General features: G+C 46.9%; 1 protein-coding gene across 1 annotated transcript; it reads left to right on the top strand.

Annotated features, from left to right (window-relative positions):
• Positions 1-42,974: 42,974 nt before the first annotated feature.
• LOC141050986 (oocyte zinc finger protein XlCOF7.1-like) lies at positions 42,975-71,850 on the top strand. The gene is made up of 7 exons (XM_073547756.1): positions 42,975-43,102; positions 49,203-49,356; positions 49,486-49,665; positions 49,749-49,872; positions 49,956-50,068; positions 50,252-50,330; positions 69,949-71,850. The coding sequence occupies exons 2-7, from the start codon at positions 49,279-49,281 to the stop codon at positions 70,869-70,871; spliced, it is 1,497 nt and encodes a 498-aa protein (XP_073403857.1). The 5' UTR covers positions 42,975-43,102; positions 49,203-49,278; the 3' UTR covers positions 70,872-71,850.
• Positions 71,851-72,089: the final 239 nt, after the last annotated feature.

Raw genomic sequence — 72,089 nt, 5'->3', positions numbered from 1 at the left:
TACAGAGGTCTAAGCAATACAGTCATTTTGAGGATGTTAACCCGGCCAAACCAGGAGAAATCTCCTCAGTTCCAGGAATTAAGATCCCCTTCCAATCTGGACAAAAATTTACCAAAGTTCAAGTCAAACAATTCTGATAAATCTGCCAAAATAATGGTGCCCAAGTAGTTAATATGAATATTTGAGGGTCATTTAAATGGAAAATTAGATTTCAGAACATTCAACATTTGCAAGGGTAGGGAAATATTCATAATTCCAGATTTTTCGAGATTAATCTTTAAATTGGAGCAACTACTAAAACGTGCCAACTCAGACATCAGGAAAGGAACTAACAGGTCATTAGCAAATGCAGAACACTTATACTCTGAACCCGCTATTTTGATTCCCCGTATTTCAGGAATAGCACGTATGGCCTCCATAAGATGCTCCATTATCAGGAAATACAACATTGGGGAGAGGGGGTAACCTTGTCGGGTACCATTCTTTATAGTAATGGGTGCCGAAAGGGAGCCGTTAATTTTTAGCTGGGCTGAGGGGGAGTGGTAGAGGGCTAAGATTTTTTAAGTAAATAAAGGATCCAAACTGATGTGGGTCAGGGTTTGAGATAGAGAAGACCATGAGATCCTAACAAAAGCCATTTTCTACATCAAGCGATAGGATCATTAAAGGGTTTTTTTTGAGTGTGTGCATGATTAATAATATCTACTGTTTTCAAAGTGTTAACTCGTGCCTCTCTTCCTGGTACAAAACCCACCTGGTCTGGGTGTATTAAGTGAGGGAGGTGGAATTTAAGTCTATTGGCCAACAGCTTGGCATATAATTTTAAATCTACATTTAATAGACATATAGGCTTATAGCTACTACATGAGTTGGGGTCTTTCCCCGGTTTGGGAATGACTGCAACATGTGCCATTGTGGAATGGGGAGGAAAGAAAGTAGACTCTGATATGGAATTAAACGATTGTAATATTAACAGAGACAATTGTTCAAAAAATAGTTAATGAATTCAGCTGTGAAACCATCAGGCCCTGGACCTTTCTTGCTAGGGTGATCTTGAACAGAGGCTTCTAGTTCTTGATGTGAAAAAGGATTTTCCAGGAATCTTACTGTTTCGTCCTCCAATTTTTTGGAGATGGTTGATGTATTAATATAATTTCCCGTGTGTAGGGCAGATGTAGGTAAGTTATATAGCTTTGAATAATATGAATGGAAGACAGCTGCGATTTCAGGTGGGGTATGAACCAATTTATCTTGAGTATTCATAATACAGGGAACATTTGTTTGGGTCTTTTTAGCATTAAGGGCTTTAGGTAAAATTCTTCCCAGTTTGTTACCAAACTCATAGAACCTACTCTGACCTAGCTGAAATAAACATTTACATGAAGAACTGAGTAATTTTTTAGCTTCTAATCTTGCTTTGAGAAGATCTCTGAGGGTTGCAGTAGAGAGAGCCTTTTAATGAATTAACTCCAGCTTAGTGACTCTCTGTAAGGCTAGTTTGATTGCCTGACTTCTGTCTTTTTTGATTCGGGACCCATGTTTGATAAATACCCCTCTAAAGTACACACTTGAGGGCCTCCCATTTAATTGTGTGGGCTGTATCATCATTTCCGTGATCAACAATAAAATGGAGGTTCGTACATCCGAGGCACATAATGTATCTAATAATAACGACTCACTGAGATGCCAAGACCCTGATGTTTTGGTAAGGGATGGCACTTTTAGTGAGCAATATATAGGGGCATGATCTGACCAAAGTATGTTACCAATACTAGAATCTGAAAGCCAAGGTAAGGCATTTTGTTGGAGGAGGTATAGTCTAACCTACTATAAGAATCATGCCGATGGGAGTATAATAACTATAATCCCTATCTGATGGGTGCTGGAGCCTCCAGATGTCATAAAGTTGCATTCCTACAAAGGTTCTCCTTATATGCTTGATAACTGCATAAGAGAGATGAAATCTACTTTTAGAATTTTCTAACACCGGGTCAAGAGTAACATTTAGATTCCCACAAAATATTACGGCACCCTGGATTAAGGGCCCTGTCACACATAGCGACGCACCAGCGATCCCAACAGTGATATCACCTTGTCAGGATCGCTGGTGTGTCGCTACATGATCGCTGGTGAGCTGTCAAACAGGCAGCTTCACCAGTGATCAGGACCAGCGACACGCGACTAACAAGCGTCGCACGTCACTTAGTTACCCGCAGTGTATCTTAGTTACCAGCGCGCTGATGGAGGGAGCTGGTAACCAAGCTACACATCGGGTTTCTAAGGGGCGCGCGGCACTTAGAAACCCGATGTGTACCATGGTCACCAGCTCCCTGCATCAGCGCGCTGGTAACTAAGGTACACATCGGGTTTCTAGGCACCGCGCACCCCTTAGAAACCCGATGTGTACGTACCTTGGTTACCAGCTCCTGCTCGCTGGTCGCTGGTCTCCCGCCTGTCACACGCAGCGATGCGTGCTGGCCAGTGGGAGACCAGCGACCCCAAAAATGTCCAGACGTTTCAACAACGATCAGTGATAACTGGCAGGGGGGCCGGTCGCTGATAGCTGTCACACACACAGCGATCTCGCTGGTGAGATCGCTGTTGCGTCACAAAACTTGTCACTCAGCAGCGATCTCGCTAGCGAGATCGCTGTGTGTGACGGGGACTTAAGGGAAGGGCATTGTCTACTATCTTATCAATGAAATTGGCTTTGTCCTGATTAGGGGTATATACTTATAGCCAGGGCCGGCCCGAGAGATTACGGCGGCGCCCTAGGTGAAACTATTTTGTTGCGCCCCTACTATTCTTGGCAGTAGATGAAAACTTGGGATATAAATTTAGGAGCAAAATAAACCACAACAACAATGATTAATTAACTCTCTCCTAACTCTTTAATCTTCTGAGAAGTTGTATAGGACAAATATATACAAAGTAATCAATAACACAAAACAAAAATGACCAGAGGTAATTAAAATTTTTGTTTCCTTGCCTTTTTTTTTTTAAAAGGATGACACTAAGTCACCGAGATTAATTTGTTAAGCAACTTCAGATTCTATCGAAATTGTTGCCAACCCAACCAACCTCTCTTGCTTCATATTTGCCCTTAAATATGTACACTTTTCTTTCCAGCCCTAAAACTTTTTGCCTTTTGAAAAGATTTTTTATAATTTTTTCTATTTTTTCTCTGGCGCCCCCTTTGGGTCGGCGCCCTAGGCGGCCGCCTAGTTCGCCTATACGTTCAGGCCGGCCCTGCTTATAGCTAACACTAAGATAATATACCTCACTTCCTTATCTACTACATAGTTGATGACTTTATGTGTTAATGATTTGTGAATCGCTATAGCAACTCCTTTTGAGTGAGATTCAGGGTTATGAGCAAAATGCCAAAATGTGTAATATTTGTGTCTAATTGTAGGAGCATGGTTCGTCTTAAAGTGTGTCTCCTGGAAACATATAATATGTACCTTTTCCTTGTGAAAATGGTGACAGATTTGCGCTCGTTTTTCGGGCGTATTAACTCCTTTCGCATTCATAGAAACGATATTTAGGTCTGCCATTGATAACCAATATGAGATTCTTCGTGTATAGATATGGTGTAAGTTGGCCGAGCTGTCTGGTGCTCATGGTCAAAGGGATATAGAGAGGAAAAGGTTAGGGAAGAAAAAAATGTTAACCAAAGAAATAACAAACATGAACAGAGAAAAAGCCCCTGCAAACTATATAGAAAACAGTCCAAACCAGGAGTGTGCGAGCCCGCATTGGGCACATCAGAGGCTCCCACCCTATATGGGGGTTACAAAAACTAATCATATATAGCTACTCCTTAAGTCTTTTGCTACAAAAAAGTGATAATAATAATAATAGCATTTGGTGATTTAAACCTAACGGTTATAAACATGGTATGAGCACCATACATCCAATTAAAACCTCCAGGGTCCAAAGGTTCCTTGGAAATGAAAAGAAAAGGTGGTCTTGTATGTTATTTTACCATGAATGATTCAGAGTCAAGTAACGCTTCATGAATCCTGATACCCGGAATGAAAACGGCCACCAGCTCCCCGTTCCAGGAGGTAGGCCTGGATGAAATGAAGAATCGGATGAATGTGTGGAAAGACCACGAGGAGTTTCTTCTTTTCCTTCAGGGCTAGCTGAGTTAAATCCTAAAGTATGGGCAGTGGGGTATAACAACCTTAGGTAACTCCAAGCTGGATAGAAATGTCGGTAGATCTTCAGGTGAGCACAAAAAAACCCTTTGGACAGACAGAGGGGGAAACCCCAACGAAAGGGAATCTCCTTTATTCCGCAGAACATCCATCAAGGGTTTAAGTGCTGAGCGTTGTGCCAGGGTATGGCATGAGTGATCAGGCATAATTGTGATAGATTGGTTTTGGTATGTAAGATTGGCCTTCGTTCTTGCAGCTTGAAGAATGGATTCTTTAATGGCATAGAAGTGGACACGACACATTGTATCCCTGGGGCGAGATTCATCCGGGTTTGGGGGACGTAGGGCTCTGTGCGCTCTGTTAATTTCTATTAGGGTCTCTGGGGGAGGAGGCTGTTGAAAATAGATAAAAGTAAAAATGGGATATCTTTGGTACTGATTGATTCTGGTAATCTTCTGATGCGGAGATTATTTCTTCTGTTTCTGTTTTCTAAATCTTCGAGGTTTTGTTGAGGTGAGTATAATTGTAGGGACTGCTTGTGCACAGAGTCCTGTAAGACCTGTATAGCTGACACATTGTTCTCATGAGTTTGGGTTATTACATCAACTCTAGAATTAAGACATGAGAGATCTGACCTGAATTGTGCAAACTGCTGTTTACACTCTGCCACCACTTGAGAGGTCAGGGCTGCAATGTCACTTTTAGTTGGGATTGTCTGGAGAAGAGCCTGGAGATCTGCTAAGGACCCAGGCCTGTCATCATCACCATAGGTGTATTTGAGGGGTAGTGGCCTTTCTGTGTGAGATTAATTTTGTGCTGTTGAGTTGCAGAAATCAGGCTTGCACAAGGCTGATGTACCGCCCACTGTAGCCATAGTTACAGAGAGATGAGAGTGTTCTTGAATTGGTAAAATGTCAACAGCATTTAAAGGAACAGTAACCACATCATTTAAAGTATTTAGGACCACCTCAGGTCTTTCTGTTGAACGTGGTGATGTATCCCCTCATGATGAGCCCATGGACCATCTTTGTGGGGAAGCAGGACAAGTCTCATCTGGGATCTGCATCTATTGCTGCACTCCTCTTTCTCCTGAAGTGAGCAAGCTTGATCACTCAGTGGATATATAAGGGGAGGAAGCTGTGGGGATGGGAGCATGAGGAGACTCCTGGTGTAGGGTGTTTTTGGCACAGCTAGATGTTTCACCCAGGATAGAAATGGGCAGGGCCGCCATCAGGGCATTACTGCCCTGACTGGCGTATGGGGCCCGGTGGGCAGACGGGGCCCGCTTCGGGCCCGGTCTCCTCTGCTCACCGGGCCCTACCAGCACGCTAAACCGGGCCCTCGGCGCCGCGGCAGTTGATCACTATTGACATGCGGGTCCGCGCCCGCACGTCAATAGTTAAACAGCCGCCAGCCAATCAGAGGCTGGCAGCTGACATCCACCGCAGTGCGCACCTTGCCGGCGTCTGATGTCATTGTCAGTCGCCGGCGAGCGCGTGCTTTTGCATGGGGGGACGCCTGGAGCTTCGCCGCTGGACCGCGGCCAGGTAAGGCTACTTTCACATTTGCGTTTTTATGTGCTGCGTTTTTTGCACACACAAACGCATTAAAAAAGCATACAAACGCTGCGTTTTTTTGCAGCATTTTCATGTGCATGAAGCAAAAAAACGCAGCGTTTGTATGCGTTTGCATGCGTTTTCAATGCGTTTGCATTTTTTTGCACATTGCTTGTCTTCACCAAGAAAAAAACTAGATAACAACACACACCATCAATGGGACATCAGTGGCGATGTGGTATGGTAATATATAGAGCCTGTCTACAGCCATATTCTTCACATTTGCTTGATTTTTCTCGTGTCAGCATGGATCTGCGCTGGAAGAGTTTTCACTTCAGCTTGGGTTTGGACATCGCGATGGCTAGGGCATATGCAGTTGCTTGCCATGAACAAAGGAAGAGGGAGAGACAGCGAAGACGGCAGCGGCGGCGTATGTGGATACATCTGATTATTGAACTCCGGGAGAGCCGTGGGGCGTACCACACCCTCTAAGCGAGCTACAGGCAAACCTGGATAAATTTACAGATTATATCCGGATGTCCCAAGAAAGCTTCAGGGATTTGCTTGCTCGTGTCCAAGAATCCATCCGGAGACAGGACACACAGCTCCGTCGTGCGAGTCCTCCTGAGGAACGGCTCCTGGTGACATTACGGTACGTAATATTTATAAACCAAGGGGGGGGGTCTGCTTTTTTTTTGTGACATGTACTATTCAAAACCTGGCCTAATTATTTTTCGTGAATGTACTAATTTTTTATTTTATTGTTTTAAAAAACCATATACAGAAATATTAATTGTACATCTTTCTCTGTTTTGCAGATTCCTGGTGACTGGAGAGACCCTATCTTCACTACATTTCCAGTACCGTATTGGAATCTCCACCTTGTCTGGAATTGTTGCCGACACCTGCCGGGCTCTCTGGAACGTTCTTTGTCCAGAATTTATGCCCTTGCCCACCGCTGAAAAGTGGATGGAAATTGCTGACAAATTCTGGACAGTCTGCAATTTCCCCAACTGTTTGGGAGCTGCTGATGGTAAACACATGCGGATCATCAAACCCAAAAGAAGTGGATCGGAGTACTATAATTGCAAAAAGTACTTTTCAACAGTACTCATGGCCATTGCGGATGCCGGATGTATGTTTGTAGCAGTGGACATTGGAGCATTTGGCAGTGGTAATGACTCCCAGGCTTTTAAAAACTCAGACATGGACCGGAGGTTGTATGGCAACCAATTTAATTTCCTTATGCCACGGCTTCTTCCCCACACCGAAGCTCCGCCACTGCCCTTTGTAATGGTTGGGGATGAGGCTTTTCAAATGTGCGCAAACCTACTGAAACCCTACTCCAGCCGTGACTTGGACCACACCAAAAAAATCTTTAATTACAGGCTGACCAAGGTCCAAAGAACTGTAGAGTGTGCTTTTGGGATTCTTGTCTGCAGATGGCGAATTCTCGGCTCAGCCATTAATCTTAAACTTGAAACAGTGGATGAGGTGGTGAAGGCGTGAGTGGTTCTTCATAATTTTGTGATGGCTAAAGAGCACCCGACCTTTGAACTCGATGATGCTGCTCCTAACCCATTGCCTGAATTCACTCAGCACCCTCTCAGGTCATCTGTTGAAGTTGGCCAAATGAGGGACTAATTTGCGGCCTACTTTATCTCTGATGTAGGACGGGTGCACTGGCAAGATGAAATGGTGTAAAAATGTTTTCTTGTGTGTATGTTAATAAAAAGCCTGTTTTGAGACCTGTACCGAGTGCACTATGTCTTTTTACACTCCAATAAAATAAACAATTTCCCATGTATACCTGTGAATTCATGATGTTCTCACACCTGGGCAGGTAAATACACATACGAGTAAAACTGCAGCATTGCTAGTCTGCGTGAAATATATTGGTAAGTAAGCGACGCTGCAGGTTAAACATCATATGTGTATTCACCTGCCCATGATTGATAAATAGTTATGATACTAGGCCTGGGTATTGGCCATAGGCCTAGGTATTGGCCATATGACGTGTATTTTACCCATCAGTTGATTCAACACACACTTAGTAAGAGTATGTTGTTAATTACAAGGTACATCTATAATCCCCCTGGCCTAGTATCACAATAAGTGAAATGAGGATGGTAAAAACAGCCCATCCTCAAAACACTTTTTATGACACCTGGCAAATTTTAAGGCGCATTGTGTGTACGGCGCAGTGTGTGTAGGTGGCGCAAAAATTATTAATCAAACTTTATGTTAAACCAGAAATTTAAATTTATTTTTAACCAAAAAAATTATAAAAAACGTTATTTTTTTCTGCGTTTGGTGGCAGATGGTTGCAAGTTGGGGGTGTGCAGTGAAGATGAACAGCTTATAGTGGATGAAGGTGTTCTAGGGGAAGGGGCGACAAAACTTGCGGGGGAAGGGAGGCCAGTGATGGGAATGGAGCTAGACACACTAGGAGGAGAGGACAGAGGTTCAGCGACAGTGGTCCTAACTGTTTTTTGTCTCCTTAAACTGGCCTGCCTGGACCTCCTTGGGCCTAATGCCCGTCTTGATTGTTGGCCCCGCCTGGAACTTGGGGCAAATAAGGAATGTGGGTCCCCTGTCTGCTGCTGTGGCTGCTGCTGCTGTGCCTGCTGCTGTTGCTGTGGCTGCTGATGCTGTGGCTGCTGATGCTCTGTGGTGGCGGTGGCAGTGCTTGTCCTTGCAGGAGGAATGGTGGCGGCAGTGATGGTCCAGGTTTGTGGAGTGGTGGTGGCAGGGCTAGTACATGTTATAGTGTTGGCGTCAGGGCTGTTCCATGTTTGAGGAGTGGTCACAGTGGCTGTGCTCCAAGCATGCATGGGGGTGGCGGTGGTGCTCCAGACAGGAGCAGCGCTTGCCAAGGTGGTGTCGGTGAAGTGACCAGCAGCACTCAGACTTGTGGTGGTGTAACGGTGGATGTCCTGGCTTTGAATAGAGGTGTCCGTGCAGTGGTATGCAGCACAAGTCGGTAGTGAGGTGAAGCGAGTCAATGGTGCCACAATTGGAAATGACACCACTGACTGCTGCCCGTACCGATTCTGCTGCATAGCCTGCACGAAAGCATTGATGCAGGCCTGCAGCACACTCAGCTGTTGCTCAGGACTAAGGTGTTCCGCCATGCCCTTTCTAATTTTACTAAAAAAATGGTGCGCTGGTCTGTTGAGGTCGGCCTCCAGACGGTCAAGGCGCTGTTCGACAGAGTGGAAGCGTTGTTCCATGTGGTTAAAACCACGTTCCATGAGTGAAAAAACGCTTTCCACTCTGTCTGACAGCAACTTGAGGCTGACATTAAAGGCCTCGCTCAAGTGCATAAACTCAGGCAAGACATTCCTGTCCAAGGCCCTCTGCCGCTGGTGGGTAGTGCCCACATAACCAGTGGCAGAGACCTGGGACAGGGAAACACCTGACTGACCAGCTTCCAGGTCAGCAGCTGTCCGTGTTGCAGAAGTGCAAGGTGCTTCCTGGCTGTTGGATGGCTGAGACGGGTCCGAGGTCGTCTGATGAAGGACCGCTCCAGGGCCAGGTTGCAGGGTGCTGCTCCAGGTGCTGTTGAAGAAAGAAAAAACATTACTATCATGCATTTACAAGAAGCATGAGCTGTGGAATAGAAAAACACAGATTAATAGAAATAAAAACCAAAAAATTATAATACTTACGCTCTGGTGGCAAGGACCGGTCTTAGGAACTGCAAAGCTTGATAGTACCGGTATTTTGTTCTGGTCCTTGCCGCTGAACCACTGCGAACCTGCCCCTCTTGGCTGCTCATGCTGTTCGCCCTCACTAGTCGCGTCCGCTGAAGATGACGATGTCTGAAAAACCCCCCCAAAAATGTTAGATATTTTGAGAAGCAGCAGATATACTTACCAAACGCACAAAAATAATCACCTCCCGGTCTGCTTGCGCCAGTTCCTGCCGGGATGGTGAATATTCAGATTCCGAAGACATACTGCATGAAAAAATAATACAAAGCATTAGTACATATACAATTTAAAAGGACAGGCATACATTAGATGCTATAATACTCACATTCTTGCTGCTGAAGCAGGAATTGAAAATGGTGTCTTCTTTTGCAGTCTGTCTGCTCTCCAACTGTCTCTATAGTTGTGGTACAGTTCTGGCAGACACCTACTTTTATATAGACATGATTTTTTTGGAGGGGGTTATCATGTGTCTAGACAATGTTGACTTAAAAAACGCATGCGCAAAAAAACGCATGCGTGCGCATGCCAATGCGCCCCCATAGACTATAATGTTAATTTTTTGCGCAAAACATGCGCATGCGTTTTTTGAAAGCAGGTGGGCGGACCAAAAAATGCAACATGTAGCGTCTGAAAATTATGGACGCACACCGGAAAAAAACGCATCACACAAAAAACGCATACAAAAGCATACAAACGCATACTAATGCGCACCCATGTTAAATATAGGAGAAAAAACGCAGCGAAAAAAAAACGCAAGTGTGAAACCAGCCTGAGAAGAGCTTGTGTTTTTTTTTTTTTCTTTTTATTTATTGAGAGCGGCGATCCGGGGGGCCCGGGGCAGATGGCAGAATGCTGGACACAATGGGGGTAGAATGCTGGACACTGTGAGGGCAGATTGCTGGACACTATGGGGGCAGAATGCTGGACACTGTGGGGCAGAATGCTGGACACTGTGGGGGCAGATTGCTGGACACTGTGGGGGCAGAATGCTGGACACTGTGGGGGCAGAAAGCTGGACACTGTGGAGGCAGAATGCTGGACACTATGGGGGCAGAATGCTGGTGACGATGGGGCAGAATGCTGGACACTGTGGGGCAGATTGCTGGACACAGTGGGGCAGAATGCTGGACATTGTGGGGGCAGAATGCTGGACACTGTGGGGGCAGAATGCTGGACACTATAGAGCAGAATGCTGGTGACGATGGGGGCAGAATGCTGGACACCATGGGGCAGAATGCTGGTGACGATGGGGCAGAATGCTGGTGACGATGGGGGCAGAATGCTGGACACGATGGGGCAGAATGCTGGACACGATGGGGCAGAATGCTGGACATGATGGGGGAAGAATGCTGGACACGATGGGGGCAGAATGTGACAGTGAGACACAGGAAGGGGCAGAATGAGATACGGGGCATGATTGGAGACACAGGGCAGATTGGAGATACGGGGCATGATTGGAGACACAGGGTAGGATCAAAGACATGGTGGCATGACTGGAGACACTGGGGGCAGGATTGGAGACAGATGTGGCAGGGTTGGAGACAGATCATGCAGGATCATGGGGCAGGATGGATACGATGGAGACAGATGGGGCAGGATGGGGAGATCATATGGGGCAGAATGGATACTCATGAGGGTGGTATGGGAGAACGTATGGCTGAAGCCAGGACTGAGATACACGGGGGCCAAGATGGGGGATATTTTTACCACAGGGTCTAATTAAGGGATATTATTACTGCAGTGATGTATTTATTTTATTTTTTGAGTATACTGTTTTAAATGGGGGGCGGTACTGTTACTGTGTAGAGTGATACTATGTCGCCTTTTTTTCTTCATGTGATGTAATGTAGAAGTTGGGAAAAATAAGTAATGTGTTCTGCAAGCGGAGCTCTAGATAACTGTGTTATTTCCTGCAGAGATGAGCCCTGGCTGGAAGAAGTGATGGCGATCTGTGCTGGATGAATGAAAAGCAAGGATGAAGGACTTCACCTAGAGACGTCACTGGTGAGTTAGTGTGTTACCTATACACTGACACTATACACTGTATAGAGGCCCTATGTATAATGTCATTGATTACTGTGTTACCTGTACACAGACACTGCATACTAGGTACAGATCTCCTGTGTATAATGGCACTTATGGTGATAGTATCGTGGGTTTTTTTATTACTGATCAGTATTGTAGTATTCAGTCACTGTGGTGGTAATATGTGGTCTGGACATGGTGTTGCGGTATTTGTTCCTTCTGTGTGGTATTATAGGTCACTATGTGGTCTGGACATGGTGCGGTGGTATTTTTCCCTTGTATGTGATATATTTGGTCACTTTGTGGTGGTAATATGTGGTCTGATGATGGTGCGATGGTATTTGTTCCTTGTATGTGATATTATTTGGTCACTGTGGTGGTAATATGTGGTCTGGTCATGGTCTGGCGGTATTTGTTCCTTCTGTGTGGTATTATAGGTCACTATGTGGTCTGGACATGGTGCGGTGGTATTTTTCCCTTGTATGTGATATTATTGGTCATTTTAAAAATTGAAAAATAAAAATATACCTAAATTGTATTACATATTTTAACAAATATTTAATAGGTTACAGTAGATTAGGGCACGGCCAAAAGAGTCTACCGTGTTATTGTGGCGGCTTACAAAATCTTTTGGCCAAAGCAAAAGCTGCTGGCTATATGTGTAATCTGGTGATGGGAACTGTTAATGTGTGATTGGTGAGAAGTGGAGTTTTTCCAAGAGAGAGCGGTCGGACTTTGGACAGTTCGAGGAGTGGAGGCGGGGCTGGGGTGGAGTCTCAAGGGGGCCCCGAAAATTTTACCAGTATGGGGCCTCGAAATTCCTAGTGACAGCTGTGACGGGCGTATTCTCCAGAGCAAGGAGGGACAACAGGCCTGGGAACGATCCAACAGATTTATTGACCAGAACACAGGAACAACATGAAGGTAATTTGCAGAGTCCCAAAATAAGTCCACAGGAAACTGATTCGGGGGCACCTCCCGACAATCCTTGTGCCAGATCACAAAACCATAGTCCTTTTAGAGTCCCAGAAATCCGCCACGATCACACTGAGGCTGAGGCTTCCTCAGACAGCCTCGTCCTCCTCTTTCAGCATCCAACTCACATCTGATGGGTCACACATAAGTCCATTGTCTTGGGCTCCTGGGATCAGCCCAAGTGTAGGGGAGTAGAAGTTCCCACCTCCTAGTCAATGGTTTGGTCCATCGCATGGCGCATGGGGAGGATGTGTATTGTGAGTCCTCCCCCTGCTGAGGAGAACAATGGTGATTCCCCTAGCTGTGTTGACCCAAGCCTGAATTCAATTATGGTCTAGATACACAAGTCTTGTGGAAAGGAGACAGGTTACTTACATAATTACATTATAGTCCCAGAGACACAGGCAATGGGGGAAGGAAACATATTGTTACAGGTACACACAAGACATTGCAAAGTATTGGGGAAAAATACATATCATGACAATCCCTTCCCCTCCTAATTTGTGTACGTACTAGGGACCTCTACAGGTCACTGGTTAAGTACACAAAGGCATGGCGTAACTTACATGTGGCTTCATGCAGCCAAGAATTGGCATCGTAGCTTTCCCACATCATTGCCCAGGAGAACAGCTGCAGGCAGACCACCCATCACCCCAACCACACATCGCCTGACCCCAAAACCAAAGTTCAGATCCACAGTGGCTGTGGGAATAGTCCTCCATTGTCCACCAGCCAGTTCAATGACAATCCCAGGTCCTCTATGGATTGCCTCAGGCCGAACCACTCGGGGATCAGCCAGCGTGAGGAAAGCCCCTGAGTCACAAAATCCAACAAGTCTTTGTCCATCCAGCACGACCTCCTGCAAGTGCTTACCTCGATGAGCTGAAGTCGTCATAGCTGCGGGTCGCACACCATAAACTCCTAGTGGTGCAACATGGGTGGGTGAAGCACTAGGCCAGTCCTCACGTAGTGGTGACACATCTTCCTCCATGGCACTTGGCTGTACATAATTAATAATATGATTGGGTACAGGATCAATCCTCATTTGAACAGCTGGGCAGGAGGCTTGCAGATGCCCCGGCTGCCCACATCGATAGCATCTGCGCTGTGTCTCACTCCATCCAATGCGTCCTCTTGGGCGAGGAGTAAGGGAACCTGCCGGTCGGCTCCCACCTGAAGGTGCTGTAGGGGTTTGAGGACGATTCCTCCATGAGCTGGCTGGACATGAGGCCTGCAGATGCCCCGGATGCCCACAACCATAACACCTGCGCTCTGCTACTTCCTCTCCTCGTCGTATTCCAGAAAACGCAGTGGAAGCAACAGGAGGCACATTAACACAGGTATCAACACGAGGTGGTGGCTCAGAGGAACGGGGAACAATGGGGACAGAAGAACTGGGGGCCACCGGTGTTGTGGAGCTGGTAGGCCTCTCTCCATCCTCCAACAGAACTCTCCACCGAGGCTTGATGGTGAGAGCCTCATCAGCGAGATGCAGCTTTTTCCACTGTAGCAGGTTTCCTCTCACGCACCCATTCCCTGACCTCAGCGGGGCACTGGGCAAAAAATTGTTCTTTTAGGATAACCTGGAGACAGGTGTTCCAGGTTAAGGCCTCCTCTGCCTCCAGCCAGCGATTACATATTTGTTTGAGTCTGTGGGCATACATCTTGAAAGACACTTCCTCATTACAGGCTAAAGTACGAAACTGGGTCCTGTAAGTGTCTGGGGTCACAGCATAATGTTCTAGAACAGTCCGTTTAATCTCTGCATACTCACAGTTCCACCGAGGGTCCATAGCTCTATAGGCTGCGGCAGCTCCACCCTCTAAGAGCCCCACAAGATGTCGGACGTGCTCCCTTTCCGGGACTTCCATTAATCGACACTGATGCTCAAAGTCCAGGAAGAAGCCCTCAATGTCACCGGAAGTCTCATTAAACGGCTTGAAGTCTTTGCGGGACACTCTGGGGAGTTCCCTCATGGGGGATGCTGTGGGTACAGTCTGTCTGGAGCTTCTCGCTGCCTCCAAAGCGATCTCCCTCTCCAGCATTGCCCTCTCCTCCATCCTGCGCTGCCTCTCCTTGGCTGTGCGCATGACCTCCCTCTTATCTTCTATGGTAGCCTCTTCTCCCAGCAAGGCCATCTCCTCCTCGTACCACACAACCCACTGACTTTTTTGGGTATTCACCTCCGGCTGCCGTCTTTCCTCTCTTTGCTGTGAGGATCCTTCCTCAGCATCATCTTGCAGGCGAACTGCTTCCAAAGCCTCAATCAGCTGCTCCTTGGAGAGTCCCTTGTAGCTGACTCCCAGTTCACGGGCCTTTGTTTGTAGGTTCACCGCAGTCCAGTTCTTGTACTCTGCGGTGCTGGTTCCCGATGTTGATGGGCCGTTCTCCTCCATTCCTTCTGCTCCGATCCCACCGCTGCCAACCAGTTTGTGACGGGCGTATTCTCCAGAGCAAGGAGGGACAACAGGCCTGGGAACGATCCAACAGATTTATTGACCAGAACACAGGAACAACACGAAGGTAATTTGCAGAGTCCCAAAATAAGTCCACAGGAAACTGATTCGGGGGCAACTCCCGACAATCCTTGTGCCAGATCACAAAACCATAGTCCTTTTAGAGTCCCAGAAATCCGCCACGATCACACTGAGGCTGAGGCTTCCTCAGACAGCCTCGTCCTCCTCTTTCAGCATCCAACTCACATCTGATGGGTCACACATAAGTCCATTGTCTTGGGCTCCTGGGATCAGCCCAAGTGTAGGGGAGTAGAAGTTCCCACCTCCTAGTCAATGGTTTGGTCCATCGCATGGCTCCGAGGTGTCTACGAGGATGTGTATTGTGAGTCCTCCCCCTGCTGAGGAGAACAATGGTGATTCCCCTAGCTTTGTTGACCCAAGCCTGAATTCAATTATGGTCTAGATACACAAGTCTTGTGGAAAGGAGACAGGTTACTTACATAATTACATTATAGTCCCAGAGACACAGGCAATGGGGGAAGGAAACATATTGTTACAGGTACACACAAGACATTGCAAAGTATTGGGGAAAAATACATATCATGACAGCAGCCCTGGAAGTGGGGGTCCCCAACGAGTGTGTGTTCCCCTGATATTGCTGGCCCAGAGTTATATGATTAACCCCTTAACATCCATTGATGGGCATAGCCCGTCATGGCAGGATGTAACTTCCCGCACCGTGACGGGCTATGCAGTCGTAGTTCAGTGCCGACAGCTGTCATAGACAGCTGAGAGGCGCGACAAGGGGTGCAGGTCCCTGCACCAGAACAATACGATCGATCATTCAATCTGACTGACCGATCACAGCGCGATCGGGCAGGAGATGCAGAAATTTCAGCATCTCCTGTCCTGTAAGTGCAGGAGCTCAGCGCTGCTGGTGGCTGAGCTTCCTGCACTTACAGCCAGGAGCAGTGTCCGCGCCGCCCGTGGCTGTTAACCCACTGAGTGCTGCGATCGAGCGTGATCGCAGCTTTAAGGGGGGAGGCAGATGGTGGGGGCTCCCTCTGCCTTCAGATCTGCGTCCCCTTGAAGTAATCATGGGGCCCGATCTCAGCCATGACGACCCGGGGTTGTCATGACAACCCCAGGTCGCCATGACAACCCCCGGTGTTGTGAATTCTCTCTCTGGCTTCCCTCTGGTGATTACTGAAGATAGTGGAGCTGGTCAGATTGAGAGTTCTCTTTCTGGGCTCCCTCTGGTGGTTACTGGAGGTATTGGAGCTGATCTGGTTGACAGAGGCTTGCCACCTGATAATGAGGAAGATGATTGGAGATCTGGGGTTTCTGATTGGGATTTAAGACAGCTGACTCCCTCTATCCCTGCTGGTGATTTTTTTCCTGTGCCTCCTGAGGTCTGATGTCTCCTGCTCTTTCCCGGCATGTTCAGCTAAGTGGTTCATTTGCTATTCTGTGTGCATTTGATCTGGTTTTGTTTATCTCTGCTTTGTGCGGGTCAGCTAGCTCCGGCTGGGGCTGTGCTGAATCACCGCCCATATGTTACTGCATGTGCCAGTTTGTTTTGTCCCCTTTTATATTGGTCTCTTTTTGCTTTGCTTTCAGAATATACCAGAGTGCTGATATAGTGGGGGGCGATGTCGTGCGACTTCAGTGTTTTTGTGCATCAGACGTGTTGGACTTTTTGCAGGGTTTTTTGCGTGATTGCAGACAGTGTCTTTCCTTTCCTGTCCTATCTAGTCAGTGTGGGCCCCATCATTTTCTCAGTCTATTTTTCTGCCTGCGTTTGTGTTTTCATCTTGTCTCACTGACAATATATGTTTGGGGGCTATCTATTCCGTTGGGGTCTGCTCTGGGGCAGTTTAGATTTCCCCTTTCTTGCTTTAGGCTTAGTTAGCTCTCCAGCTGTGCCGAGGCGTCTAGGATCATCGTAGGTACGCTCCACGGCTACTGCTAGTTGTGTGGACAGGATCAGGGGTCTGCATCCGCTTAGTTACCAACCTCTCTGGTTTTCTGTGTCTTAGCCTGGCCTGCTATCCTCCTCGGTGACCCATTCATAACAGAATCACCAGCCTAACTGTAGACTCTAGGGTACTCTAAAGTAGGAAAGAATATTAAAAAAAAAAAAAAAAGTGTCAGAATTTTTTTTTTCATATATTTCTTCCTTTTTTTTCTGGGGCTGTAGGAGGATATTTTTTGTCTAAATGGAGACTAAGCAATTGTCTGATCGTGTTGAGCTGCTCGCTGCTGAAGTGTGGGGAATTTCTGCCTATCTCGCTCAATCATCTGCTGTTGAACCAAAAATCCCTACTCCTGATGTGTTTTCTGGGGATCGGTCTAAATTTTTGAATTCTAAGAATAATTGTAAATTATTTTTTGCTTTGAAACCTAACTCATCGGGGAGCTCTGTGCAGCAGGTTAAAATTGTCATCTCTCTGCTACGCGGCGATCCCCAGGATTGGGCCTTTTCTTTGACACCCGGAGATCCTATTCTGGCTAATGTGGACGCGTTTTTTCAGGCCGTGGGGTTGTTGTATGATGAACCTAATGCTATTGATCAAGCTGAGAAAACTTTATTGGCATTGAACCAGGGTCAGGATTCTGCAGAGTTATATTGTCAAAAATTCCGAAAGTGAGTGGTCCTTACTAAATGGAATGACGATGCCCTAGCAACTCCCTTTCGGAAGGGTTTGTCAGAAACCGTAAAAGATGTTATGGTGGGATTTCCTGTTCCCTCTGGTCTTGACGACTCTATGTCATTGGCCATTCAAATTGATCGGCATTTACGTGATCGTAAAACTATACAAAAGGTGTTGCCGCCTTTCGAACGCACTTCTGAACCCATGCAATGAGTTAGGGTTTTGTCTAGGGCACAACGTCAGAAGTTTAGAAGGCGTAATAAGTTGTGTTTTTTCTGCGGGGACGCCTCTCATACTATTGCTGTATGCCCTAAACGAGAAAAGCATTTTGCTCACACATTTGCGGTGGGCAGTGTACATAGAATCATAGAATCGTAGAGTTGGAAGGGACCTCCTGGGCCATCTGGTCCAACCCCCTGCTCAAAGCAGGATTCGCTAAATCATCCCAGTCAGATGTCTGTCCAGCCTCTGCTTGAAGACTTCCATTGAAGGAGAACTCACCACTTCTCGTGGCAGCTTGTTCCACTCATTGATCACTCTAACTGTCAAAAAGTTTTTTCTAATATCTAATCTGTATCTCCTCCCATTCAGTTTCATCCCATTGCTTCTAGTCTTTCCTTGTGCAAATGAGAATAAAGTTAATCCTTCTACAATGTAACAGCCCTTTAGATATTTGTAGACAGCTATTAAGTCTCCTCTCAGTCTTCTCTTTTGCAAACTAAACATTCCCAAATCCTGCAACCTTTCCTCATAAGACAGGGTTTGCAGACCGGTCACCATTCTGGTCGCTCTTTTCTGAACTTGATCCAGTTTGTTGATGTCTTTTTTAAAATGTGGTGCCCAAAACTGGACACAATATTCCAGATGAGGTCTGACCAAAGAGGAGTAGAGGGAAATAATGACTAAGTTCCCTTTGGCGATTACCCTGATCTGCTCCTTCTCTACTTTTTCCGCTAAGGCTTTTGTTGATTCAGGAGCAGCTTTGAATTTGATGGATTTGGACTTTGCTAAACGTTGTGGTTTTCCCATGATACCCTTGCGGACTCCTATCCCTTTGAGGGGTATTGATGCTACTCCCTTGGCGGAGAATAAACCCCAGTTTTGGACCCAGGTGATAATGCGGGTCGCCCCGGACCACCAAGAAAATTGTAAATTTTTTGTGTTGCACAATTTGCATGATACTATTGTTCTGGGTTTCCCTTGGTTGCAAACTTATAATCCTGTTTTAGATTGGAAATCTGTGTCTGTGGTGAGTTGGGGTTGTCAATGTGTTCTTAGTGACACTCCTGTTTTCTCCACCTCTCCCCAGTCTCATGATATTCCTGACTGATTTTTCTGATGTATTCAGTGAGAGTAAGTCTGTGTCTTTGCCCCCTCATAGGAGTTATGACTGTGCAATTGAGTTAATACCCGGGTGTATATTTCCCAAGGGTCGGCTTTTCAACTTATCGGTACCCGAACATGATGCTATGCGATCTTATATCAAGGAGTCTTTGGAGAAGGGTCATATTAGACCATCCTCTTCACCCTTTAGGTGCTGGGTTTTTTGTGGCCAAGAAAGATGGTTCATTAATGCCATGTATTGACTATTGTTCCCTTAATAAAATCACTGTTAAATATCAGTACCCGTTACCCCTGATTTCTGATTTATTTTCCAGAGTTAAAAGTACTTGTTGGTTTACCAAGCTTGACCTCAGGGGGCATATAATCTTATTCGCATCAAGCACGGGGATGAATGGAAGACGGCGTTTAATACTCCGGAGGGACATTTTGAGTACCTGGTGATGCCTTTTGAGCTCACCAATGCCCCTTCTGTCTTCCAGTCTTTTATGAACGATATTTTTGGGGACTTTGTGGATAAGTTTTTGATCATTTATCTGGATGATGTTTTGTTCTTTTCCAGTGATTGGGATTCTCATGTGGAACATGTCTGGATTGTGTTCCGGATTTTGAGGGAAAATTCTCTGTATGTTAAGGGATCGAAGTGCCTATTTGGTGTTCAGAGGATTTCATTTTTAGGATTCATTTTGTCCCCGTCGGCTATTGAAATGGACCCGGCCAAGATACAGGCCATTTATGATTGCGTTCAGCCCACTTCTTTGAAGGCTCTCCAGAAGTTTTTGGGTTTTGCTAATTTCTACCGTAAATTTATAAGTAATTTTTCTGGTATTGTTAAACCACTGACTGATTTGACCAAAAAGGGCGCTGATGTGGTGAATTGGTCTCCAGAGGCAGTTTCGGCATTTCAGGAGCTTAAGCGGAGATACACTTCTGCTCCGGTTCTACGGCAACCTGATGCCTCACTCCCATTTCAGGTGGAGGTAGATGCTTCTGAGATTGATGCAGGAGCCGTTTTGTCCCAAAGAGATCCGGTAACTTCTAAGATGAATCCCTGTGCCTTCTTTTCTTGAAAATTCTCCCCATCTGAACGTAACTATGACGTGGGGAATCGGGAATTGTTGGCCATGAAATGGGCATTTGAAGAGTGGAGACATTGGTTGGAGGGAGCTAGACATCAAGTTGTGGTCCTCACCGACCACAAGAATTTGATTTATCTTGAATCAGCCAAACGCTTGAATCCTAGACAGGCTAGGTGGGCCTTGTTTTTCACGCATTTTAATTTTGTGGTCTCTTTTCTTCCGGGCACTAAGAATGTTAAGGCGGATGCCCTTTCTAGGGGTTTCTTTGCGGATTCTCTTGATGTGACCGAGCCTACTACCATTCTAAATGAGGGTGTAGTTCTTTCCGCCATCTCACCCGATTTGAGATGTGCCCTGGAGGAATTTCAGGAGGATAAACCTGAATGTTGCCCTATGGGAAAATTGTATGTCCCTGATCAGTGGAGGAAAAGAGTAATGTCTGAAATTCATTGCTCCGCTGGTCATCCAGGTATTTTTGGTACCAGAGATTTGGTGAGTCGGTCTTTTTGGTGGCCTGCCTTATCTCGTGATCTCAGAAATTTTGTGCAGTCCTGTGGGACTTGTTCTTGGACTGGGAATTCAGTTATCTTTCTCCTCTGCATTTCATCCTCAGACCAATGGGCAGATTGAAAGAACAAACCAGACTTTGGAATCCTATTTGAGATGTTTCATATCTGCTACTCAGGATGACTGGGTCTCATTTTTGCCTTTGGCCGAATTTGCGCTAAACAATATGGCTAGTTCTGCCTCTTTGATGTCGCCCTTTTTCTGTAACTTTGGGTTTCATCCTCGATTTTCTTCAGGGCAGATGGAATCTTCGGCCTGCCCAAGTGTGGATTCTGTGGTAGAGAGAATGCATCAGATTTGGGACCAAGTGGTGGATAAGTTGTCCCACTCTCAGGAAAAAGCCCAACGGTTTTCCAACCGGCATAGGACCATTGGTCCCCGGTTTAAAGTGGGTGATATGGTTTGGTTGTCTTCAAAGAATATTCCTATGAAGGTTGCATCTCCAAAATTCAAGCCAAGATTCATTGGACCTTATAAGATTTTGGAAATCCTTAATCCCGTTTCTTTCCGTTTGGCTCTTCCAGTTACGTTTAAGATTCATAATGTGTTCCATAAATCCTTGTTGAAGAGGTTTGACGAGCCAGTAGTTCCCATGGCGGTGCCTCCTGACTATGTATTGGTTAAAGGTAATTTGGAGTATGAGGTAGAGAAAATATTGGATTCTCGTTTGGCTAGACGGAGACTCCAGTACCTGGTCAAATGGAAGGGTTATGGCCAGGAGGATAATTCTTGGGTCTCTGCTTCTGACATTCATGCCAAAAGATTGGTTTGTGCTTTTCACCGGACCCATCCTGACCAGCCTGGTGGCGTGGATGAGGGTTCGGTGACCCCTCCTGAAGGGGAGGGTACTGTTGTGAATACTCTCTCTGGCTTCCCTCTGGTGATTACTGAAGATAGTGGAGCTGGCCAGATTGAGAGTTCTCTTTCTGGGCTCCCTCTGGTGGTTACTGGAGGTAGTGGAGCTGATCTGATTGACAGAGGCTTGCCACCTGATAATGAGTAAGACGATTGGAGATCTGGGGTTTCTGATTGGGATTTAAGACAGCTGACTCCCTCTATCCCTGCTGGTGATTTTTTTCCTGTGCCTCCTGAGGTCTGATGTCTCCTGCTCTTTCCCTGCATGTTCAGCTAAGTGGTTCATTTGCTATTCTGTTTGCATTTGATCTGGTTTTGTTTATCTCTGCTTTGTGCGGGTCAGCTAGCTTCGGCTGGGGCTGTGCTGAATCACCGCCCATATGTTACTGCATGTGCCAGTTTGCTTTGTCCCCTTTTATATTGGTCTCTTTTTACTTTGCTTTCAGAATATACCAGAGTGCTGATATAGTGGTTGGCGAAGTCGTGCGACTTCAGTGTTTTTGTGCATCAGACGTGTTGGACTTTTTGCAGGATTTTTTGCGTGATTGCAGACAGTGTCTTTCCTTTCCTGTCCTGTCTAGTCAGTGTGGGCCCCATCGTTTGCTCAGTCTATTTTTCTGCCTGTGTTTGTGTTTTCATCTTGTCTCACCGACAATATATGTTTGGGGGCTATCTATTCCTTTGGGGTCTGCTCCGGGGCAGTTTAGATTTCCCCTTTCTTGCTTTAGGCTTAGTTAGCTCTCCGGCAGTGCCGAGGCATCTAGGATCATCGTAGGTACGCTCCACGGGTACTGCTAGTTGTGTGGACAGGATCAGAGGTCTGCATCCACTTAGTTACCAACCTCTCTGGTTTTCTGTGTCTTAGCCTGGCCTGCTATCCTCCTCGGTGACCCATTCATAACACCCCGGGTCATCCAGCTACAGAAAGCCGCTGAGACCATGCTCACATCATGGTTTCAGCAGCTTTCTCCATAGGTACTGTATAATACATTGCAATCCTGGAGCATTGCAATGTATTATACCTGCAACAAAAGTGAAAGTCCCATAAAGGGACAAGGTAAAAAAATAAAAAAATATTAAAAATAATAAAAAAACTCCCCTAAAAAAATACACATTTTTATGAAAAAAAATAAATAAAAGAAATGCATGTTTGGTATCACCGCATCCGTAAAAATCCCATATATAAAAGTGTCACCCTAGTTAACCCCATCAGTGAACGCCGTAAAAAAAAGGTACAAATTATATTTTTTTAAAGCGGTATCATCATACCGCTTGGAAAAAGTGCACTAAAACGCGATAAATAAAGTGAATTGTAGTAAATATAGTATAACTGAAAGCACCATCTTGTCCCAAAAAAAACCGAGCCATCATACAGCTCCATCAGCGGAAAAATAAAAAAGGTAGCTCTCAGAATAAAGTGATGCAAAAATAATTATTTTTTCTACAAAAGTTTTTATTGTGTAAAAAACGCCAAAACATAAAAAAATATATAAATGAGGTATCTTTGTAATCGTAGTGACCCGAAGTATAAAGCAGCCTTACCAATTTTACCACACACGCAACGGAGGAAATAAAAAAAAACAATTGCTGGTTTTTGTTCATTCTGCCTCCCCAAAAATTGGAATAGAAAGCAATCAAAAAAACGTTATGTGCCCAAAAATGATACCAATAAAAACATCAGCTCGTCCTGCAAAAAACAAGCCCGCACATGACTCTGTTGGCCGAAACAAGGAAAAGTTATAGCTCATTAAAGATCATTTTTGTGGAAAAAAATATGATTTTTTAATTTTCACAGCTCTACTTCTGTGAAGCACTTGAGGGTTCAAAGCTCCTTGGGGGGTCTAGTTTCTAAAATGGGGTCACTTGTGGGGGGTTTCTACTGTTTGGGCACATCAGGGGCTCTGCAAACACAACATGATGCCCGCCGACCATTCCTGTTACCCTTATGAAAATAAAAATTTGGGGTCAAAAAGCTCATTTTTATGGAAAAAAATATGATTTTTCTTTTATTTTCACGGCTCTAAATGATAAACTTCTGTGTATTACTTGGGGGTTCAAAGTGCTCACCACACATCTAGATAAGCTCCTTGGGGGGGTCTAATTTCCAAAATCGGGTCACTGGTCGGGGTTTTCTACTGTTTAGGCACATCAGGAGCTCTGCAAACGCAACATGACGCCTGCAGACCAATCCATCAAAGTCTGCATTCCAAAATGGCGCTCCTTCCCTTCCGAGCTCTGTCATGCGCCCAAACAATGGATCCACCCCACATATGGGGTATCATCGTACTCAGGACAAATTGCACAACAACTGTTGGGGTCCTATTTCTCCTGTTACCCTTGCGAAAATAAAAATTTGGAGGCAAAAATATTTTCGTGGAAAAAATTTTTTTTTATTTTCAAGGCTGTACGTTATAAACTTCTGTGAAGCCCTTGGGGGTTCAAAGTGCTTACTACAAATTTAGTTAAGTTCCTTGGGGGGTCTAGTTTCCAAAATGGTGTCAATTGTGGGGGTTTCAACTGTTTAGGCACATCAGCGTGTCTCCAAATGCGACATGGCACCTGATCTCAATTCCAGCGAAATATGTCAAATGGCGCTCGTTCCCTTCTGAGCTCTGCCATGCGTCCAAATAGTGGTTTACCCCCACATATGGGGTATCAGCGCACTGAGGACAAATTGCACAATAACTTTTGGGCTCCTGTTACCCTTGGGAAAATAAAGATTGGGGGTGAAAAAAATCATTTTTGTGGAAAAAATATGATTTTTTAATTTTACAGCTCTACGTTATAACCTTCTGTGAAGCTCTTGGGGGTTCAAAGTGCTCCTTGGGGGGTCTAGTTCCCAAAATGGGGTCACTTATGGGGGGTTTCCACTGTTTAGGTACATCAGAAGCTCTCCAAACACGACATGGCGTCCGCTCTCGATTCCAGTCAATTTGACATTCAAAATCTCAAATGAAGCTCCTTCCCTTCTGAGCACTGCCTTGCGCCTAAAGATTGGTCTTCTTCGACACATGGGGTATCGGTGTACTCAGGAGAAATTGCACAACAAATATTGTGGTTCATTTTCTCCTGATACCCTTGACAAAATAAAAAAAAATTGTGTCTGAAGAAAAATTTTAGGGAAAAAAAGTTAAATGTTCATTTTTACCTTCCACATTGCTTCAATTCTTGTGACGTATCTAAAGGGTTAATAAACTTCTTGAATGTCGTTTTGAACACCTTGAGGGGTGCAGTTTTTAGAATGGTGTCACTTTTGGGTATTTTATGTCATATTGACCCCTCAAATTGACTTCAAATGTGAAGTGCTCCCTAAAAAAAAATGATTTTGTAAATTTTGTCGGAAAAATTAGAAATCGCTGGTCCACTTTAACCCTTATAACTTCCTAACAAAAAAAAATTTTGGCTCCAAAATTGTGCTGATGTAAAGTAGACATGTAGGAAATGTTTATTTATTAACTATTTTTTGTGACATATCTCTCTGATTTAACATTTTCGCCATATTTCCATTTTTTTCATAAATAAATGCAAGTCATATCGAAGAAATTTTACCACTAATATGAAGTACAATATGTCACGAAAAAACATTCTCAGAATCAGCGGGATCCGTTGAAGTGTTCCAGAGTTATAACCATATAAAGTGACAGTGGTCTAATTTCAAAATTAAGGCCTGGTCATTAACCTACAAAGTGGCTTGGTCCTTAAGGGGTTAAGAGAATTTAATCCTCTGCTTACCGGTGTGAGGATATGGCCGCTTAATAAAGACTATAGGACAAATGGATGTAGAGCAGAGTCCACAGCTTTAAGAGATACAGACTTTTTCCAGAACGGAGTACCGATATTGTTGTGTTTTATTAGATACTATATGGAGGCCCGCTGTGACAGAATCACAGAACAAAGCATATTCCATCACTTAAGGCTGATGTGAGACCCCTATGGTGATGGCTCCCCTGGGTCTATTATTCCCATCCACACATTGGGCCTAGGAGTGTGAGTACAATGGTGTGAAACCTTGAGATTCAGAGGGGATTGATAGGATGATTGCTTTACATTTAACTTTAGTAATCTACTGTCTGGCCTTATGTATACACTAGATGGAGGCCCGATGCGATAGGGGCAGGCTTTCAGCGATGAGAATCCCCCCCATGTGCTCACCCACCTATTTCTCTATCTTTCCCCATGTGCTGACTTCGCCTGTCTGTGCGCTCTTCTTTGACCTGTCTACCCCATGTGCTATCCCCCTTATCTGCTGTCTCTAACCTTCCTGTGCTGTGTTCTCCCCTCTTGTGCTGTTCCATTTGAACTGGCTCCACCTGTAGTCTGTCTCTCACCCCTGTGTGCTTTCTCTCTCCCTCATCTGCTGTCTTCTCTCATGTCATCTCTTTTTTGACCTGTATACCCCATGTGCTCTCCCCCTTGTCTGCTCTCTCTCCATCACTGTGCAGTCTTCTTCCCTCATGTGTTGTCTCATCTGCCCCCGGGATCATTCGAATGATTCACTGCGCCTGCGCAGTAAATCAGACCGCCGCCATCTTTGTGCAGACAGATAGCGGTGGTCACATTAAAACTGCGCATGCACTCCTCCTGTACAAAGGTGGCGGTGGTCAGTGAATCATTAGGCTGATCCCGACGGCGGCGTGTTCGCGACAGTGTTCCGTTGTTGGTACTGCGCAAGAGGCTGTGTACGGCGTATACAGTGTATGTGTGTATGTGGTGCGTACGGCATATACAGAGTGTGTGTGAGACACCCATGTCACTGTATCCCAGAATTCCAAGTGGAGGAAGTTCACCAACCACCATATTGGGACACCCAAGTGATGGGTGTCTCAATATGGAAACTGCTGCTGGTACCAACTTATTGCACAGTACCACCAGCGGAACACCGTCGCGCCACACACACACTGAATATGCCATACGCACCACACACACTCACATTCCCACGGTACCACCAGCGGAACACCGTCACACTGCACCTGCACGAATTCTGCGCAGGTGCAGTGAATCATTCGGCTGATCCCGACAGCAGATATGCGATGTGTCTACAGGCAGAGGAAGCCGGTCACATTAAAGGGGTTTGCCTACGAACGAAAGTTCATTATAAAAATTGTCTGCGTCTGACCGTGTACGGAGCATACCACATCTCCTGGGCAGGGGAGGAAGCAAAAGACAATAATGACATTACAGCAGGGGTTCACAGTGGATTCATTTTGTGAGGTAAAATATTTCACAATATTGTTTTTAAACAATATTTTACCTCACAAAATGTATCCTCTGCGATCTCCTGCTGTAATGTCAGTATTGTCTTTTGCTTCCTCCCCTGCCCAGGAGCTGTGGTATGTTCTGTACACGGTCAGACACAGGGGTGAGAGAGACAGAGCACAGGGGGGGAGACAGCTCAAATGGGCCAGCACATGAGGGGAGAACACGGCTCAGGAAGGAGAGAGACAGCAGACAAGGGGGATAGCACATGGGGTAGACAGGTCAAAGAAGACAGCACAGATGGGAGAAGTCAGCACATGTGGAAAGAGAGAGTGGATAGGTGGGTGAGCACATGGGGGCGAGAGATCCTCAATGCTGCAAAGCCTGCCCCATCGTGACATTACGGCCCTCCCGATGCAATAGCATCGGGCCTCCATCTAGTGTATACATAAGGCCAGACAGTAGATTACTAAAGTTAAATGTAAAGCAATCATCCTATCAATCCCCTCTGAATCTGAAGGTTTCACACCATTGTACTCCCACTCCTAGGCCCAATGTGTGGATGGGAATAATAGACCCAGGGGAGCCATCACCACAGGGGTCTCACATCAGCCTCAAGTGATGGAATATGCTTTGTTCTGTGATCTGAAGAATAATATTTAAGAGGGAGGGAGAAATTGACACAGGCGGTTGAATCAGGCAGTGGTTGGAGTGACTTCGATGTGAGAAGATCTGAGCTGGGATGGATGGACTATGGAGTTTTGGAGATCTCAGGTCTCCGACGGGGAACTTGTGGATTGAGGACATTGTATGTTGGCCATCTACATGAATTTGTTACGCCGGCTTCACATTTGCGGATGTCAGAGCTGCGGAGGACTGCGTAGTTCCTCCGTGAAGTTCCACCTATTGTCGCACTACCTCCATTCAGCACTGCCTACATCTGCAAGCGGCCTGCGTACCTATCTTTAACATGGGTACACAGGCCATATGTATGTATGCGGATGCGTCCGCATGCGTCGTTTTGACCACCTGCGTCGAACGCAACATGTTGCGTTTTGCTGCAGTCGCCGCATCATAAAAACGACGTATGCGGCCGCATCCGCATACATACTGTCACGCCATTCCGACATACTCAGCCAGCCTCCGCTCCCACGCCGTCTCTGCATACACACCCGACCATCGCTCCCACGCCGTCTCTGCATACTCACCCGGCCATCGCTCCCACGCCGCAGCCCCTTGCCGCCTGACAGCCACGGCGGTCACCTGTGACAAGCACGCGGCCGACGGCGTCTCTGCATGCAATGCGCATGCGCCATAGGCCACGGCCGCGCCTCCCTTCTGCTTCTTGTGCTCCGGCTATACCCTGACCAGGAAGCACCCCCTGACCAATGGCAGACCAGACAGGGGCATATCAGGCCGCTTCCCCCTGGTCATGCCCTTTGGTCTCTGCAATGCTCCTGTGGTGTTATAAGAGTTCGTCAACAAGATCTTCCGGGACCTCTTGTACTCCTGTGTGGTCGTGTACTTGGACGACATCCTCGTCTTCTCGCCGGATCTCTCGTCCCATAGAAAGAGTGTCCGCTTGGTGTTACAGCGTCTTCGGGAGAACCGCCTGTATGCGAAGATAGAGAAATGTCTCTTCGAACAGACCTCTCTGCCATTTCTGGGATACATTATCTCCGACGCTGGACTGCGGATGGACCCTCAGAAGTTGTCTGCCATTCTCAAATGGCCTCGCCCCGTCGGAGTAAGGGCGATACAACGATTTCTCGGATTCGCCAATTATTACCGGCAATTCATCTCTCACTTTTCCGCAATCACAAGACCTATTTCTGCTCTAACCCGTAAAGGGACTACTCCCAAGGATTGGCCTCCGGAGGCTGAAGAGGCCTTTCTGACCCTAAAACAGGCTTTCTCCACGGCTCCGGTCCTGCATCGCCCGGAGAGCAACCGACCTTTTGTACTCAAGGTGGACGCTTCCTCGACAGGTGCCGGGGCAGTATTGTCCCAGAGATCCGGTCATCTGCACCCTTGTGGCTTGTTCTCGAAGGCCTTTTCTCCATCCGAGTGTAACTACTCGATCGGCGACCGGGAACTTCTGGCCATCAAGTTGGCCTTGGAGGAGTGGCGTCACCTCCTGGAGGGAGCTGTCCATCCCTTTGTCATCTTCTCGGATCACAAGAATCTGGCCTATCTCCAGTCTGCTCAGAGACTCAACCCTCGTCAGGCCAGATGGTCCTTATTTTTCGCCCGATTTGACTTCGAGCTCCGTTTCCGTCCCGGCAACAAAAATACCAAAGCCGACGCTCTGTCCAGGGTCTTCCAGCCTCACGAAACCACGGAGGAACCCTCACATATCACTGACCCTACTAGGATCATCACAGTGGCTCCAGTGAACTGGCTTGCTCTTCCTCCTGGCAAAACGCTTGTGCCTGAGAACCTCAAGCGAAAAGTCTTCCAATGGGGGCACTCCTCCAAACAGGCCGGCCATGCCGGGACTAAGAAGACCCTGGATCTTATCGTGCGTCACTACTGGTGGCCCACACTTCGCCATGATGTACTCAATTTTGTGGCTTCTTGTCCATCCTGTGCAAAAAACAAAGTGCCACGAAGACCTCCGTCCGGCTTGTTGCTGCCATTGCCCGTCCCTGCGGTCCCTTGGGAAAACATTGCCATGGATTTCATCACTGACCTACCCTGTTACTCTGGCTGCACAGTCATCTTGGTGGTGGTGGATCATTTTACCAAGATGGCCCACTTCGTCCCTCTGCCCGGTCTCCCCTCGACTCCAGAGTTGGCCAAAGTCTTCATCCACCAAATCTTCAGACTCCATGGACTACCTCAACGCATTGTGTCAGACCAAGGGGTTCAGTTCACCTCCAAGTTCTGGCGATCACTTTGTAAGCTCATGAACGTTTCCCTTGACTTCTCCTCGGCCTACCATCCACAGTCCAACGGGCAGGTGGAGCGTACCAACCAGACGTTGACTGGGTACCTACGTCATTTCTCCAACGCCCACCAGAACGATTGTGTTGACTTACGTCCCTGGGCAGAGTTCGCTTACAACAACCATGCTGGCGAGTCCTCGGCCAAGTCTCCGTTTTTCATTGTGTTCGGCAGACATCCTGGTGTTCCCCTTCCGATAACCCCTGCCTTCAAGGTACCCGCGGCCAACGTTTTGTCCTCCGAATTTTCCAAGATTTGGGCCGAGACCATCACATCACTCAAGAAGTCCGCTGATCGGATGAAGAATTATGCCGACAAGAAGAGATTGGATCCTCCACCCTATCGTGTCGGGGACAAGGTCTGGCTCTCGTCCAAATTCATCCGGTTGAAACTGCCCTCTTACAAGTTGGGGCCACGCTGTCAGGCCCGCCATGTCCGTTATGCCTGTCATGTCTGTTATGCCACATGACTCCTGGAGCGGTGTGCACATGCACTGAATTCTCATGCCCGTTAAGTCTCGTGCTGCAAGATGCCTGGAGCGTTGTGTGCGCGCGCCTTACCTCATGGCTGCACGCCGTTGCTAGGTAACCATCCGTCTCTGCTCTGATTCTGCACTCCTCTGTTTTCCTGGAACCCCTGATCATGTGACCATTCCTATGTTCCAGCACTGTCTGATTCTGCAATCCTCTAGGTATTCCTGGAACCCCTGATCATGTGACCTTCTGTATGGTTCAGCCCAGTCTGATCTAGCAATGCTCTCTATGATCCTGGAGGATCTGAACCGGAAGTCCTTCCCTGATCCTCACCCGGAAGTGCAGGTGCTATGGTGGTATATCAGACCGCCCCTTCCTATGGTCGGGGCCTGAGTATCGTGTTGCTTCCCTGCATGGCTGCTTGGTCTGCTCGGTCGCTCTCTGTATTCTGTGCCCCTGCACTCTGCCCTGTCGAGCGTCTCTGCACACGCTCTGTGCTTGTACTCTGCCTCCTGTCTCGTGCCATGTCTTGTGTTGTCTCTCGTACCATGTTTGTCTTTGCCTTGCTTTGCCTTGTAGTACTTTCGCTGTTCTTTGCCTTTGCCTGTTTCGCCATGTCTGGTCTTTGCTATTCTGAGCCTTGTAGTGCTTCTCATGTTTCTTGTCTCTGCCTGGTTTTCCGTACTCTGTCCTATGGTGCTCTCTTGCACATTTCCATGTCTAGTCTCAAGGTGCTCCCTTGACCCGGCTCTGGGCTTCGGCCTACACTCCGCTGCTAGCTCTGTTCTCGCTCTGACCTGGCTCTGTTTCTGCCTATGTTCCGCTCCGTGTTTCGTACCGTTTGCCTTGTTTCTCGCCTAGCCTTCCTTGTTTCTTGCTTTGCCTTGCCTTGTTTCTTCGTGTGCCCTTTGCATGCGCCTGGCCTAGCCTCCTGCTTGTGCCTCAGCCGTGCCCACCCTAGCCATGCCCGCCTGCTTGTGCCTCAGCTGTGCTCGTCGGTCAGTGACAGCTGTGTTGCCTGCTATGCCCCAGTCGGGTTCGCTGAAGTCTTACCCGCCTGTTTTTGCTGCAGCCCGCCAGCTAGCCAGTGCCCCAGCCGTGCTCTCTGTGCTTCCTTGCACTCACGCTGTCTCTGCACTGTGCTATCCGTGCTTCTCTTAGCACACGCAGGCCCTTGCCTGCCCCGTGGCATACCTCCCCGTACTTCTGTAAAAGTACGCGCAGGTCTTGCCATGTCCCCTGTCGTGCCCTCTCGCACGCACAGGTCCTAGCCTGTACTCTGTCCCTGGCGTGTCCTCTGCACGCGCAGGACTCTGCTTTTAACCCTGACCCTGGCATGTCGCTCTGCACGTGCAGGACTCTGCCTTGAACCCTGACGTGTCTCTCTACACGCGCAGGACTCTGCCTTGAACCTTGACCCTGGCGTGTCTCTCTGCACGTTCAGGACTCTGCCTTGAACCCTGACCCTCGCGTGTCTCTCTGCACGTGCAGGACTCTGCTTTGAACCTGACGTGTCTCTCTGCACGTGCAGGACTCTGCCTTGAACTCTGACCCTGGCGTGTCTCTGCACGCGCAGGACTCTGCCTTGAACCCTGACCCTCGCGTGTCTCTCTGCACGTGCAGGACTCTGCCTTGAACCTGACGTGTCTCTCTGCACGTGCAGGACTCTGCATTGAACCCTGACCCTGGCATGTCTCTCTGCACGCGCAGGACTCTGCCTTGTACCTTGTGCCTTGGCCTGGCTCTACACACGCACCCTGTCTTGTTTGTTGAACTTTGAACCCTGGCGTGTCCCCTACACACGCACCTTGCCTTGCACCTTGCTTTGAACCCTGGCATGTCCCCTACACACGCACCCTGCCTTGCTCCTTGCCCTGGACCCTGGTGTGCCCCTAGCACGCACCCTGCCTGGAATCCTGCCTTGAACCTCGGCGTGTTCCCTAACACGCACCATGCCTGGATATCTGTCATGCCTCCTTGCCTGTACCCTGGTTTGCCGGATGCCCGGATCCTGCCGATCGCCATCAGAGCTCCGGAACCTGATGACCTTGTTGATTGTTGCCTGCTGTCCGGAGTCCGATGCCATTGAGACCCAGGCGTGCCACCTGGCACGTACCATGCCATGGACCTTGGCGTGCCCTCGCACTCATCTTGCCGTGTTTGCTTGTTCTCACGTTTTTGCATTGAATGTTTTCCTGAAGTTGTCTTAATGAAGATACCTTGAACTTACGTCTTGTCTTGTCTTGCTTCCTGCTCAACCTTGTCGACAGACACTCGTACCTAGTGTCTACCTGAGCCGGCAGTCTGGTGCCAGCAGTCGTGGTGGCTCACCCCCTTGGTCTTGCCCCTGACACTCCCTGTATAGGGGGTGGTTCCTCACAAGGTTAGCTTACCCTAGATGGGTGGGAGCCACGACCAAGAGGGTCCACTCTAAAGAAAAGTCGACTCAGCGTAAGCTGACCTCGTCACAGAATACAGAATACTCAGGCCATGGACTCCGCTGGTATCTCGGCCACCGTTCTGATGAAGATTCAGACCCGGTCTATGTCCTCCGAACCCGATTGGAAAATGGCGGTACCCTCAGCCACCGTTCTGATGAAGATTCAGACCCGGCCCCATGTCCTCCGAAATCGCTTGGAAAATTGTGGCAGCCAGAGAATGAAGACTTCCTTGTCTACTCGCAGTCCTCCCCACTGGATTCCGTGTCTTTGTCTGCGGCTCCTGTATCTGGAACGGTGCAGGTGTCCGTTTCAAGATGGTGGATCAACGTGTTGGAGTGGCTTGTACTAAAACTCTGGATTCAGTGGAAGAAATTTATTTTTCCTTTCTCTGCTAGCCCCGGTAAGAGGCGGCTTAAGGAAGGGGGTACTGTCATGCCCGCCATGTCCGTTATGCCTGTCATGCCCACCATGTCTGTTATGCCGCATGACTCCTGGAGCGGTGTGCACGTGCACTGAATTCTCAGGCCCGTTAAGTCTCGTGCTGCAAGATGCCTGGAGCTGTGTGCACGCGCGCCTTACCTCATGGCTGCACGCCGTTGCTATGTAACCATCCATCTCTGCTCTGATTCTGCAATCCTCTGTATTCCTGGAACCCCTGATCATGTGACCTTTCCTTTGTTCCAGCACTGTCTGATTCTGCAATCCTCTAGGTATTCCTGGAACCCCTGATCATGTGACCTTCTGTATGGTTCAGCCCAGTCTGATCTAGCAATGCTCTCTATGTTCCTGGAGGATCTGAACCGGAAGTCCTTCCCTGATCCTCACCCGGAAGTGCAGGTGCTATGGTAGTATATCAGACCGCCCCTTCCTATGGTCGGGGCCTGAGTATCGTGTTCCTTCTCTGCATGGCTGCTTGGTCTGCTCGGTCGCTCTCTGTATTCTGTGCCCCTGCACTCTGCCCTGTCGTGCGTCTCTGCACACTCTCTGTGCTTGTACTCTGCCTCCTGTCTCGTGCCATGTCTTGTGTTGTCTCTCGTACCATGTTTGTCTTTGCCTTGCTTTGCCTTGTAGTACTTCCGCTGTTCTTTGCTTTTCCTGTTTCGCCATGTCTGGTCTTTGCTATTCTGAGCCTTGTAGTGCTTCTCATGTTTCTTGACTCTGCCTGGTTTTCCATACTCTGTCCTATGGTGCTCTCTTGCACATTTCCATGTCTAGTCTCAAGGTGCTCCCTTGACCCGGCTCTGAGCTTCGGCCTACGCTCTGCTGCTAGACTCTGTCCTATTGTGCTCTCTTGCACATTTCCACGCTAGTATCAAGGTGCTCCCTTGACCTGGCTCTGGGCTTCGGCCTACGCTCCGCTGCTAGCTCTGTTCTCGCTCTGACCTAGCTCTGTTTCTGCCTATGTTCCGATCCGTGGTTCGTACCCTGTCTTGCCTTGTTTCTCGCCTAGCCTTGCCTTGTTTCTTGCTTTGCCTTGCCTTGTTTCTTCGTGTGCCCTTTGCATGCGCCTGGCCTTCCTAGCCTCCTGCTTGTGCCTCAGCCGTGTCCGCCTGCTTGTGCCTCAGCCGTGCTCGTCGGCCAGTTACAGCTGTGTCGCCTGCTATGACCCAGTCGGGTTCACTGGAGTCTTACCCGCCTGTTTGTGCTGCAGCCCATCCAGCTAGCCAGTGCCAGTGCTCTCTGTGCTTCCTTGCACTCACGCTGTCTCTGCACTGTGCTCTCCGTGCTTCTCTTAGCACGCGCAGGCTCTTGCCTGCCCCGTGGCATACCTCCCCATGCTTCTGTTAAAGTACGCGCAGGTCTTGCCATGTCCCCTGTCGTGCCCTCTTGCACGCACAGGTCCTAGCCTTGAACCCTGACCCTGGCGTGTCTCTCTACATGCGCAGGACTCTGCCTTGAACCTTGACCCTGGCATGCCTCTCTGCACGTTCAGGACTCTGCCTTGAACCCTGACCCTGGCATGTCTCTCTGCACGCGCAGGACTCTGCCTTGAACCTGACGTGTCTCTCTGCACGCGCAGGACTCTGCCTTGAACTCTGACCCTTGGCCTGTCTCTACACACGCACCCTGTCTTGTTTGTTGAACTTTGAACCCTGGTGTGTCCCCTACACACGCACCTTGCCTTGCACCTTGCTTTGAACCCTGGCGTGTCCCCTACACACGCACCCTGCCTTGCACCTTGCCCTGGACCCTGGTGTGCCCCTAGCACGCACTCTGCCTGGAATTCTGCCTTGAACCTTGGCGTGTTCCCTAGCACGCACATGCCTGGATATCTGTCATGCCTCCTTGCCTGTACCCTGGTTTGCCGGATGCCCGGATCCTGCCAATCGCCATCAGAGCTCCGGAACCTGATGACCTTGTTGATCGTTGCCTGCTGTCCGGAGTCCGATGCCATTGAGACCCAGGCGTGCCACCTGGCACGTACCATGCCATGGACCTTGCTTGTTCTCACGTTTTTGCACTGAATGTTTTCCTGATGTTGTCTTAATGAAGATACCTTGAACTTACGTCTTGTCTTGCTTCCTGCTCGTCCTTGTCATCAGACACTCGTACCTAGTGTCTACCTGAGCCGGCCGTCTGGTGCCAGCAGTCGTGGTGGCTCACCCCCTTGGTCTTGCCCCTGACACTCCCCGTATAGGGGGTGGCTCCTCACAAGGTCAGCTCGCCGTAGGTGGGTGGGTGCCACGACCCAGAGGGTCCACTCTAAAGAAAAGTCGACTCAGCGTAAGCTGACCTCGTCACACACGCTACATCGGTCCGTTTGAAATTCTTGGACGTATCAACGAAGTCGCCTACAAATTGAGGTTGCCTGCTTCGCTCCGGGTCCCGAACACCTTCCACGTCTCTCTCCTGAAACCTGTGGTGCTGAATCGCTTCCATTCCTTGCCTGATTCCGGTCCTCAGCCGGTGGGTGCCGATGATGTCTTTGAAGTGGAAGACATTATCGCCATGAAGAAGGTTAGAGGTAGGACATTTTTTCTTGTTGACTGGAAGGGCTTTGGTCCTGAGGAGAGATCCTGGGAACCTCGGGAGAATATCACTGCTCCCCGTATTCTCAAGAGATTTCTTGCTAATCTCCGGGGAGGGCGGCTTAAGGGAGGGGGTACTGTCACGCGGTTCTGACATAGTCACCTGGCCTCCGCTCCAACGCCGTCTCTGCATACTCACCCGGCCATCGTTCCCACGCCGTCTCTGCATACTCAAGCAGCCATCGCTCCCACGCCGCAGCCCCTCGCCGCCCGACAGCCACGGCGGTCACCTCTGACAGGCGCGCGGCCGACAGCGTCTCTGCATGCAATGCGCATGCACCATAGGCCGCGGCTGCGCCTCCCTTCTGCTTCTTGTGCTCCGGCTATGCCCTGACCCGGAAGCACCCCCTGACAACTTCCACCTGGCAGCTTGCCCGGGGCCCCTCGGTGCCACGGCTCAGAGGATCCACTTCTGGAGATTCCGGCTCCAGACCAGCCACGCTAACACATACGCATGGCCTGCGTACCCAATGTTGAAGATAGGTACGCAGGCCGCATGCAGACGTAGGCGGAGCTGAACGGAGGAGGTGCAGCAGTGGGCGGAGCTTAATGGAGGAACTATGCAGCCCTCCGCAGGTCTGCCAAATGCTAGTGTGAAACTAGCCTTAAACAACTATGATGGATTTATGGAATAAAAATAGTTGCATCATTAACCTGCTTAGGTGATTTTTATAACCCTCAACCTGAGATCTTCACACCCCGCATACCAGTTTGCACCATGTCCTCCTCATTATGTGATCCAGCGCCCTCATTAAGCGTGTTAGAGGGGGCACAGCAGGCAGCCAGCGGCTCTGACCCACCAGCGTCTCCTGCACGCAGTGTGTGACAGCCTGCAGTGCTGCGGTTGCCATCATGTAATGGTGCCATGTCCTCCAGGCTCTGCTCAGCGGGGACCTCCCTGCTGCATGCAGGATCTCACCAGTGACCCTCCTCTCTCTTCTCGGTTACCTGGTGGTCTGAAGACTTGTTCCTGGGCTCCGATGCAGAAACTGCATCCTGCATGCAAGGACCTTCTGACTCCATCAGTTCCAGGGTATATGGTGGAGACGGTGCCCAGTCCAGTCTCTGTGCCCTGGTGAGAAAAGGCTCAGTATCACCTTGGGGGGATGCAGAATGGGTGGAGGACGGGGTCCTTGTCTTTTTAGTTCCCGATTTGCCCATGCTAAAGGAACTGGAACTAATTGCTAGGTGAATAGTGGTTAGGAGCAGCAGAAAGCACGTCTTCACTTGGCCATGTCCAGCCACACCTCCCCCCTTTGTGTTTTTAACCCTGAACTTTTGTTTCATTTTAGTAAGTAGGTGGTATATACTATTAACACTACTTAATTAACCCTTTAATTTGCATTTCAGGGTTTGTTTTACTCACTCTGGGATCTCTTTCTATTTCAGCACACTTTCCCTTCTATAGGTAATTTTCACTCTCTTCTGCCCTCCAGTTCTTCAGGAAGAAAGTGAAAAGCTTGAAAGCCTTTTAGGCAGCATAGGTCCAAGTTGCCATCATCTAGTCTGTGGCTAGTGCTATCTAAGCTCACACAGGAACTACTAGGGATGGCAGAGTTAGGATCTCTAGTCTGTGCAGGAGCAGCCATGGTCAGTTGCAGTTTATAGTGTGTAACCTATTTTTCCCAACTGAGTTGGTACACCGGCATAACAGCAGACTATAAAGTGGCTACAGGACCGATCTGATGTGGCATCTAGTGAATTACAAGTGACAATGATACTAAGTGGTATTCTTTTTCTTTTCAACTCCACTCTCCAGACATCCATTACTTCTTCTTCCAGCCTTAGGATGTGTGCACACGTTGCGGATTCTGCTGCAGATTTTTCGGCGCAGATTTATCAAAATCCGCAGGTAAATCCGCAGGTCCAATGACCTGCGGTTTATCTGCGGATTTACTGCGGATTATCCAGCGGTTTTCCCTGCAGGTGCCAAACTGCTGCGGAATCCCACAAATAATTGACATGCTGCGGATTTAAATCCACAGCAAATCCATGCGGAAAAATCTGCATCGTCTGCACTCTGTTTTCCATTGACTACAATGGTATTGTACAATGCAGCACAAACTGCTTATGGTATGTGCACACGCTGCAGATTCTGCTGCGGATCCACAGCGGATTTGGCCCTGCGGATCCGCAACAGTTCCGCAGACATTGTACAGTACAATGTTAGCCAATGTGATTTCAAATCCGCAGTGCACATGCTGCAGATTTTTCAGCGTGGATTTGCTGCGGATTTAAATCCGCAGCATGTCAATTCTTTCTGCGGATTCCGCAGCAGCTTGACACCTGTTCCATTGTCCAAGTGTCAATCAGCAGGAGAAAACAGCTGGTAAATCCGCAGGTCAATTTACCTGCAGTTTTACCTGCAAATCCACAAGGAAAAATCCGCAGGTGAATCCGCAGCGTGTGCACTCACCCTTAATGTGTCTCTGCAGAGCTGGCTGCCCAGATATCTTCAATTCTTCATTTTGTCTTTGTAAAAATGGCCATTTGACATATAACACACACACGGCTCCGCTCCGTAAATTTCGTACACACACGGCTCTTCTCCGTACACCCCTAACCACACGGTTCCACTCCGTACACCTCGTACACACACGGCTCCGCTCCGTACACCTCGTACACACGCGGCTCCGCTCCGTACACCTTGTACACATACGGCTCCGCTCCGTACACCTCGTACACACACGGCTCCGCTCCGTACACCTCGTACAGTACACACACGGCTCCGCTCCGTACACCTCGTACACACACGGCTCCACTCCGTACACCTTGTACACACACGCCTCCGTACACCTCGTACACACGTGGCTCCGCTCCGTACACTCCTAACCATACGGCTCCGCTCACCTCATACACACACGGCTCCACTCCGTACTCCCCGTACACACACAGCTCCGCTCCGTTCACATCGTACACACACGGCTCTGCTCCGTACACCACGTACACACGCGGCTCTGCTCTACACCTCGTACGCACACGGCTCGCTCTGTACACCTTTAACACACGCGGCTCTGCTCCGTACACACGTGGGTCCGCTCCGCACACCTCGTACACACGCGGCTCCGCTCCGTACACCTCATACACACACGGCTCCGCTCCGTACACCTCGTACACACGCAGCTCAGCTCCGTACACCTTGTACACACGCAGCTCAGCTCCGTACACCTTGTACACATGCGGCTCTCCTCTGTACACCTCGTACACACGCGGCTCCGCTTTGTACACCTCGTACACATGCGACTCCGCTCCGTACACCACGTACACACGCGGCTCCGCTCCATACACCTCATACACACACGGCTCCGCTCCGTACACCTCGTACACACGCAGAAAATACTAAAACCCTGTTTCATTTTTGTCTATACCTATGCCTCTGGTAGATTAACCCTATGTTTCATTAACCCTATGTTTCATTTTTGTCTATACCTATGGTAGATATTTTAGTCGTATTCATCTATACCTATGCCTATTTTAGATTATTTTTACCGTTTCATTTTCTTAATTTAGTTTTCCTTTCCCCTTCACTCTATTTGAAGCAGAGTAACCAATTTATTTACTTATGTATTTATTTGACATAAAGCTGCTATACATGAATGTAGTGGTTAACTTTTTTGTAAACAGAATAACGGTTTTAAGCTCCGTTTTTTTATTGGAATAAGTTCATATTAGTACAACAAGGTTATCTTCCCAGTTTCATCAAGATCTTTTTAGGGATTCAGTCTTTATGTGCCGCCATATTCTTCTATACCTAGGCCTATGGTAGTTTTTTTTTTTACAGTTGAATTTTTTTAATGTATTTTCCCTTTCCACTTCACTCTATTTAAAAATAAATTAGCAGAGGTTAAAACTGCAATTGTGTTTTCAACAAGGCAAACCAATACATTTTTATATAGTAACTTTGAATTTCAAATAAACACTGAATCCCTAAGAAGATCTTGATGCAACTCTGAAAATACGTTTGTCATTAATATGAACTTTTTCCAACAAGAAAAACAGAGCTTAAAAATGTAATTCTGTTTTCAACAATGTTAATTCATACATTCCTATATAATAACTTTACATTTGAAATAAACAGTGAATCCCTAAGTAGATATTTATCGAAAAATTTTGCCTTAAAGCCCTTGTTTTTGTTTGTTTGATTTTCACACAAGACTATGGCAATGGCAAAGTTTTTTTAAATGGTTTTCTTAATTTATATAATCTCTCATCTGAGTTTACTGATAAAATAAAATATACCGTTTACTTTATTTAAAAAAAATTAAGGGCTCACTCACACTGGCTGTTTCGGCTCCGTTATGTGCATGCGCTTTTTATGCGCACGCGCATAAGAAGCGCATGCTGAATTACTGTGTCGCTGGGTTTTAGCGCAGTCATTCAAATAGGCGGCGGCAGGCAGTCAATTCTGCGCGGCAAAAATGGACATGCTGTCGCAATGTCTGCACTAGCCCATTGACAACAATAGGCTCATTTTTTCAGCGCAGAACGGATGCGCTGAAAAAACGTGCAAACGCTGCCTGTGTGAACGAGCCCTTATGAGGCGAAATTAAGATGTCTGTTGTAAACACAAGGCACCTATATGTTACTGTAGATTTGAAATGAAGGCTGAATCCTAGATTAGATGATGAAGTATAAGTTACATAAAAGTATTTTCATTACAGAAAAATAATTAAGTGAACACTTACATGACCGAACGGTTTACGAATATTGACCTAACCTTATTTAAAACAAATCAAAACATAGCATCAAGTCTAAGTTACATAAAACTATTTTATTTGGGAGAAATATTTAAATTAACATTTACACAACTGAATGGATTACGAATACTTGACAAAACCATATGAAAGAGTAACTATCATGTTTGAAGGGTTTTTTTTCTAGAACCCCCTTACCCCCTTAGGACCTGTTTAAAATAAGAAAACTTCTTACTTACCCTCCTGTCGGCCCACGAAGCTCCTCTTCTGGGCCAAAGTGCAACTGAACAGTTGCCGGAATGCGCGTGCACGCGCATCCTCGGGCATTCATTCTCCTAAAACGTCTTCAATCTGAATACGCTTTAGGAGAATAGTTTAGCGAGGGACAGTTAGTTGCATGTTTTAAAATTAGTGATTTAGGGACAGATTATTGTAGTATTGTATATGGTAAGCTAGATCAAGGACAGACAACATTTACTGTGCTATATTTAGATGGAAGATCTGGTTACCATTAGCAGAGATTATTTTGGGAAGAAAGTTGAACACCCATACATTCCTATATAGCAACTTTATAATTCACATAAAGACTGAATCCCTAAAAAGATCTTAATGAAACTGGGAAGATAACCTTGTTGTACTAATATGAACTTATTCCAATAAAAAAAACGGAGCTTAAAACTTATTCAGTTTCCAAAAAAGTTAACCACTACATTCATGTATAGCAACTTTATGTCAAATAAATACATAAGTAAATAAATTTGTTACTCTGCTTCAAATAGAGTGAAGAGGAAGGGAAAACTAAATTAAGAAAATGAAATGGTAAAAATAATCTAAAATAGGCATAGGTATAGATAAATACGAATAAAATATCTACCATAGACATAGTTATAGATTAATTTGGCACATAGGGTTTTATTATGCACCTACACACACGGCTCCGCTCCGCACACCTCGTACACAAGCGGCTCCGCTCCGCACACATCGTACACACACGGCTCCGCTCCGTACACCTCATACACAAGCGGCTCCGTACACCTCGTACACACACGGCTCCGCTCCGTACACCTCGTACACACTCGGCTCCGCTCCGTACACCTCGTACACACGGCTCTGCTCCGTACACCTCGTACACAAGCGGCTCCGCTCCGCACACCTCGTACACACACGGCTCCGCTCCGCACACCTCGTACACACACGGCTCCGCTCCGTACACCTCGTACACACGGCTCCGCTCCGTACACCTCGTACACACGGCTCCGCTCCGCACACCTCGTACACAAGCGGCTCCGCTCCGCACACATCGTACACACACGGCTCCGCTCCGTACACCTCATACACAAGCGGCTCCGTACACCTCGTACACACACGGCTCCGCTCCGTACACCTCGTACACACACGGCTCTGCTCCGTACACCTCGTACACACACGGCTCTGCTCCGTACACCTCGTACACACACGGCTCTGCTCCGTACACCTCGTACACACACGGCTCTGCTCCGTACACCTCGTACACACACGGCTCTGCTCCGTACACCTCGTACACACACGGCTCCGCTCCGCACACCTCGTACACACACGGCTCCGCTCCGTACACCTCGTACACACACGGCTCCGCTCCGTACACCTCGTACACACACGGCTCTGCTCCGTACACCTCGTACACAAGCGGCTCCGCTCCGCACACCTCGTACACACACGGCTCCGCTCCGTACACCTCGTACACAAGCGGCTCCGCTCCGCACACAAGGTACACACACGGCTCCGCTCCGTACACCTCATACACACACGGCTCTGCTCCGTACACCTCGTACACACACGGCTCCGTACACCTCGTACACACACGGCTCCGCTCCGTACACCTCGTACACAAGCGGCTCCGTACACCTCGTACACACATGGCCCCGCTCCGTACACCTCGTACACACATGGCTCCGCTCCGTACACCTCGTACACACGCGGCTCCGCTCCGTACACCTCGTACACACACGGCTCTGCTCCGTACACCTCGTACACACACGGCTCCGCTCCGTAGACCTCGTACACACACGGCTCCGCTCCGTACACCTCGTACACACACGGCTCTGCTCCGTACACCTCGTACACACATGGCTCTGCTCCGTACACCTCGTACACACACGGCTCCGCTCCGTACACCTCGTACACACATGGCTCCGCTCCGTACACCTCGTACACACGCGGCTCCGCTCCGTACACCTCGTACACACGCGGCTCCGCTCCGTACACCTCGTACACACGCGGCTCCGCTCCGTACACCTCGTACTCACGCAACTCCGCTCCGTACACCTCGTACACACATGGCTCTGCTCCGTACACCTCGTACACACGCGGCTCCGCGCCGTACACCTCGTACACACATGGCTCCGCTCCGTACACCTCGTACACACGCGGCTCCGCTCCGTACACCTCGTACACACGCGGCTCCGCTCCGTACACCTCGTACACACGCGGCTCCGCTCCGTACACCTCGTACACACGCGGCTCCGCTCCGTACACCTCGTACACACATGGCTCCGCTCCGTACACCTCGTACACACACGGCTCTGCTCCGTACACCTCGTACACACGCGACTCCGCCTCGTACACACGCGGCTCCGCTCCGTACACCTCGTACACACGCGGCTCCGCTCCGTACACCTCGTACACACGCGGCTCCGCTCCGTACACCTCGTACACACACGGCTCTGCTCCGTACACCTCGTACACACAGGGCTCTGCTACATCCACCCTGTAAACCCCTCCTGACCCCACACAGAAACTTCCCCTCATCCAGCACCATGACAACCAGCACAGCAGAGTCCTGCATACACTGAGGCCCCTGATCATGTGACCCCTGACTCCTCCCCTCCTGTGACCTCATCCCAGGTCCTGTGCGCACAGAGGAGCCATATATGTGGTGTGCGGCTCTGCAGGTGGAGGTAGGTGCTGGAGATTCCCCATTACTGGGCACAGGGGGCAGGGGACATTAACCCCCTCAGTGCTGTGGTCCCATTCCAGGAGACAGAACGTGTTCCCGTCTGTGTCGCTATATCAGGGTCTCTGTCTGTATTGGATTACATTGGGTCACTTCCCTCCCGACGGCGCTCGCTGCTCTGTTACTGTACAGTCTCCATTATGGCCGTCCCCCACTCCATGTTGTCACTATCAGGAGATATTAACCTCTTCATCACTATTTTCTTTTTTTCCTCCCCCTCCTCAAAGGGCAATAACTTTTTTTTAATTTTTCTGGCCCCATAACCCTCTGAGCGCCTCTATTTTGTGGGACAAGTTGTACTTTTGAATGATACAATCTTTTTGTTACTAACAAACTTTCCTTCCTCGCCAATACCGAAACCTGGCTCACCTCCTCTGACACAGCCTCTTCTGCTGCACTTTCGTATGGTGGATTCCACCTTTCCCACACCCCCCGCCCCAGCAGTAAGCATGGTGGATTAGTTGATTTTCTTCTGTCAGATAACTGCTCCATCACCCCAATCCCACTGCCACCCTCTGTTACCCTCCCTTCCTTTGAGGTGCACTCTGTGCGCATCTACTCCCCCACCACTTTCTTTGACCACTTCACCACCTGGCTACTTCGTGTCCTTTCCACTGACATCCCCACTATCCTCTTGGGCGACTTCACCATCCCCATTGACACTTCCCTCTCAGCTGCAACAAAACGTCTATCCCTCACTTCCTCCTTCGGCCTCACTCAATGGTCTTCTGCAGCCACTCACAAAATTGGCCACACACTAGACCTCATCTTCACCCGCCTCTGCTCCCTATCTAGCCTCTCTAACTAACATCTTCCTCTTTCTGACCACAACCTACTTAAATTCTCTTCCCTCTCCTCTCCAGATCAACAATCCCCACCCCACAAACTTGCACACCCTCACAGAAATCTTAAACACCTCGATCTACACTCACTGTCTGAATCCCTTATTCCTCTTAAAGACATAAGCTCCCTACACAATGCGGATGCCGCTGCCGCTCTGTATAACACCACACTAGCTGTAGCTTTGAAATCAGTTGCCCCTCTCACACATATCAAAGCTCGCAAAATCAACAGACAGCTCTGAGACACCAGCCTGACCAAAGAACTGAGGCGAGCTTTCAGGACTACTGAGCAGAGATGGAAAAGATCCCACTTCAATGAGGACTTCATCGCATTCAAACAGTCCCTCACTACTTTCAAGGCCACACTCGCTGCAGCAAAACAAACCTACTTCTCATCTCTCATATCCTCCCTGTCTCACAACCCTAAACAGTCATTCAACACCTTCAATTATCTCCTCCGCCTCCCAGCACCTCCTCCCTCCCCACTCATCTCAGCTGAAGACTTTGCCTCATTTTTCAAGGAGAAGATTGATAACATCAGAGACAGATTTGGTCAACAACCCCCAGTGCCCTTCCTCCTACCTGCCCTGCCCTCCTCCCCCAAAACCAACTTCTCCACCATTACAGAAGATCGACTCTCCACTCTACTCTCAAGCTCACATCTCATTACCTGTGCACTTGACCCAATCCCATCCCACTTATCCCAAACCTCACCACAGTCTTCATCCCAACCCTAACCCACCTCTTCAACCTATCAATAACAACTAGTGTTTTCCCCTCAAGCTTTAAACATGCCTCAATCACACCTATCCTCAAAAAGCCCTCTTTTGACCCATCCTCTGTATCTAGCTATTGCCCTATATCACTTCTCCCCTATGCCTCAAAACTACTGGAACAACACGTCCATCTTGAACTGTCCTCCCACCTCTCTTCTTGCTCCCTCCTTGACCGCTTACAATCTGGCTTCCTGCCACACCACTCCACTGAATTTCCCTAACTAAGGTTACCAATGGCCTATTAACCGCCAAGGCCAAGCAACACTACTCTGTCCTCCTCCTCTTGGACCTGTCCTCTGCCTATGACACAGTGGACCATTCCCTATTACTACAGACCCTCTCATCACAGACTTGGCCCTATCTTGGATCGCATCATACCTAACAGACCGGACATTCAGCGTCTCCCACTAGCACACCACCTCCTCACCGCGCCCCCTATCCGTCAGAGTCCCGCAAGGTTCAGTCCTAGGGCCCCTGCTCTTCTCCATTTACACCTTCGGCCTCGGACATCTCATAGAATCTCATGGCTTTCAGTATCACCTCTATGCTGATGACAAACAGATCTACATCTCTGGAGCAGATATCACCTCCCTACTAAACAGAATCCCTCAATGTCTGTGTGCTATTTCATGCTTCTTCTCCTCTACATTTCTAAAACTTAATATGGACAAAACAGAATTCATCTTTCTCCCATCTCACGTGACCCCCCCCCAACGGACTGATCCATTAAAGTAAACGGCTGCCCACTTTCTCTAGTCCTACAAGCTCGCTGCCTTGGGGTTATCCTTGACACTGACCTCTCTTTCAAACCACATATCCAAGCCCTTTCCACTTCCTGCCGACTTCAACTCAAAAACATTTTACGGATCTGTACATTCCTCAACCAAGAATCTGCAAAAACCGTAGTCCATGCCCTGATCATCTCCTGCCTTGACTACTGCAACCTCCTGCTCTGTGGCCTCCCCTCTAACACTCTCGCACCCCTCCAATCTATTCTAAACTCTGCTGCCCGATTAATCCACCTGTCCCCCCGCTATTCCCCGGCCTCTCCCCTCTGTCAATTCCTGCACTGGCTCCCCATTACCCAAAGTCTCCAGTTCAAAACCCTAACCATGACATACAAAGCTGTCCACAACCTGAGTCCTCCATACATCTGTGACCTCGTCTCCCGGTACTTACCTGCATGCAACCTCCGATCCTCACAAGATCTCCTTCTCTATTCACCTCTTATCTCCTCTTCCCACTATCACCTACAAGATTTCTCCTGCATCAAATATATAGAAGAAAAAAGGCGAAAAAAAGTCCAATACAAAGGATTTATACAAAAATAACTTTATTAACATAGATCCAAGGTATAGGAAACAGTGAGATAAGAGTCAATAATGACCATAAAAAGCACATGGGCAAAAAATGGGGCACATGCAGGTATGTGACCACAGGGATAATAGTGATTACAACAGTAAACAGTACGAAATTTAGAAAATCCTACATCATCCCTTAGTAATACAAACAGCCAGTCATGATATATATTGAGGCCCATAGGTATCATTACCCCCTGTGGTGGAACTTACCACCACACATACTCTACACTGAACATGTAAGTATACAAACAGAGAATTTTAACTACATAATATTACCTCAGACTGGTCCATGGTGAAGGTCCTACCTGGTTGTACCCCCCCAACGCTCGTTTCGGCCAAATGGCCTTTATCAAGATTTCTCCTGCGCATCCCCCCTACTCTGGAACTCTCTACCACAACATATCAGATTCTCGCCTACCATGAAAACCTTTAAAGAGAACCTGAAGACCTACCTCTTCCGACAAGCCTACAACCTGCAGTAACCACCGATCCACCAAACCGCTGCACGACCAGTTCTACCCTCGCCAACTGTATCCTCACCCATTCCTTGTAGATTGTGAGCCCTCGCGGGCACGGTCCTCTCTCATCCTGTACCACTCGTGACTTGTATTGTTTAAGATTACTGTACTTGTATTTATTATGTATACCCCTCCTTACATGTAAAGCGCCATGGAATAAATGGCGCTATAATAATAAATAATTAATAATTTTATCATGTGATGCACTGGAAAGTGGGAAAAAAAATTCCAAGTGAGTTAACTTTGCAAAAAAAAGTGCAATCCCATAATATTTTTTTTTATATCATGTTCACTATATGGTAAAACAGACCTTCCATTATGATTCTCCAGGTCAATACAAATACTCAGATACCAAACGTATATAGTTTTTGTTTATTTGAGAGATGGAAAAAAAATCTACTCATATATAATTTGGGATACATAATATATTTTGATTACCTTTTATTGCAATGTTGCGGTGGGTGACCAAAAAAATGTAATTCTGTCGTATTAGTTTTTTTCTTTTTTTTGTTACGATGTTTAACAATTTGGATAAAATTATTTTGTTTGGATAGATCAGACTTTTATTAAAGCAGCGATGCCAAATATGTGTATTTTTTTCTTTTTAATTAATTTTTTAATGGGGCAAAAGGGAGGTGATTTCAACTTTGTATTTTTTATTTCATATTGTTAAAAACTTATTTTTTATTTTTTTTTACTTTTTTCTATATTTGTAAGTCCCTTGCTTGGGACTGTGATTATCTGATCACCTGTGCTGTATACAGCAGTCCATCAGCACTGCTGTGTATAGTGAAAATCGCCATCTCCTATAAACACCAGCTACACGCTAGTTTTCACAGAGGAATCGTCATGGCAAGCATGGAGGTCTTCAGCAGACTCCTGGCTGTCATGGCAGCTCATCTGCGTCCCGCGATCACGTCACAGGTGGGCCGATTGGTGTGTGAAATGATGTGCCCTCCTGTTGGCGCTCATTAAATGCTGCTGTCAAGAGATTAACAGTGGCATTTAACAGGATAAAGGTACATGATGACTGAAATATGATTGTCAGTCAGGAAACATGCTGGCTTGGACTGTGAGCCCTCCCTCATTAAAGTCAGGAACACGACATATGACTTGACTGTTAGTTTTATGTCTTGTATGGGAAATGTTACATCATTATTGTGACGACTCCTGGAGTGGCTCCTCTGAGTCGTGGCACCAACCCAACCAGGTCGAGCTGACCTAGTGAAGACCACCCCCCTATACAGGGAGTGTCCGGGGCAGGCCCAAGGGGTTAAGGTACCACGACTGCTGGAACCAGGTGGTCGGCTCTCAGGAGACACGAGTGAGTGTGTCTAACAAGATGCAACAGGGAAGGTGCAGGGTACAAGAGTGTGCAAAGCATGGACACAGGGGCATGCAGGGTATAGGATACTACAGGGCATGTGCACGGGAGTACGGAGGGTTCAGGACAGTACAAGATGTGAACACAGGGAACGCTGAGTACTGGGTAGTGCAAGGCGCGTACATGGCAGCACGCTGGGTACGGGAGCGCGTATGGCGTGCAGTAACAAGCACGCCTGGCTATGGAGCAAAGCAGGATGCGTGCAAGAGGGCACGCCAAAGTACAAGGTTAGGTAGAGTGTGTGCACAGGGAAGCACGCCTGAGTACAGGGTTAGTTAGAGCGCGCACAGAGAAGCACGCCTGAGTGCAAGGCTAGGCAGAAGGCGTGCTAGAAAGAACGACAGGACACAAGGCAGGAGCTGAGCGTGTGCTAAGGAGCACGACAGAGCAGAGTGTGTGCTAGGCAGCACGGTAGAGCACAAGGCAGAGGCAGAGTGTGTGCTAAGGAGCATGACAGGGCACAGAGCAGAGCATGTGCTAGGATGCACGGTAGAGCACAAGGCAAGGACCTGAATACAGTGAGTGACCGAGCAGGGACCAAGCAGGCCTGCAGGGAAGCACAAAAATAATCAGGCACCTCCCATAGGGGGAGGTGGCCTGATATAGGGCAAGAGGACTTCCAGGTTAGGTCTTCTAGGACTATAGAGATGGCGTGGCTGCGGTCAAAGCAGAGAAAAGCGCGCATGCGCACCAGGCATAGCCGTGCCGCCACAGGATCAAGCATGCGAGGTGCGCGTGCACACCTGATGGGACCCTCGGAGCGGCCGCGGCACTGGAAGTGGTGACGTCGGGCGCGGAGTCCCCGCCCCGGGTGAGCGTGGCGTGACAATTATCTGTTACTGATATTTCCGGTTTCCTCCGTCACAATCTCTGTGGATGTTTCCGGCACTTTATAACTTTGTATCATATTTTTATAAAATATTTAATAAAGGTTTAGATATTTTAGATTTTTCCTATTATTAGATTTGTTCTGTGTTTTTGGTGCTGGATTGGAGATATTCTGTGATAAATCTCTGTGTGTGACTATGATGGGACTGTGTGTTATACCGGGGACAGGACGGGGCCATGACTGGATGTAGTGATCATGTGAAGCCGGTAACAGCTCCTGAGATTTTTTACATGGGATCTTTATGATGTTACATCGTCATCTTCTCCCCATTCAGGTCCCTACAATATCGGATCCTCTCAGTCAGTAGAGATCATCTATATAAGAGAATTCTCCTGAGTGACCCTACAAGGATGGATACAAACAGGGACAAGATGATGGAGAGGATATTACACCTCACCCTAGAGATCCTCTTCCGGCTTACTGGAGAGGTGAGAGATTCTGATGACGTCACATTACATCATTCTTATCTATGGGAATAACGGATGGACAGAACTGGAGAGGTGAGGACTCTGGAAATGTCTGTAATGAGATTTATTAATGTGTCTCTCCATAACCAGGATTACACAGTAGTGAAGAAGACTTCTAGTGAGCGCTGTCAGGCCCCTGTGTCTGAGGGATGGGGAAGACCCCTGAGCCCAATCAAGGGGCCTCCACCTCACCCCCTGATACATGAGGACATCAATGACCAGAAGATCCTAGAACTCACCTACAAGATGATTGAGCTGCTAACTGGAGAGGTGACACTGCTGGGAATGCTGGGACATTATACAGTAACGATATGAAGGGATCGGTGGGATGACGGTATCATTGTATGTGTCAGGTTCCGATAAGGGATCAGGATGTCACCGTCTATTTCTCCATGGAGGAGTGGGAGTATTTAGATGGACACAAAGATCAGTACAAGGACGCCATGATGGAGGTTCCCCAGCCCCTCACATCACCAGGTAATAGACAGGACTAAATACACACGGCCTATAATTATCTGTATGTAAAGAATGAATTCAGTCCCTGTATGTGTTTCCTCCAGTTCTGTCTAGTGAGAGGACAACACCAGAGATATGTCCCCGTCCTCTTCTGCCACAGGACTGTAACCAAGAAGATCCCGATGTTCCTCAGGATCATCAGGTAGATGGAGAGAAGGTATCATGAGATCTATCCTATGATGTGTAGATGGCTGTGAAGGTCTTGTGTTCAGTCTTGTTTTATCCACTAGTATTATATATTTTATACTTGTGTAATGAGAACGGTGGAGATGGCATGATTAGAGCTGATCATAGGTGTGACTTCTCCATCTGTCTGTGACTTTTACAACATTTCTTTCAGGGTAAAGATCAGCCCCATATTAATACTACAGAGACATATGAGAGGGGTAAAGAGGAAATTCCTACAGATAACCGCACAGGTGAGTTGTAACCATTTAGTGCAGTGAATAGTCTCATTTTTCTAAAAACTGGTATTATATAATCGACGTTATTTACACAAATGATAGATGTCAGATGAATACTTGTTCGGTCAACTTCTGATCTACCTTTACACATGAATGTTTGGCTAGGCCGAGACATCTGGAAGCAGCTTTTTTTTCTGGAGAACAAAAGAACTGAATGATGAAAGGGAATGTATCATTTTTTTAATATTTAATATTTTTTGATGGTGTAATATATGAAAAATAATTAAAAATGGTTTGACATTCCACTTTTAACCCCTTAACGACATGTGGCGTATAGTCATTTACTGTAATTTTTGGACTTTGGAAAAAATGTGGTCAATTCTATACTTAATATCCCCCATCCTGGTATGCATGGCTCTCTTATCTATATCCTGATATGCAGGGCCCCCATCTCTGTCCTGGTATGCATAGCCCCATTCTTATCCTGGTATGATTGGGACCCATCCTTATCCTGGTATGCAGTGCCACCATCTCCTTCCTGGTGTGCATGGCCCCAATCCCTATACTGGTGTGCTTGGCCCCAATCCCTATCCTGTTGTGCATGGCCCCAATCCCTATCCTGGTATGCAGCGACTCCATCCTTATCCTAGTATGATTGACCCACTTCCCCATCCTGGTATGCATGGCCCCCAGCAGAAGAAGAGAAAAAAAACTTGCTTTCCCTGCGCGTCCTGCTCCGGTGCCAGTAGCTGCTTTATGCTTGTAAGCAGCGAATGGCGGTGATGTCATGCGCTGCTTACAAGCCACCAAGGACAGCTGCCGGAATGCTCACTGCTGTGCACGCCCGGACTGTGTGACTGGAGCGCAGTGAGTATTCATTGTACTTTAGCGAGCACAGTGTCAGCCGCAGTCGCCGGGTTCCTGCAGCTGCCGGGCTTTCACGTGTGCCGAGACTAAAGGGAAGGAATATTCATTGCATTCCATGTATATGGGAGTGGAACGCAGTGAATATTCATTGCCTTAAGTAGCCGGTACACTCGAACACCGAGCAGCTGCAAGAGGCCGACAATGACAGATTCAAGTTCCCTAAGGGAACTAACTAGTGAAGATCAAGCAGTAAATTGTTCGAGTGCTCAGTACTTGATTCGAGCAGATCGGACTCTTGTATTTGTTCTACTCAAGCACCGAGTATAATGTAAGTCAATGAAGGACTCGAGCATTTTTCCTGGAGACCTACAGTGGGTATGGAATGTATTCAGACCCCTTTAAATTTTTCACTCTTTGTTTCATTGCAGCCATTTGGTAAATTCAAAAAAGTTCATTTTTTTTCTCATTAATGTACACTCTGCACCCCATCTTGACTGAAAAAAGCAGTTTTTGCATATTTATTAAAAAAGAAAAACTGAAATATCACATGGTCATAAGCATTCAGACCCTTTGCTCAGACACTCATATTTAAGTCACATGCTGTCCATTTCCTTGTGATCCTCCTTGAGATGGTTCTACTCCTTCATTGGAGTCCAGCTGTGTTTAATTAAACTGATAGGACTTGATTTGTAAAGGCACACACCTGTCTATATAAGACCTAACAGTGCATGTCAGACCAAATGAGAATCATGAGATCAAAGGAACTGGCCAAGGAGCTCAGAGACAGAATTGTGGCAAGGAACAGAATCTGGCCAAGGTTACAAAAGAATTTTTGCAGTACTCAAGGTTCCTAAGAGCACAGTGGCCTCCATAATCCTTAAATGAAAGAGGTTTGGGACCACCAGAAGTCTTCCTAGACCTGGTCATCCAGTCAAACTGAGCAATCGTGGGAGAAGAGCCTTGGTGAGAGAGATAAAGAAGAACCCCAAGATCACTGTGGCTGAGCTCCACAGATGCAGTAGGGAGGTGGGAGAAAGTTCCACAAAGTCAACTATCGCTGCAGCCCTTCACCAGTCAGGCCTTTATGGCAGAGTGACCCGACTGAAGCCTCTCTTCAGTGCAAGATATATGAAAGCCCCCATAGAGTTTGTTCAAAAAACACATGAAGGACTCCCAGACTATGAAATAAGATTCTCTGGTCTGATGAGACGAAGATTAGAATTATCACCAAAAAGTTCTAAGCAGTATGTGTGGAGAAACCCAGGCACTGCTCATCACCTGTCCAATACAATCCCAATAGTGAAATATGGTGGTGGCAGCATCATGCTATGAGGTTGTTTTTCAGCTGCAGGGACAGGACGACTGGTTGTAATTGAAGGAAACATGAATGCGGCCAAGTACAGAGATATCCTGGCTGAAAACCTCTTCCAGAGTGATCTGGACCTCAGACTTGGCCAAAGGTTCACCTTCCAACAAGACAATGACCCTAAGCACACAGCTAAAATAACAAAGGAGTGGCTTCAGAACAACTCTGTGACCATTCTTGACTGGCCCCGCCAGAGCCCTGACCTAAACCCAATTGAGCATCTCTGGAGAGACCTGAAAATGGCTGTTCACCATCCAAACTGACAGAACTGGAGAGGATCTGCAAGGAAGAATGGCAGAGGATCCCCAAATCCAGGTGGGAAAAACTTGTTGCATCATTCCCAAGAAGACTCATGGCTGTACTAGCTCAAAAGGGTGCTTCTACGCAATACTGAGCAAAGGGTCTGAATACTTATGAACATGTGATATTTCAGTTTTTCCTTTTTAATAAATTTTCAAAAATTTCTACATTTCTGTTGTTCAGTTGAAATGGGGTGTAGAGTGTACATTAATGAGAAAAAATTGAACTTTTTTGAATTTACCAAATGGTTGCAATGAAACAAAGAGTGAAAAATTTAAAGTGGTCTGAATACTTACCGCACCCACTGTATATTCAACGCCCGGGTAGGAGAGAGAGACGCGCCACACTGAAACCAGGAATTTTCCTGCTGGGAGTGCAGGTCCTCTTCTGTCAGCCGAACTTTTTTTTTTAAGTTGAATAGCTTTGGGGACATGTACTCGCTTGCCTTAAGATACTCACTTGAATCATCTGAGTCATACGCCACACTGAAGTCAGGTATATTTATCTACCTACATTGTCTTGCGAAAGTATTCATCCCCTTGGCAATTTCCATGCTTTGCAACCTCATAACCTGGAATTTCACTGTTTTTTGTTTTTTTTGTCTTTTTTTGAGGGTTTGCCTCAGTTCATGTACAGAACATGCCTACAACTGTAGACATTTGTTTTTCTTTTTATTGTGAAGCAAATAGGAGGACAAAATAACTGAAAACTTCAGTGTGCATACCTATTCGCTAGGGATGAGTGAACTAGAGTTAAAAGTAAATGATACTCGCGCTGTGAATCAATAGAAAATAAAAATATAGATATACATACAGTCATGGCCAAAAGTATTGACACCCCTGCAATTCTGTCAGATAATATTCAGTTTCTTCCTGAAAATGATTGCAAACACAAATTCTTTGGTATTATTATCTTCATTTAATTTGTCTTAAATTAAAAAAACACAAAAGAGAATGAAGCAAAAAGCAAAACATTGATCATTTCACACAAAACTCCAAAAATGGGCCGGACAAAAGTATTGGCACCCTCAGCCTAATACTTGGTTGCACAACCTTTAGCCAAAATAACTGCGACCAACTGCTTCCGGTAACCATCAATGAGTTTCTTACAATGCTCTGCTGGAATTTTAGACCATTCCTCTTTGGCAAACTACTCCAGGTCCCTGATATTTGAAGGGTGCCTTCTCCAAACTGCCATTTTTAGATCTCTCCACAGGTGTTCTATGGGATTCAGGTCTGGACTCATTGCTGGCCACCTTAGAAGTCTCCAGTGCTTTCTCTCAAACCATTTTCTAGTGTTTTTTGAAGTGTGTTTTGGGTTATTGTCCTGCCGGAAGACCCATGACCTCTGAGGTAGACCCAGCTTTCTCACACTGGGCCCTATATTATGCTGCAAAATTTGTTGGTAGTCTTCTGACTTCATAATGCCAAGCACACGGTCAAGCAGTCCAGTGCTAGAGGCAGCAAAGCAACCCCAAAACATCAGGGAACCTCCACCATGTTTGACTGTAGGGACCGTGTACTTTTCTTTGAATGCCTCTTTTTTCTCCTGTAAACTCTATCTTCATGCTTTTGCCCTAAAAGCTCTACTTTTGTCTCATCTGACCAGAGAACTTTCTTCCAAAATGTTTTAGGCTTTTTCAGGTAAGTTTTGGCAAACTCCAGCCTGGCTTTTTTATGTCTCGGGGTAAGAAGTGGAGTCTTCCTGGGTCTCCTACCATACAGTCCCTTTTCATTCAGATGCCGACGGATAGTATGGGTTGACACCGTTGTACCCTCGGACTGCAGGGCAGCTTGAACTTGTTTGGATGTTAGTGGAGGTTCTTTATCCAACATCCGCACAATATTGCATTGAAATCTCTTGTCAATTTTTCTTTTCCGTCCACATCTAGGGAGGTTAGCCACAGTGCCATGGGCTTTAAACTTCTTGATGACACTGCGCACGGTAGACACAGGAACATTCAGGCCTTTGGAGATGGACTTGTAGCCTTGATATTGCTCATGCTTCCTCACAATTTGGTTTCTCAAGTCCTCAGACAGTTCTTTGGTCTTCTTTCTTTTCTCCATGCTCAATGTGGTACACACAAGGACACAGGACAGAGGTTGAGTCAACTTTAATCCATGTCAACTGGCTGCAAGTGTGATTTAGTTATTGCCAACACCTGTTAGGTGCCACAGGTAAGTTACAGGTGCTGTTAATTACACAAATTAGAGAAGCATCACATGATTTTTCGAACAGTGCCAATACTTTTGTCCACCCTCTTTGTTATGTTTGGTGTGGAATTATATCCAATTTGGCTTTAGGACAATTCTTTTTGTGTTTTTTCATTTAAGACAAATTAAATGAAGATAATAATACCAAAGAATTTGTGTTTGCAATCATTTTCAGGAAGAAACTGAGTATTATCTGACAGAATTGCAGGGGTGTCAATACTTTTGGCCATGACTGTATATATAGTTACCCGTAGGATCAAGACAATAAACTCATAAGCATTAAATGCTGGAAGAGACTGAATACTGATGGATCAAAGTACAAAAAAGGGAGAACAAAACATAGGTTTTAAAACTAAAATGCAAAATCAAGTGTCCGGGTTAGGCTCTAGTGACTAAGAACATGGTCGGTATTACGTTCTAATAGTTAATTAAAAACACCTACCATATACCTATGCAGACATAAATAAAACCAAAAACACACTGGGGGAAACATGAAGTGCTATAATTGTAACTTGCACATACCCCCACTGTGACTATTACCTCTGAATAGGAGTGCAGTGGGAAGCGCCATGTGGTTCACTAATGTGAACAGACTTTTAAGCAGTTGATTCACCGCTGTGAGTGGACTTTCCCTGAGGAAGGAATCCGTGCTATTCCGAAACTAGTTGGAATTTTGGCTCAAGCAGAACTCTCATCATCAGATATCACGTGACTGCGTGCATCACGTGATCTGGATTATCATCGCAGGTCCTGCCAGACTCACACCACGCTGATCGCGGGTGTCTACAATCTATAATGCGGCTGGTATGCTGACCGCCTTTGGACTGTGCCTACTTTGGAGAGCGATCATTTATGCTCTTTTGCATCAATTTTGCACCTGTGGCCCGTGGGCATCTGTCTTCCACTTCAACTCCTTGCAAATCAGGCAAGAAGTCTGAGCCCCAAGTCATGCAGCAGTCACTTTTGCTTTTTGATGACTTCGGTGGCTGTGGTTCCGTGGACTATCCACCTGGCCCTGGCCTACAACTGGAAGAGATTGATTGCACTAATTCCCAACCATTTGTTCTTTTGGCGTATGAGTAAGTGGGAGGGGTAGTGAAAATGGTCAGCGGACAACCGCAGCACATCTCTGTGGGCAGTATGGTGATGGGGCAGCAAAGTGGCTCAGTGGATAGCACTGCAGCCTTGCAGCGCTGGGTCCTGGGTTCAACTCCCACCAAGGACAACATCTGCAAGGAGTTTGTATGTTCTCCCCATGTTTGCATGGGTTTCCTCCGGGTACTCCAGTTTCCTCCCACATTCCAAAGACATGCTGATAGGGCTCACAATCTACATTCCCTATCGGGGACAGTGCCAATAATGTCTGTAAAGCTGTGGAATTAATGGCGCTATATAAATGAGTAAAATAAATAAAGATGATGATGAAACATAGGTGCCAACTGCTGCAGGTTTCTGCTGTATGTAGTCCGGCAAGGAGGACGGGGCGAGCACTGGATAGCACATCTTGTGGAGAATTATTATTAATATTATTTTTTTTTTTTTGCTTGAAAGTTCCAAATGTAGGGAATAATCTGATTTGTTGGACTACAAGATTGAGGATACTCAGAAGTCTTGCTGGCGATTGTATGATTCTGAAAAAGAGAAGACTGTCTTAGGAGGACTAGAGATTACGTGGTGGGAGATATTAGGAGATTAGTTCAAAGATATATGGGGGAGAGAGATTATAGATGGCTTTGAAAGTCAGTGTTAAAGCCCTGTCTGACAAAACGAGATCGTTAGCGAGATCGCCGATACGTCATAGGTTTTGTGACGCAACAGCGACCTCGCCAGCGATCTCGCTACGTGTGACACGCAGCGGCGACCGGGCCCTTGCTGCAATCTCGCTGATCGTGCTCGTATGTCCTGGTCCATTTTTTGATCGTTGGTGTCCCGCTGGCCAGCGATGCTCACTGTGATTGACGCTGTAAAAGCGACGAGCGACCTTGTTGAAGCACGTGTATCGAGGTCTGTATCGTCAGAATAGCTGCTGTGTGACAAGGTCCCAACGACCGCCGAGGATCGCTGTATCGTTGCTGCGTCGCTGAATAGATCTGCGGGTTTGACAGCTTACTAGCGATCATGTAGCGACGCTCCAGCGATCCTTACCAGGTTGTATCGTTCTCAGGATCGCTGGAGCGTCGCTATGTATAACGGGACCCTTAGTAGCTTGAAGTGGATACGTTGTGGAATTGGGAGACAATGAAGGGATTTGCAGAGGAGTAGTGAGGACAGAAGTGGATTAGTAAGGCAGCATAGTTACGTACAGACTAGAGAGGTGTGATAATATGATGGGGGATGATGAGGTCCTAGACCCCACATGGAGTTAAGGCCATCTGAGTGACGAGGGCACTTCGGAGTAAAAGGTGGTGGTCACGCTGCCCCAGCTGCACCGCAAACAACGGAGCAGGGTGCAAAAGTGCCAAGGCCGGCTTCTAGTCATTAAGATGGCTGCTATTACGCACTGTGCCGGCTTCTAGCCTTTTCTCTGTCCATGTTTTCTTCTCCTACTCAGCTTCCTCGGGCCGTCTGTGCGTACTTTTGACATTCTCACCCTGCTACTGCTCACTTGTCTACTGCTCACGTTATGCCTTCCTGCTCCCCACCTCATATGCGACATGTCAACAAGGTTGAACTCCACCTTGCACATGCTGGAGAGAGTGTGCAAGCAGCAGCAGGCGACTCTGGAGCTTGAACTGCAGCACGGTGAGTCGCTCTGCTTAACAACACCACTTCACTACCAACTATTGGGCCTCCATACGGAACGCGTGTTCCACATTGCGCTGTTTCAAGTACTGCACAAACATGGCCAGAGCTGATAACTGAATCATTAGTGTTACTATCCTACTTGTATGCCTCCTAGTCAAAAAAAAGCGCCATGCAATGATGGATGAGGTGGTGGCATAAGAGTGGGAGGAGAAACGGAATATTCACACTATTATCATGTTAGGCGTCCACACATGTCATGGGTTCCTGTACAAACAGTGGCCAGGTACACAATTGTCCAGCCAGGGGATTGTTTTGGAGGAGGAGGAGGCACAACAGTGTTCACAGTAGCATGCCTAGAGTAGATAAATTTTTTAGGCACCCTACTCGTACAAACATGGCTGCCGAGTACACATAGGCTTTTTGGAATATTACTCCCACAGGCGTTGTTGCAGAGGGCACATAGCAGCTGTATGGCACATTATTCCCACAGATATAGGTGCAGAGTACAGACAGCAGCTTTTTGGCACAGTACTCCCACAGGAGGGGTTGCAGAGTTCACACACCGGCTTAAAGGCACAGTACTTCCACAGGCAGGGTTGCAGAGTACACAGAGCGGATTAAAGGTACAGTTCTCCCACTGAGACACGTAAAGAGTACACACAGCTGCTTGTTTTCAGAGTGTGCAACCTAACACTGTCCCTCACTCCAGCTGCATCCTGTCCCTACACTGAACCGAGCAGAATGGCGGCGGCACTCGTGATCCAGCATTTAAACAGGCTGGGTCACGTGCTCACTGGCCAATCACAACCATGCCAATACTTGGCATGGTTGTGATGACTCTAGAAGTGCCTACAGCCTAAAAGTTTGTTGATTGGCTGTGCTGCAACCTTTGTGCAAACTTTATTAGGCATCCGAACCCAAACAGAAAAACTGGACATCCTGTTTAGTCTGTGTTCAGGGTTCTGTACCGGACACTAGGTATCCGGTAACAGCCTAGAACTTTAGAGTTCAGGTTCACTCATACCTACTATTTAACCCCCTAAAGTCAGTACTTTGTGGAGCTTCTTTTTGCGGCAATTAAAGCTGAAGATCGCTGTGGATAAATCTCTATGAGCTTTCCACATCTTGCCGCTGAGGTTTTTGCCCAATCTTCAAGGCAAAATTGCTCCATCTCCATCAATTTTTTTTTAACTCAAATAGATTTTTATTAAGAAATTTACATCAATATGATAATTACAGTGAGAGAAACATTTTCTGTTTTAACAAACAAATCCCATATAACAAAACAGCCCCTCCCTCCTCGCCCGGACAGCTTACGATATCTTATCAGCATGATCTGTACCATTATATATATTCAAAACATACATCATCTAGGAGAGTAGTATGGATGCGCATTCCATACGCGTATATCCAAAAGACCATAACTCATACTTTCAGCTCACCCCAACTCCAGCCATGGCATCCATAGTTTATCATACATCACCAATTTTCCCCTCTTCTTGTAGACTCCCTTCTCCTGCTTAGTGACATGCTTTACATAATTAAGGTATTCTCTTCTCGAAGGTGGCTCCTCCCTAATCCAGTTCCATCACTATCCCCTTCCTAGCCATATATAACAGCCTGGCAATTGCCAACTTGAAAGAATTTTCCACATTTATCTCCTCCCCATATCCCAACAGACAAACCACTGGCTCCCTCGGGATCGTGCATCTATAAGCCCCTTCTATCCGACTTATAACCACCACTCAAAAACCAGACAGCCTAGGACACGTCCACATCATATGAAACATTCCAGCGTTCTTACTTTTACATTGGGGACATTCAGAGGTAGATCGCAGACCAGCCTTATACAAAACCTCCGGAGATCTACATTATACACTCTATGCAGAATAAAAAGCTGGAGCAGCCTGTATGGTTCACTCAAAAACAGTTTCGGTATCCATTCGAAAACAGACTACCATATTTCATCCTCCAAGCAGCTCAACTCTCTTTCCCAAATATTCCTCGCATTGATGGGAAATCTCAGCAGATGGGTATGCAACAAATCTCTAAGGAGGAGATGACCTCCCTTGCAGAACCATCTCCGCAAACATACTCCAACACCAAGTCTCCCTGGATATTGAGATGGTCAGCCCTGTTCTGAGCCCTATGTGCATGTTTCATTCTTGCATATTGAAACACCCCAGCGGCCCTAAGACCAAACTCCGCCTGCAGCTGAGAAAAGGGTTTCCGCTCTCGCTGGTCCAATATCTGGAAAACATAGCGTATCCCCTTTGCCTGCCATTCCGGTAAATTTCCCAGTGCCATAAACCCCGGTAAATTATTATTATACCATAGTGGAGAAAACCTTGTTAGGCCGGTGACCCCACGAATTTGTTTAACCCGTTCCCACAGTTTATAAATCAAAAATAATGTTGGGTAAGTCTTCCCAAGTACGCCCAGGGAACCGTCCTCCAAGCTCTGTACAACAGGACACCTTCTCGTGACCCCTTCAATAAGACGCTGTATTACGTTAGAAGTCCCCTCGTGCGTCCAACCTCTAAGGTGCTGGCACTGAGCCGCAAGAAAATATATTTCTGGATTAGGCAAAGCCAACCCCCCCTATCCTTAGGCCGTTTCGAAGCTTGGTATGGGGGAAACAGTATCCTCATGTCTCTAACTTAATACGAGGATACTGTTTCCCCCATACCAAGCTTCGAAATAAAGAATCTTAAATTAATCTTATTTGCTTAAACCTCTCACGGGTTATCCAAATAGGAGAGTTATGCAGGACATACAGCACCTTAGCCATCAGAATCATTTTAATAATGTTAACTCGGCCCACCACCGACAAATGTAATTTGTTCCAGGCCCCAACCTTCGCCCTAAGAATCCCCAGAGTAGGGTCCAGGTTCCCATGCAGGTAGTCCGTAACCGGGAGAGAAATCCGTATCCCAAGATATTTAAATTGGTCTACAACCTTAAGTCTACCCCCAACTACTGCATCTCCCCCCTCCTCTCCTGTGTTATCCACCCTAAACAGAATTGATTTATTCCAGTTTATCACCAACCCCCGACAAATACCCAAATTTCTCAATGATTCGAATGGCACGTCCAGGGAAGAGCGGGGATCACACAAGAACAATAATATATCGTCCGCATAGAGCGCTATCTTTTCCTCAATGGCCCCATATTTGAACCCCGAGACCTCAGCAGACTGTCGGATCCTTGCGGCCAGTGGTTCCACAGCCAGAGCAGGAGAGAGTGTACACCCCTGCCTCGTCCCTCTATGTAGCTTTATGGTGTGTGATAATTCCCCATTCACTCTAATTCTAGCCACTGGTTGAGCGTACAGCAATTAAACCCAAGATATGAATTGCGGCCCAAAGCCTATACAGTGCAATACCTGCCAGAAATATCCCCACTCCACACTATCAAACGCCTTATGGGCATCTAACGATGCGATAACCCTCTGACCACAGTTGTCGGCCTGCAGCAGCACATTCATAAAAAGCCTTCTCAGGTTAATGGCTGTGGACCTGTCCAGCATAAAGCCAGACTGATCCGGATGTATCAACTCAGAAATTACACCCGACAACCGGTCTGCCAACACCCTGGCCAGGAGCTTCACATCTGTTGTGAGCAGAGAAATTGGGCAGTATGATTCAGACAAACGTGGATCCTTATCTTCCTTTGGAATTACCACAATTATTGCTTCTCTCATGGATGCTGGCAAAGACCCTCTACTCTTAGCGTCTTCTAAGACCAATCTTAATCTGGACACCATCACCTCTTTCATTCCTTTATAAATTTCGACTGGTAACCCGTCTACCCCCGATGCTTTCCCTTTGGACATAGACACTAGTGCCCGACTTATTTCCTCATCTATGATAGGTGCCTCCATACATTCCCGATCATCCTGTCCCAGTCTAGGTAACTCAAGTCCCTGTAAAAATGTTCCCGTTTCTCCCGCTGATGCCCCCACCCAAGAGGAGTATAAATCTGTATAAAAGTCCGTAAAGGCCCCTAAGATATCAGAGGTCTCCGACACCTTCGTGCCATTTCCCGAGATCAGCAAGTGCACATGTGAGGTACTCCTCTGGGCAGACGCCACCAGCGACAACATGTGGCCCACTGTCTCCCCCTCCTGGTAATAAGCCAGCTGCCGAAACCCCCTTTTCCTCTCCGCCTTTGCCAATAGAATCCAATCCATATTTCCCTGGGCTTCTTTTAACCGTTTCCCTGCCTCTGGGGTGCCAAGCGTAATCATCTCGTCCTCTGCTCCTCCACGGCCCTCTCCACCTGTTTTGCCAGCCGTTTGCACCTACTAATATCCCTAAACAGTAGACCTCTCAGATACGCTTTCATAGCCTCCCATATAGTTGATCATAGAATCATAGAATCGTAGAGTTGGAAGGGACCTCCTGGGCCATCTGGTCCAACCCCCTGCTCAAAGCAGGATTCGCTAAATCATCCCAGTCAGATGTCTGTCCAGCCTCTGTTTGAAGACTTCCATTGAAGGAGAACTCACCACTTCTCGTGGCAGCTTGTTCCACTCAGTGATCACTCTAACTGTCAAAAAGTTTTTTCTAATATCTAATCTGTGTCTCCTCCCATTCAGTTTCATCCCATTGCTTCTAGTCTTTCCTTGTGCAAATGAGAATAAAGTTGATCCTTCTACAATGTGACAGCGCTTTAGATATTTGTAGACAGCTATTAAGTCTCCTCTCAGTCTTCTCTTTTGCAAACTAAACATTCCCAAATCCTGCAACCTTTCCTCATAAGACAGGGTTTGCAGACCGGTCACCATTCTGGTCGCTCTTTTCTGAACTTGCTCCAGTTTGTTGATGTCTTTTTTAAAATGTGGTGCCCAAAACTGGACACAATATTCCAGATGAGGTCTGACCAAAGAGGAGTAGAGGGAAATAATGACTTCACGTGATCTAGACTGTATGCTTCTGTTAATACATCCTAGAATTGCATTTGCCTTTTTTGCTGCTGCATCACACTGTTGACTCATATTCAGTCTGTGATCTATTAGTATACCCAAGTCTTTTTCACATGTGCTGTTGTATCAGTACTTCCATCATTTAGCTCGAAGAACTCCACTACCTCCCCCTCCAGATCCACACTATATAGCCAATTAGGGTGTATTTTCCACTCTCCCCTGCGCGCCGCCTGTGACCCCGTCGGCCGCAACTCCACCTCAATTGGACTATGGTCCGAGAAAATCCTCGGCAAGTACCTCACTTCCCCCACCATTGCGTCCAACAAACCATTACCAAGAGCCATATCGATTCTAGACAGGGCCTCATGGGCAGGTGAGCAACAAGAATATCCCCTACATGCCGCACCCTCCATAAATCAATCATACCAATTTCTCTGACATGTACCGAACGCAGTAGTATTACTCTCAGACCTATTCCTCGCGTTCTTATTTTTGTCCCAAAAGTCATCACATATATTATTAAGGTCACCAATACTTAACACTGGCAACGTTCCCCACTGTCCAGTCAACTCCAGCACTTCCCTAATTTTCCTGCAGGAACATGGAGGCGGAATGTACATAGCTGCCACATACATCAACATCTCAAACATTTTACACATCACTACTACATATTGTCCATCCACATCCACATGCACCCCAACTTCCTCATAACGTACCCCCGCCGAGACCAGTACCGACACTCCGCTTGAGTAGGTGGAGTAGGTAGAGTGATACGCTTTTTGTATTCAGTTCCGACGTAAGACATCAATCCTCTCACGCCCTAGATGTGTCTCAAGCAGGCATATCATAGAGGCTCTCTGTTCTCGAGCATGCTGCAAAACAGCCGCTTGCCTTGTTCTGTCTGCTAGGCCTCTTACATTCCAGCTCAATATCTTAACACGGTCTCCCATCACACCACTCATCCTTCCTTGAAATGTCTACTGCTTCCAATACCAGCTGTCCAAACTCTCCCCCCCAAACCCCCCCCCAAAAAAAAAAACTATAGTATATTCCTCTCCTCGAGAGCGGGGCTCCTCTGCCCAATACACACACTCTCTTGTGTTCGACTTTCCCCTCCCGCCACCACTGAAAACTCAACTCTTTTCATTGGTGCAAAACTTCCAGAACATTCCACAGTGAAGAGAAATTACAGTGCGTCACCGCAGCACTCCAATTCAAATCTCCATCTCCTCCCACACTGTGTATTAAAACAACTTCAAAAAGAACCTGTAATTAGACAGATCGAACATTTCAAAATCTGAAAAGAGTGCCAACAGGGAGCATGTATCTAGGAGACTCAGTTCTCCCATTCCAGACATGAAAAACAACTCACACCCAAACTAACACAGATGCTCAGTCCCCATTGGCTTGTAATTTTTTAGCATTAATGTCGTTCCACTGTGTAGCGTCCTCTGGTGTAAGAAAAAACTGGACTTTTTCAAAGGCTACTACCCGCAGCCTCGCAGGGAACAGCATGGAGTACTGCACCCCCAGCTCCCTCAAACGTCTCTTGACCCCAGTAAATTTCATTCTCTGTTTTTGGACCACAGCAGAATAATCCGGATAGATGGCAATCCTCTGTCCGTTGACAGTTAGATCCTCCTTTTCTCTGGCCCTCCTGAGAATAATGTCTCTGTCCCTGTAGTTCAGTATTTTGGCAAGCACAGTACGGGGGTTAGTACCCAGGGCAGGGGGTTGTGGAGGGACCCTGAGGGCTCTTTCAACAGCAAAAACTTTTGTCAGCATCTCAGCTCCAATTTTCTCCCTCAGCCAACGTTCAATAAACTCAGTAAGATTTGTCCCCTCTGTTTTTTCCAGCAGACCCACTATACGGAGGTTATTCCTTCTGGACCTGTTTTCCAGGTCCTCATTTTTTGCAGCCAGTTCCGACAGTGCCTGATCAAACTTTTTCTCCGCTTTCTGCAACTTTACTATATGGTCTTCTGCAGTGCTCACCCTCTCCATTACTGCACCCATGCACTTATCCACCTTCACCAGAGCGGTATTTATGTGAGCCATTTCACCTTTTACCTCCTGCAACTGCATGGATAGGGTATTTAGGGTCTGCTTGCATGAGGAGACCAATGTAAAGACATCCCTCAGGGTCGGCTCCCTTCCCGGTATCTCTTCATTCTGTGCCTCTGTCACCACAGCCACACTACTCCCCCCTGCCCCCTTCTGTACCTCTGTCTCTCCTTCAGAAGTCACTTCCTCCTCCTCCATATCCGATCCATCTCCTTCTGGTATCTCTGCCTCCTCCACAGCATCCATCCGTGCGAACTTCTGGAACTTTGCAGCGGCCGCCATGCGCCGCAGACAAGTGGCGTTAACCTTTGCGGCTTCCTCCCTGGCCGCGGCGCCATCTTGTATGGCTCCTGCCTCTCCTCCACCCGCGTCTTGCTGCCTCTGTCTGGTCATCTCTCCCTCTGCAGACCGCCCGACCGGCACTTCTCCATTCCCGGGACCTTCAGGTGGCAGTCAGCACTTAATTTAGAGCAGGCAGCGAGACCTGCACAGGATTAATCGCTGAATGGCGGCGGGAGCTCTCTCCTGAGCGTCCTCTCACATGGCCAGCTAGTGCTCCATCTCCATCAAAGTTAGTTGGTTTCCTCTGGTGAACAGTAATCGTCACGTCCAACCACAGATTCTTAATTGGATTAAGGACTGGACTTTGACTAGGTAACTCCAAAACATTTACACGTTTACCCTTAAACCTCTCGAGTGTTGCTTTAGCGAAATGCTTGGTATCATTGTCTTGTTGAAGGGTGAACCTCCTTCCCAGTCTCAAATCACGGGCAGACTGAAACAGGTTTTCTCACAAATACGCCTGTATTTCACACCATCCATCTTCCCCTCGACTCGGACAATTTTTCCTACTGCCAAAAAACTACCCCACAGCATGATGCTGCCACCACCCTGTTTCACTATTAGTATGGTGGTGAGCTGTGTTGGTTTGATGACAGATATAGCATTTACCTTGGTGGCCAAAAAGTTCAATTTTGGTGTCATGTGGCTACAGCACTTCCTCCATACATTTGGGAAGTCTCCCACATGTCTGTTATAAAACTCAAAATGAGCTTTACAATTTTTTATGTGTAAGTAAAGGCTTTTTTTTTTTGCCCACTCTTTTTCATAAAGGCCACCTCTCTGTAGTGTATGTGGGTCGCCCTCCCAGGGCTGTGGGGTACTCGGTACCAGGCCGGTGTCAGGGGAATGTGTCACAGCAGCGGTGACCCGGTCCGTGGCCTTGGGCGCCCAAGTCAATGGCGGAATGTAGTTGTAGTTAATGGAATGGAATAGTTTGTGACGCCACCTGTGGTGCTCGGCAATGGAGGTGTTAAGTCGACGCTGCAGACAGATCCTCTGGAACAAATGGTATGGTGCAGCAGTGATGGTATAGCCCTCCACAGGCAAGGCTGGTGTCCCAGGGCAGTGTAGTTATAATGGTTGTGGAAAGGCGCAGGAAGCGTAAAGGATGGTGCCCAGATGTAGTGGTGCTGAGCGGGTTGGCGCAAGAATGAATGGAGGACACCAAGGCCTGCAGTTCCAAAGCTTTACTCGCAGTCTGCGGTACACAAGGGTGCCTGCCTCCGGGCCATGTCCTCCGGGTCAGAGACTCAGCCAACCTCCAGGCCAGATGAGAAGCTCCTCTCCAACACTCCGCCAACATGTACCTTTCCTGAACGACTCCTCTATTGCGCCTTAAATTGTGAAGGTCTCCAGTACCATGGTACTCTGGAGTTCCTCTGGATGTTCCTAACAATTCTACTCGTATGGCAGACAGCTGTAGCCTCTCTCGGGGACTCCTTTCACCGGAGTCCTGGCTCTCTATTCAATTGCTGTTGTGCCCAAAGTCTTAGTTGGGAGTAGTGCATTTACAGCCAACTACTCCACCGGTGTCTGCTGCAGAACCATAAGTGTCCATACAACCTCTGGGACCGGGCCCCGGCCTTGCGCTGAGAACCTATAGGCAGGGTTCCTCTTCCAACCCACGTCTCCTCTCTGTTCTCCTACTCCTTCGTTCCATACTGAGCCTTCTCTCTCTTATGGAAGCTTAGGTTGCAGTTCTATGTTTTTCTCCTTCTGTTCCTTTCCCATGCCAGCTCGCTCAGATCACTGAGGCAGCTGCAGCACTCCTTCCTCCATCCCTTCTTCCAGGGATCCCCACTCTTCCCGAGTGGCTTCCTTCCTCACTCACCTTCTGTCAGACTGAACCCCGTCAGACTGCCCTGTAATCCTTCACTTTCCCCCTCTTTTATATATCTCAACTCCACCCACCTCCCAGCACATCCAGTGTTCCAAGCAGGGCACCACCAGAGGTGCTCTGCTACTCTCTAAGCACTGAGCCGCAATGTGGTTGTGCAGAGCTACCCTGTTGTTTGGGGTGCGAGTGTTGGAGCGTGGAAAGGAGTTCCCCCCTTACCTGGATGGTGGGGCACTACACCTTAGGAGAAGGTGCAGTACCTCTGTGGCGACTGAGCCTCAGGGGCGCCACATATGGCTTATTGTGGTCGTATGGACACACATTCCAGTCTCTACTTTGGAACTTTTCAGCTCATTCAGGGTTACCTTTTGGTCTCTGTGCTGACTCTCTGATTAATGGCCTCCTTGCCAGAGCTAAGCGTTTTGGGGGCAGCTCTCTTGACAGGTTTGATGTGGTGCCGTGGTATTTCCATTTGTTTATAATGGATTTGATGGTGCTCCGAGGATATATATATATATATATATATATATATATATATAATATTTTTTTTTATAACCCAACTCAACCGCTTAACAACTTTGTCCCTGACTTGTTTGGAGATCTCCTTGGTCTTCATGGTGTTATTTGATTAGTGGTTCCTCTTTCTTAATGGTGTTGAAGCCTCTGTGACCTTTCAGAAAAGGTGTGTATACTGACAGACCACGTGACACTTAGATTGCACACAGGTGGACTTCCTTTCACTAAGCATATGACTAGTGAAGGGAATTGCTTGCCCCAGAAATGCTTAGTGGCTTCAAAGCAAACGAGGTGGATACATATGCACATGGCCACTTTTATTTATTTTATCCCATAAATTTAATATTTGCCTATATTGTGTACTTTATCAACTTATATTATTTAGTGTTGATGCATCACAACAAATAGGATTACAAAAGTATTTAAACATCGGTTGTAATGTAACAAGATGGGTAAAAAAAATTCAGTAGAGGTGAATACATTCCCAATCCACTGTATCTTGAAATCTATCTATCTCTTCTCTCATCGTCCCCCTGCCCAGCCGTCGAGTACACGTCTCCCTGAAATATGCTTGAGTCCTCCGTTGACTTACTTTATGCTCAGTACTCGAGTCGAGCCGATTGGAGAGTCCAACTTGCTTGATTCCAGTACCGAGCACTTGAACAGTTTACTGCTCAATCACCGCTAATAGAGAGACAGAGATAGATGATAGTTCGACCACTAGATATACTTGGTTTCAGTGCGGCCGGAAACTCAAATGAGCTTCTTACGGCGAGAGCGAGAACACTTCGCTGGAGCTCTTCAGCTCACAAAGAGGCTGATAGAGGAGATTTTTCACACCCAGCAGGAGAATTTCTGGCTTCCATTCAGCGAGCGGCTCAGATGATTCAGCTTATTACGGGGACGTTAGCACTCGAGCACCACCCGACACTGTTGAATATTTAATCGAGCCCTCCAATGTCAGATCAAGTATCGAGCAGTGCTGAGTATGCTCGCCCATCACTAGGACCTTAGTGCAGTTAATCCAGTAGGAGACCTTTTTTGACAGTACATTTTAGTAAACTCTGACGATATAATACTTTACTAGGGGACTTTGTGGTGACATACTACTGAGCAAGGAGGCTGCATGGGGACATAATACTGTGCCAGAGGGTCATGTGAAAGACATTGCATAGGGGGCTCTTTGGAGACATCACACTGTGCAGAGAGCATTTGTGGGGACAAACTACCGTCTATGGTTCTGTGTAGCCACATTATACTATGTACAGGGCTGTGTGGGTACGTTAAAACTATGTAAGGGGACCATGTGGCGACATCACACTTTATGAAGGGACATCTTTCTATGTAGCAAGACTTTGTGGGAACATATTGTGCAGGGGAGTTTTGTGAAGATCTAGTACTGTGCAATGGGGCTGCGAGATCATACAATGTCGAAATGTGCAAAGACTGAATTACATAATCGGTATTATTTTATATAAACTTTTTAAAAAAAAAGCGGTAATTTATTGTTTAGTTACTACAAGTATTGTCACATGTATTGGCAGTAGCAGTGAGTCAGTAGACTTAATTCTGCTCAATATTAAGCGATAAAAATGAGCATAAAACTATAATAATTTGCAGAATTAAGTATGACTGATTTGGTCGCCTCCACAACAGTCAGTCTTTCATATGGCTCTTTGTGAAAATGTATTTGCCCACGCCTTCTGTCAGAAACATTAGCAACCTAAGGCTATGTGCACACGTTGCGGATTCTGCTGCGTTTCCACAGCGTTTTTGGCCCTGCGGAAACGCAGCAGTTCTGCAGACATGGTACAGTACCATGTTAGCCTATGGTATTTCAAATCCGCTGTGCTCACGCTGCGTTTTTTTCCACGCAGTTTTGCTGCGGTTTACAAACTGCAACATGTCAATTCTTTGTGCGGATTCCGCAGCGGTTTCACACCTTTAACATAGTAGAGGTGTGAAACCGCAGGGCAAAACCACAGGCTAATCCGCAGTCGAATGCCTGCACTGGGGCACACAGGCCACCCAGATTTCCTGAGCACCTGATAGGTACTCTTCTTGCATTGTGGCATATACTGGGAAGCACAAACAAGCTATACTCGGTCAAGGATTTCATACTTAAGAAAGTATTAGATTATCTCATATGCAATGTTTTGATATTATCCAAAAACTGAGTTATGGGTTAAAATCAATAGGTGGTGAATGTGTAGTGCTCGCTGCAGAGTACTATCAGAAGATGGCCAGCAAATGAGTACTTCTGGCACTAAAAACAGCTGATCGGCAGGAGTGCCGAACCCTGACCGAACAGACATTGATTACCTATTCTTAAGATAGGTTATCAATGAAAAAGTAGTAGGCAACCTCTTTAATTTAGAAATGTTATGTAACAAATTTATAATTTCTTGGTTATAGAATTTTAAAAAAGTAATACCAGATTGTTTTTTTTTTGGCAGAAGATTGTCCTAGAAGTTCAGAAGGATATCTGATATCTTCAGATTTTATAACAGATGATCGTGATATGATAGAAGATGTGCATGAAATTGATGTAATCATTCCAGCTATACCTTCACCCCTTCAAAGCAAAGATTTGTCATATGATCATTTTCAACAAGTCCTATCTACTAATTCATTAGCTACTGTTAAACAAAATAATCACCAAAGCACTGTTGAACATCAGAAAATGTACAAAGATGAAAGACCATTTTCATGTTCAGAATGTGGAAGAAGTTTTACAATTAGATCAAATCTTGCGAAACATGAGAGGATTCACACCGGGGAGAGGCCATTTCCATGTTCAGAATGCAATAAATGTTTTAACCAGCATTCAGATCTTGCTAGACATCAGAGAATTCATACAGGGGAGAAGCCATTTTCATGTTCGGAATGTGGAAAATGTTTTACAGATAAATCAAATCTTGGTAAACATGAGAGAGGTCACACAGGGGAGAAGCCATTTTTATGTTCAGAATGTGGTAAATGCTTTCGCCAGAATGCAGAACTTGTCAGACATCAGAGAATTCACACAGGGGTGAAGCCTTTTTCATGTTCGGAATGTGGAAAATGTTTTACCGTTAAATCAAGTCTCAATAAACATGAGAGAAATCACACAGAGGAGAAGCCATTTTCGTGTACAGAGTGTGGGAAATGTTTTGGCCACAAATCTGATCTTGACGAGCATCAAAAAATTCACTCGGGGAAGAATCCCCTTTCATGTCTTGAATGTGGAAAAATTTTCAATTGGAAATCATATCTTGTCAATCATCAAAAAACTCATATGAAGAAGCAATTTTCCTGTTCAGATTGTGGGAAATGTTTTAAACTGAAATCTTCTTTTGTTTCTCATCAGAAAATTCACATAAGGGCAAAGTCATTTTAATCTTTCGAACGAGGGAAACATTTTAGTGTAAATTCACTTCTCTTTTCTTACACATCAAAGAACTTATCAATTGAAGAAACCAATTTCAGATTGCTGTAAAAAAAATATTCAGAAATCAAGTCTTGGCGGCAATTAAAAAAACTCCCACTGGAGAAACTTCCTCCATTTTCTTGCTCTAAATATGGAAAATATTCACAGAAATCAGGTCTTGTTAAAAACCAAAGGAGATACACAGGAAAAAAAACTATTTTAATGTACTGTATGTGGTAAATGATTTACCAAAAATCATTATTTTATCTTGTTTCTTTTAAAAGGACCAGAAATAAATTCAACATTGTATTAAAGTCATAGGTCATCAAAAGATGTACTAGTTAGTGAGGACACCAGTTTCAGCAGAGCTTGGTTTATCTGACATCAATCCAGTAAAAAAATTCCACTTCTTGTGGAAACCTGCCACTAACCTTTTGGTCATACCATTGTCAAAATTGGGCTGCCATCGGTGGCACAAAAACATAATCTCTTTGGAAGGAATCAGATTCAAAAAGACCTTAGCAGCACCTGTGTACATGGTGGAGCCTCTGGAAACTTAGGAAGACGATTAGCGAAAACAGCATCTCAAAGCCATCACTGCTTGCCAGACTGAACTATCATCCAGCTGATAGTTTTTTTTTTTTAATTTTTTTATTAAGGGTAAGTATAATATTTCTTGCACCGTGATAGTTATTTTCATAATTATGTATCTTATCATAAACATGCAAAATGTATCTACCCTTAACACACATACATTAACTCTAGATAGCAGTGCAAGTCATATTTCTAAATGGATGCCAAATAAAAGTAGCGGTCACCAGGGAGAGCAGGGAAGGCGGTGAAGGAGGATTATTAAACGGGGTGGTCCAATGCAGCTCCAGCCGTAAACCTCCAATGGAGGATAAAAAGCTAGGACAGTGTGAGTGTACGGTCAGAGGAGCGCTAAGGACACAAGGACAAAACAAAGGTTTCTTTAGCCCACAACGCGTTTCGACGACAGTCCGTCTTCATCATGAAGACGGACTGCCGTCGAAACACATTGTGGGCTAAAGAAACCTTTGTTTTGTCCTTGTGTCCTTAGCGCTCCTTTGACCATACACTCACATTGTCCTATATTTCTAAACGGGGAACTATGATTTGAACATTTGTGAAATGTTTTCTTTAGGCAGCTGTCTTTTATATGTTTGA

The sequence above is a fragment of the Dendrobates tinctorius genome, unplaced genomic scaffold (assembly GCF_039654945.1).
Source record: "Dendrobates tinctorius isolate UK_male_01 unplaced genomic scaffold, ASM3965494v1 ptg000155l, whole genome shotgun sequence".
Taxonomy (NCBI): domain Eukaryota; kingdom Metazoa; phylum Chordata; class Amphibia; order Anura; family Dendrobatidae; genus Dendrobates; species Dendrobates tinctorius.
This window is presented reverse-complemented; position numbering and strand designations above follow the sequence as displayed.

Coding starts and splice junctions, on each gene's coding strand:
- LOC141050986 (XM_073547756.1), top strand. CDS start 49,279: ATGGATACAAACAGGGACAAGATGATGGAGAGGATATTACACCTCACC. Junction 49,666..49,748: donor TTGAGCTGCTAACTGGAGAG/GTGACACTGCTG, acceptor TGTATGTGTCAG/GTTCCGATAAGGGATCAGGA. Junction 50,069..50,251: donor ATCAGGTAGATGGAGAGAAG/GTATCATGAGAT, acceptor CATTTCTTTCAG/GGTAAAGATCAGCCCCATAT.